At 38.3% G+C, this 72,089-nt stretch overlaps 2 protein-coding genes across 4 annotated transcripts; both read left to right on the top strand.

The window, feature by feature from the left end:
- Positions 1–32,760: 32,760 nt before the first annotated feature.
- Positions 32,761–34,224, top strand: LOC110805171 (basic leucine zipper 23). Of its 3 annotated transcripts, none has more exons than XM_022010775.2 (2): positions 32,761–32,907; positions 33,350–34,224. In XM_022010775.2, exon 2 carries the CDS (start codon positions 33,452–33,454, stop codon positions 33,905–33,907), a length of 456 nt encoding a protein of 151 aa, XP_021866467.1. In that variant the 5' UTR covers positions 32,761–32,907; positions 33,350–33,451; the 3' UTR covers positions 33,908–34,224. The 3 variants fall into 3 exon arrangements, with proteins under 3 accessions (XP_021866467.1, XP_021866468.1, XP_056687106.1); XM_022010776.2 differs by having other exon boundaries at positions 32,763–32,907; positions 33,377–34,224; XM_056831128.1 differs by lacking the exon at positions 32,761–32,907 and adding an exon at positions 32,914–33,214.
- Positions 34,225–63,906: 29,682 nt separating this feature from the next.
- Positions 63,907–67,151, top strand: LOC110805170 (probable pectinesterase/pectinesterase inhibitor 51). The gene is made up of 3 exons (XM_022010774.2): positions 63,907–64,675; positions 64,773–65,270; positions 66,243–67,151. Exons 1-3 carry the CDS (start codon positions 64,123–64,125, stop codon positions 66,926–66,928), a joined length of 1,737 nt encoding a protein of 578 aa, XP_021866466.2. The 5' UTR covers positions 63,907–64,122; the 3' UTR covers positions 66,929–67,151.
- The last annotated feature ends 4,938 nt before the right edge of the window (positions 67,152–72,089 follow it).

Raw genomic sequence — 72,089 nt, 5'->3', positions numbered from 1 at the left:
TATGTAGCAAAATGTCTAGTTTTTTAATGTTTGTCTTTTTATAGTATTGACGACTGGTATAAGTGGGTTTAGGGGCCAAAATGATTATGAAATCAAATGCTCAATTAATATTTAAGGTTCAGCACCAATAGGGGTATACTTTGCAACTACTAGTATATCTGTCTGTGAGGAAGGTTTTTCACTAACCAGCCTAAACGGCATTGTATGCTAGGCTAGAGTAGCATCCTGAGTAGACAAAAGAGAGGGAAAATAAAATCCTAAAGATTATCATAAGTTCAGTACAACGCTTATTCAAGGCATTTCTTTCTTTCTTTCTTTCTTACCATCTGATGTCCAAAATCATTTGTCAGACATAAGTGCATACTAGATAACTAATAAAAGGGTTCAATATCTTAACAGTTATCCAAGCACGAAGAACCTCTTTGGTCGAGCTGCCGATGAACGTCAAAACAAAAAGTTCAAATTTTAGCTCAATAGAATTGGCGAGTTAGACAGTGAGGCTCATAAATACTTAGATTGCATCCCTTTGCATTTATGGTCAATACATCATGATGGTGGTTTTAGATATGGCATTCGAACAACTAACATGTCTGAATGTTTCAATGGATTTTTGAAGGGAGCTCGTTGTCTACTTATTAAAACTCTTGTTGAGATGACATTTTTTCTAGTGAATTCATACTTTGTAACTCGACGGGGGTGGGGTAAGAGGAGAGTTGAAGAAGGTCATGATTATAGTGAAAAAGCATACACTGAAATTGAGAAAAATATGCAAAAATCAGCATCTCATGAAGTACAATCATTTGATCATGAGAAGGGTCTTTTCCAAGTTACCACTGGTCGTGGGAATCACCCTCCCAGAAAGAGGGGCAAGAAACATATATAATGTGTATTTGGTTCAAAAAACATGCACCTGTGAGAAACTTGCTATATACAAGTTGCCATGTTCTCATGTTCTAGCGGCTTGTCGAGATAGAAACTTGTCATATGCCTCTTTTATCGATTCATTTTTCAGTACACATGAGTATAGGCAAACATATATTAAAAGCTTCAAACCTCTTCCTAATGATGCATCTTGGTCTCCTGTTGTGGGTCCAAGAATTATTGCTAACGAGAGCCAAAAACGAGAAAAAGTCGGACGACCTGCATCTACTAGGATAAAAAAATGAAATGGATGAAGGTGCACGTACCAAGAACAAAATTGCTTGTAGTATATGTTGGCAAAGAGGTCATAATGCACGTACTTTTCCTTCTAAAAGTAGTGTTGGATCATCGGGGTATTAAACTTGAATGTTGCATATTTTTTTCAAAGTTTACAGTGTTAAATAATTTATTTTGAGCTTTTATTTTTATCTTGTAGTCTAATGTTATACATTATTATATATATATATATATATATATATATATATATATATATATATATATATATATATATATATATATATATATATATATGAGAACCTCCCTTAAGATGAGAACCTCTGATAGTTGTTGGATTAAAACAAAACGGACGGAAAGTAAACATAAGATCAAGAAAAGTAAACACAATATCGACAGAAAGTAAACACAAGATCGAAAAAAGTAAGCACAATATAATCAAAAGTAAACTCACTATCAACAGAAAGTAAACACAAGATCAAAAAAAGTAAACACAACATCGAGTAGAAGTAAACACAATATAATGAAAAGTAAACACAATATCGACATAAAGTAAACACAAGATCAGAAAAAGTAAACACAAGATTAGAAAAATTAAACACAACATCGGATAAAAGTAAACAAAAAATAATGAAAAATAAACACAGCATAGACAAAAAGTAAACACAACATCAGAAAAAGTAAACACAACATCAACAAACGAATAAGAACTAAAAACCCTAATTTCACTTGTTCGAAAATAAAAATTGAAAAGGGGGTTACCTGGGAAACGGAAGAAACGAAAAAACAAATCCCAGAATATGAATTTAGTAGAAGAAGATATGAGAAAAAGGAGGAAGAGATTGAAAGAGAGAGAGAGTGAGAGAATTCGCAGGGGAGGAGGGAGGAAGAGAGAGAAAGAAATTCTGAAAATTGAGGAATTGGGGGAGATCATTCAACGCGGGTCAATTACCATTTTACCCTTACTAATTTCGAAATTTCGGGTAGCTTTCCAGCCATTAGATTCAATTGATCGACGCCTGAGATTAGTTCTCAGTTCTCATCTTAAGGGGTGGTTCTCACCAGATCCTGACTCTCTCTCTCTCTCTCTATATATATATATATATATATGTGTATATATATATATATATATATATATATATATATATATATATATATATATATATATATATATATATATATATATATACTTCAGGTCTCATGGAGCTGATGATCAGAGTTGGGCCAGTTAACACTTATGTTCTTAGGTAAATTTTTGTTATGGGTAAAATTTTTGTATTCTAATTAATGGAGGGTTTTAATTCGGCTATTTGTGGATGAAATAGAATATATATTTATGTCATTGTTTAATTGGATTGGTTTCAGCAACCTGAGAGTATCATTGGTTATATGAAAATATGATGCGTAGGTTCTGCCTGAGGGTTTGCCTATGGCGATGAATGATGATTGATGGCTGGGTTGGTTGTTCTTTTGGGTTTGCCTAGGAATTTTGGTATTGATTTGATTTATGGACAACTGTGTGCCTAGTTGGTTGTTCTTTTGGGTTGAGTTTGTCCTTTGTGTTGAACTTTGAACTATTCGTTACTGATTGGTATATGGTAGAGTTAGCTATTAGATGTGCAATCAAGTTTGAAGAAAGGGGATTCCTCTACAAGAAATTGTTAATCAATTACAATGAGTTTAACGCGTCAATATTCCTGATCACATAACCGAATTCTCAGTTTAGAAGATGGGAGTTTAATGAACATACAATTGTCATCTCTTTAAGCTTAGACGCAATAGTCTGATGCTCCATATTGTATTAAACCTTGTCTGATGCTCTTTGTTAAGTTACTTTGCTTACACAATAAGACTATTTGACTAAGCTCAAGATTTTTGTCTTCCCTATCTGCAGGTTCCAGACATTGATTTATAAGGCTCATTTTGTATTACTAAGAGATGGAGCAAGTGTAGGGTTATGAATAATATAAACAATATAATTCATGCAGAAAAACCATAAAGCCAGGAATCCAAATTAATTGCCACATAGTCAATTAGCATAATTAGTATACATACAATGTGATGCGTGCCTTCCCTAGCTGCTCCCGAACCGAACAAGAACAACTATAGGACTCCAAATGTCGCCCCTCCGTAGATATATAGTCCACAACACGTTCGGATCCACCTTAGATTCAACTAACTAGAATATTCTCTAAGGTTTTATATGCACTCGGGAAACTCACAATAATATTAGGCAAGTATTAAATTCTCTCTTGAATCTAATATGTTAGAATAGTATATTGAATTGCATTATAAATTGTGATCATGAACCACATATTTATAGGGTGGAAATAGAGGAGTTTGAATTCTACTAGGAATCGATTAATTAACTAAATCCATTAGGATTCTAGTTAAATAATATCATTAGAATTTAGGTTTAATCAAATACTTAAGTATTTCAGATTTAACTAAAACATCCAAATTTAGTAGAATTAGGAAAACACGATTACTTGATAAGCAAGCAATCCTAGCCGGCCAAGGCTTTTGTCGTGTAGCACGCAGCCCGCAGCCCACGAGTGGCGCTGCTGCTTTGCTCGGCCTATGAGCGCTGGGCATTGGCCCACTTCGTTGGGCTTCTTGCTCGGCCCCTTTGCCTCGTTGCTCCGCCCGCGGGCTTGCTGGGCGCTGGGCCTTGCGTCTCGCAAGCTCGTACGTCGATCGTTCGCACGTCGCCCTTTCGATTCGTTTTCCGATTCGAACAAATATTTAATATTTTCCGATTCCGGAATTTATTTCAGATTGGAAAAAATATTTAATATTTCCTGATTCCGGAATTTATTTCTGATTCCGACAATATTTCTAATTCCGGCAATATTTCCGATTACGGCAATATTTCTATTTCCGATAATATTTTCCGATACGAACCAGGTTTCCGTTTCCGGCAACATCTACGACTTGGATAATATTTATATTTCCGTCATGATCCATATTTCCGTTCCCGGCAATATCATCATTTCTGGAGCATTCTATATTTTGCCTTTTGACGATTTAAGCTCCCACTGGAACTGAGGAGTAGTATGCTAGCCATACACTCAAATTTTAATGAGAATCATTCCCTTCAACAATGGATTCTCAACTATATCCAGCTTTTCATAAGCGAGGATGGCAAGGATAGTGATCGAGTTGTTACTTTTATAGGAAATTTGTGGGCATTGTGGGTTACACGAAATTCAAGAGTTTTCCGTTCCGAGACTGGGAACATCCAAACAGTTCGAACTCAGTTTAATTTAGCTTTGGAACAGAATGTAATCTACCGGCAGAAAGAAGGTGAATTTTTGGGTTTCTTACACCCACCAGAGAACATGCCAAATTACCCACCGGGGTTTTTCTTTGCAAATATTGGTAGGGAAATCGCTTTTAAGCCAAGGTCAGTTATATACATTGATGGAGCATGGAATAAAGTCACCTTAAGAGCTGGAACGGGATGGGTTCTTCAACAAGCACATACAGTGGAATCAGGAATCATTGGGGGTTGTGACTATGGTCTTGGGCATTCAGCTTTACATGCGGAATCTATGGCTTGTCTACATGCTTTACAATGGGCGACAACCTGGTCAATGACTGACATAGCACTTCATACGGAGTCGGCGACATTGGTCTCCTACTTACAGGGAAAGGTTATGTCCGATATTCGTATTCGTTGGACAGTGAACAGTTAACGCCATTTTCAACATAGGTAAAAGGTTTAGGAGTTGCATGATTAATAAGGTTGATCGAGGTGATATACATTTGGCTCATGATCTGGCAACCAGAGAGTCAAAGGAAGGATTGAATTTCTCTTCACCTTTTGTAGTTATGCCTAACGGTTAATTTGCTTGTTGTATTTTTCGTTATTTTTCTGTAACTTCATCCAATGTCAAAAAAAAAAAAAAAACAATGTCAGGTGCAAAATTTAGTTTTCTTTTGCCCAACAGTTGCATCATTACAAGCTTTATATGATTAATCTGTTAGGTTATGATACATATAAATGAATATATATCATGCGGAAAAACCATAAAAGCCAGAATTCCAAATTAATTGCCACATAACAATTAGCATAATTTAGGATACATACTCTTTGTAGCGTGCCCTCCCTTGCTGCGCCCGAACTGAACAAGAACAAGTCTTTAGAACTCCAAGTGTCGTCCCTCCGTAGAAAGTCCACAACACGTCCGGATCCGCCTTAGGTTTGACTAACTAGAATCGCCCCAAAGGTACTATGATTTTCGGTTATTATGAAGCAAACGAGTGATTGAATTTTATGCCTAAACCTCTCTTTGAATACTTGAAAACTCGTTATAAATTGTGAGCATTAATCACCTATTTATAGGGTATGGAAAAGGTATTGGAATCCTACTAGGAAACGAATTAATTAACTTGAATTTAATTTAAACTCTATTAATTAATTTATCCAGTAGAAATAGGAATTTAATCTTTAAACGAATCCTACACGATTTAGGTTTCGAACGCAAGCACAAACACTCACACGAGCATGACCCGCATGCGCGCAGGCCATGCCCCCGCAAAAGCCCACGAAGCTGCCGCAGCAAGGCGCGCGCTGGGCCTGCCTTGCGCTGGGCCTGGTGTGGCCTTGGGCTGTTTGTGTGGCGCGCCACGCTTGCTGGACGTGGGCCTGGCTTCGCGCTCGACCTTCGTCTAGCAAGCTCGTCCGATGTTAATTCGTACGACGCGCTTCCGATTAATTTCCCGATTCCGGAATTCATTTCCAATACGAACAATATTTAACATTTCCAATTCCGGAATTAATTTCCGTTTCGAACGAATATTTAATATTTCCGTTTCCGGAATTATTTTTCGATTCCGATAATATTTCTGATTCCGACAATATTTCAGATTCCGGCAATATTTCCATTTCCGATAATATTTTCCGACACGTACCATGTCTCCTTTTCCGGCAACATCTACGACTTGAATAATATTTATATTCCCGATACGATCCATATTTCCGTTTCCGGCAATATCTTCGTTTCCGGAGTATTCATTTATTTGCCTTTGAGGATCTCAGCTCCCACTCAAACCAAGATCCGTCGATTCCGAATATCCATAGATGGAGTATTTAATGCCATTAAATACTTGATCCGTTTACGTACTATTTGTGTGACCCTACGGGTTCAGTCAAGAGTAAGCTGTGGATTAACATCATTAATCCACTTGAACTGAAGCGGCCTCTAGCTAGGCATACAGTTCACTTGATCTCACTGAATTATTAACTTGTATAATTAATACTAAACAACATTTATTAGACTTACCATTAAATGCATATTTGGACCAAGGGCATTTTTTCCTTCAGTCTCCCACTTGTCCTTAGGGACAAGTGTGCATTTCCTAATTCCTTTGTCACTCGATGCTTGCTCTTGAACATAAGGTAAGAGTTTTCATCCTTATTATGTCCAGAGGTGTTTCTCGGTTTCAGAGTTCAACTGATCAAATAAACAGATAATCCTAGCCTATGATTCATCTGAGCACGGCCATGCATTTTACAGTTTCTAGCTCGCCGAGTGGCCTTGTACAACTTTCAGCAACTCATCCCGATTTAGGGGAGGACAATCCCAATCTTGCGATTTTGAGGTTAGACTTCGTTTGATAGGTGATTACCCGAGCGTTGCCTTTATAGCCTCCTTTTACGGTGCGACGGTTGACAACGTCAAAGTAAGTAGTTCTCAAACAAGTAGTCTCAAATCACTCCGGTATTGAGGATTAGTGTTTAATAATTTTAATGAAATTTACTTATGACAGATTTTCATCTCTTACAGTAAAGTTTCATAGGTCTATCCGATACTAGTCTTCCCAAAGTAAGTATCTATGCAAATGATTGCGACATTGCCATGTCCACATAGTTCAAGAAACAGAACTACTAGTCATCTTGCATTCTAGTCGTCTAACGTTTTCTATGCGTCCATCTTTATAGAAAACTCCGACCAGGGACCATTTTCAACTTTTGACTTTCAAGTTCACTTGATAGACATTTCTTAGTCACAGGACTGGTCCTGACAGTCTATCTTGAATATATCGTCAAATAAGAGGACTCAACATTTAATACTAAATCAAGATTAAATGGAATAGGAAAATACATTTCATATATGATAAATGTTCAACCCCAATGTTTTACAACCATGGGCCTTGAACCCATCTTTAAAATAATTAGTGGAATTCAAAACCATGCTTGATTTCCAGTGCCATAATGTGAGTGTCTTTTCTCACTTGTTGCATAGGTTTAGTTATCATGCTTTGACAATCTTAATATCCTTTTCATCGAATGTCTTTCGAGATAGGATGATAAGATCTTTTGAGTTTGTTTATTTAGTGATCTATTCTTTCTAGCTACAAGAGTGGTTCTACGCATTTTGCAATGAAGAACCATTAAGTCAGCAGACATGTGATCTCCCAAGCTCAATGAAGAACTCTTTAACATAAACAACCCTGTTTAATTGCTTCTTAGGCAATAAGTCCTTTTACTTCAACTGTATAGGTTGCTAGTGATGCTTTGTTTGGATTTACTTATCCAAGCAGTTCATGGATATGTGGAAAACTTTCCAGCTATATCTTAGAACATAGAAATTAATACTTAATTTCCCACGCAACAACTCATGGTCTTTAATCCATCTTGGCATTTCAAAACACGATGCTCTTTAGCTCGTCCTTGTCAATGGTTAACTCCAAAGGAATCTTGCTTGATCCTTTGCCAGTAATTATGCGTGTAACATCAATATTTAGCATATCTTTATTTCCTTGAATCAAGAACTAATCTTTTGTACCCTTTCAAGTACCTTAAGTTTTCTTGATCTCAGTCTAGTTGATCTTCACTTAGATTAATAGAGATTGGTATATGTTCGTCATGTCTTAAGTCATACGATACGTTTTTGGCGATCCTTATATTATATTATACATGATAAATTCTTTTGCAGAATAATTCCCAATTGAATTCTATTCATGTAACTTTAGCTCATTCTAGTTTCAGTAGATACTAAATCCAGCTAAATTCTTTGAGATATAATATAGGTGAAGAATCTCATTAGATTCTTTGATGTTTAACTTAGTAAATTCTTATACATAGTTCAAAAATTCTTTACTTAGATTTATTCACATGGGTCGAATATCTCCAATGGAGTATTTCGTGTTTGATTTTAGTAAATGCCATTGCTTAATCCAAAACAATATTATAAGATCTTTGTAAATAGATCTTAATACCCAATATGTACTAAGTTTCGCCATGGTCCATCATTGATGAATAATTTCAAACCTAAGTCATTAGCATTTGAATGTTATTTCACAATAGAGAGATATGTGTGTGATACACATAGGACCAATTAAGTTTTACGTACTCCCACTCTTCTTATATATTTATAAGAATCATGTAAATTTTATGAAACTAAAATACTTATTAGCTTCACTAAAATACTGTTCTAATTCCCAATTGCTTGCTTAAATTTCTACTTAGATTTCATAGGCTAGCTTTCCTTTTCAAGCATTTATTTGGATCAACAAATCCTATGACATGACATGTACATAGTTTATTCCAACATTTGATCGAGGAATACGTTTTGTCATCCAATTGCCATATGTACCAATATGCAATCATTGCTTGATTTATAGACTTGAGCATTACGATTATGCATGAGGTTTCAACACAATCCACGCCGTGAATTTGCTTGTAACCTTTAGCAACTAATCTAGCTTTGTGTGTGAACACAATTCCATGTTTGGTGGTTTTTATCCTTAAAACCAATTTGCAACCAATAGGTGTTTAATCTATTCTTGCAAATCAACAAAATTTCAATTTTGTCATCTAAACATTAAGTATGTTTTATGGTCTTTAATCGTCTAAAACATTGAGTCTATATATGGCCTCTAACCATTTTAGGGAATCTAGGTTTTGTCATTGCTTTCTTACAAGTTCACAAACTCATTAATCTACATGATAATAGTTTGTTTGTAAGTTGTAGGTTTCTTCACTATCTAATAGAAGAATCTCATAGCTTCAGTGACCTAAACTCCATGTTTCTTCACTATCTAATAGAAGAATCTCATAGTTTCAGTGACTTGAACTCTATGCCTTAATTGGGTATAGAACATCAAACAATAGAATATCAACAGCCACTTGAAAGTCCTTTCAATATTCCGTTCTCCTTGAAGCACTTGTAAAGTTTTGTAAGAGATGTCTATTCTTTAAAGCCACTTCTAAAGTCCTTAAGGAATAAGTGTTCAGATTTTCTGAAGAACTTCGAAAAGCCTCCGGAATGTCCGTTTATGTTTGTTGTTCGCCTCGAAGACTTTCGAGGTATATTTTCTCCCACTTGTCATTTTGGAAACGAATCTCCAAAAGGACATTATTTCGAGCAAACAAACATTATGTTCTCAAAAATTCGTGGTAGAAACAATACCCTTGTGTCTAATTTGAATAAATCACAATGAAACATATATCTATACTTGGGCCTTAGTTGGTTGAATAACAAACACTAAGCTCCCACTGAGTTTATCAACTCTTTAGATATATATATTATTGAAAAGATATTCTGAAATTACTTTTCAATAGCTTTGACGAATTTGGTTTAGTTTGGTGGTAGTTGAGCATTTTGTTTTAGAAATTGTAGGAAAAGTATTTATGATTCATCATTGATCGAATCAAGTATTAATTGACTTCGATCATTCCAACTTAGATATGCCATATCTTATGGAGCTAGATCGTGAAATTACAACACACAATAATTGATGATCATTTTTGGTCTTAAAGTAATCATCGTCATGATCTAACCTAGATCTTTATGATTTCTTGCCAAGTGGATTTTATACTTCTGAATCTTTGAACTAGCCAAACAGATTCAAACTTATGTCACATTTGAGTAAATATACCTATATTCACTCAAGTCCATGTGAAATAATAAAGTCATAAAATCTTTCTTTAGCTTTGAACTCTATTGTATAGGCGTTCTAACAATAGTTCATATCCTTTGTTACTTTCAACAAGTAAGACTAGCTTGTCTTGACTTGATCTAGGAATCAACCAACTTTCAAAAGTCCATAAAAATAGAGCTTTTGAATGTTAACTTGTTGACATGGTCTAAGCAACAATGCTAAAGGTTTGTGGAACTCAAATCAAGAGATTGATTTGAACCTAGTAAAGTTCTTATTGTTAAAGATTTGTTTGTAAAATCAAGCATATTGACTCAATCCGTAAATGACCATTTCATCCAAATAAACAAACAAACATTGTTTTAGTTTTTCTTGAATGTGAGTCTTTATGTGTTTGAAAACATAAATTTAGGTATGCTGATTATGGAACAAAATAGCCATTAAGTTCCAGCCTTGAAAGGACTTAAAACAAACTAGATGACCCTACAACTAATGTAGCATTTCCATGCTTCATTTCCCACTTGTAGGTCATTAGTGTAGCCTAGCTTCCATTGTTTGAGTTATTACCGAAGTAAGAACCTCAAGAGGTATATGATACCAAGGAAGTTTGATTGCTAGGTCACTTCTCTTTAAACATTAACTTATAGGTAGAAACGGAATCGTAAATTCCTTGCATTTGTTCCTTGTTTTCCTATTTCTTGTACCCTTTCTTATAGTCTTAAGAATTGTTTTCTTTAGTGTTGACTTTTATACTTTGTTAGACATGTCCAATGTCACTACAACAAGGTTCTTACCATTTAATTTATGTTGAATATTCTTTTTCAACTAGATGATCTTACCAGAAGCTTCTAAAGTTCTCTAAGCATCGATCTATTCGAATGTCTAGGGACTAGACTCATTCGAGAATTAAATGGACAAAGATATTAGGTTGTTAACCATTAGTAAGGCTGAGCGTTCAAACTCAATGCTTTATGATCTCAAAACTACACTGTATTTTGAATTCACAAGCACCAATTGGTTTTCCATTCGACTTTGATACTCGAAAACAACCATAAAAGTCGCTAAAAGAAACGTACATTTTAAATTGCTCACTTTCTTTCATTTCCGTGAATCGTTCTTTGATTCACTACCAATCGAGGAAATTTACTGTTACCTTTCTAAAAGAATTTATTGCAGTGCAAGATATTTAATTATAAACAATAATTAAAACATACATTGAAGCATGCAAAGTCTAAACATTTATCATGAGTAATAACTTGAAAATTAAAGCAATCATGCAATTTAAACAAGTCATTAGCATTTTATTCGAATTTATTTTTCCGGCAGGTGTGAATAAAATGATTCCAAGATCCTTAAATCATTGAAGAATTAAGCACATTATGTATTTAGACTCAATTCTAAAATATTTTAGGTAAGCAAAACCTTTGCTAATAGTCTAGAAACTACTCTTGGTTGATAGGTACGTCTAAGAACTTATTAGGTAAACCTATCTCGTTTGCCACGACATAAAAGGACTCCTTACTTATATCGTCGAGTTTCACCAAAACTAACATGTACTCACAATTATTTGTGCCCTTTAGGATCAATAAGTAACACCTCACTTTGGCGGAAAAATATTACTAAGATTGATGTAAAGGTTTATCCAAGTAAGTGTTATTTTGGCATAGCACCTTTTAACTCAATTTTAAAGTTTGGAACTTAAGACTCTTACTATGTTAGTTAGATTTTAAGTGAACTAAAATCCTTAATCATGCAACATAATCAAGCCATAATCTCATGCATAATTAAGACATATTTAAAGCAATAAATAACTTAAAACATGCATAAGATATAAATGTGATCTAGTATGGCCCGACTTCATCTTGAAGCTTCAACTTCAAAGTCCGTCTTGAAAATGGATTGGAAACTTCGTCTTGAATTCTCCATGGGAGGCGCCATTTTCTTCAAATAGGATCAGCTATAATTTAAACTAATTACAACTATTTGATGGTACGCATACCATATTTAAATTGAAAAAACTTTGGTGCTTAGACCAATATTACATTCAAATTAATGGTACGCAGTCCATATTTTCTATCCTATTTGGGCCATACTAGTCACTTTTAAATAACCTGCAAAACAGTACATATACAATATATATCATTCACCCATTCATTATCATGAATGGCCCACATAGCTGGTTAGTAGAACATATTATGCATCATATAAACATTTGCAGCAATTAATCAAGGCTTCCAATAATCTACCAATTATTCAATCCTTATTAATTCTAATCAAGTTGTTTTAACCTTAAAGGAATGTAGACCTAATCAAGAGTTTATGACTAAAACGCTCCCACTTAAACCAATAAATTTACATGCTTTACTAATTTTAAACATAACAATGTATTTCCTAGTCTAACCGGAAACATACAAATTTAATTAAAATTTAAAGCTCATATAAATTTATAATTGAATCCTTTTAATTATTTTCAGTTGAATTAATTAAATGAATTTAAATTTATTCAAGGTTTTAATTTTAGTAAAATAATTAGTATAAATTAGAATTTATTTAGATTATTCAAAATTAAATTCCGAGAAAATAATTTAAATTACGAATTTTAAAAATTAATTAAAATTGTTTCCGAACTGAAAATTTAAAATTAAATTCAAAACGCATCAATCGTAACACGACGAGGCACTTGGGCTTGCTCCCAAGCCCCATCGAGTTATGAGGCATGCGCGCCCCATCGACTGATTGCTAGGCACGTACGAGCAGGCCACACGCATCGCAGCCATGCGAGGCCACACTGCGCGCAGCCCGCATTGCACAACGCCACTGCCCTGCTCGCTGGGCGAAGCAGCGCGCGCTGTGGCGCAGCACGCTCGCTGCCCACACGCGACTGCTCGCGTGGCACCCGCATTGCCATCGCCCCATCGCCCATCGAGCCACACACGCCCAGCTCCCTTGCTTCGCGCGCGCGCCTCTTATTTGTTGCTCATTGCATTCGTACCGCATGGGCGACGAGCTCCAATGCTCGTCGTCGCATGCCCGCACTATATAACACCCCTTAAGGGTAACACGTAGCGTCCTTTGCTTTGTGCGTGCAACAATTATGAGCGAATTTCGTAAAAATTAAAACTTTTTAATTCAAATTTATTGACAAATTAATAAACATATTAATTTCATAAATTTAGGGCGAAAAATCGAAAATTTATTAATCAATTAATTTTTGATTATCATGGATTCAAATATAGGTCATAAAAATTTAAAATTTATCATAAATTAACAATTTTTATGGTGGTTTTTAATCATGGATACCTAATTAAATCGTCAATTAATTATGAAAATCAAATCAATTCTAAATTATTCGAATTTCAACAAATTAATTATAATTACAAATTAGGTTTGTATAATTAACAAGATTAGGCATTCAAATTTGTTAAACATATACAGTAGGTCAATCAAAAATTCAAGATTTAACAACAAGAAGCGCAAATATTTATTTTAACATCTTAAAATTACAAACTTTTGCGTTCGAAAAACTAAAACCTCCGAAAAATCATAGTTAGGCTTCGAATTTGGGAATTTTGAGTTCGGCCGAAAAATAGTCTTTTTGTCAAAATTTTAGAATGCCTTTTACATGTAGAATTGACACAAAAATCACTCGATTTCGTTGAGTAACGAAGAAAGTGCCCAAAAACTGCGTACATATAATTAAATAAACGCAAATTTGCAATTAATTACAATTACGAAAATTAATCACCCCTTTTAATTCCTTGAAAATTTATAAAATTTAACCATGTTAAGCAATTATTATGGAATTAATTAGAGGCTCGTGATACCACTGTTAGGTTATGATACATATAAATGAATATAAATCATGCGGAAAAACCATAAAAGCCAGGATTCCAAATTAATTGCAACATACACTAGAGGAAAAAACCTTATAAGTTGCTCATCAAAAGTTGCCCTTATACAACAAGAGCAACTTATTTCCTACCGCATAAATATGAGGCTAGCCCTCATAATTTAATACACCAAAATAATATTCTTTACTTAGATTATGTTCAAGGGAGAACATTGTTAGGTTATGATACATATAAATGAATATAAATCATGCGGAAAAACCATAAAAGCCAGGATGCCAAATTAATTGCCACATAACAATTAGCATAATTTAGGATGCATACTCTTTGTAGCGTGCCCTCCCTTGCTGCGCCCGAACCGAACAAGAACAAGTCTTTAGGACTCCAAGTGTCGTCCCTCCGTAGAAAGTCCACAGCACGTCCGGATCCGCCTTAGGTTTGACTAACTAGAATCGCCCCAAAGGTACTATGATTTTCGGTTATTATGAAGCAAATGAGTGACTGAATTTTATGCCTAAAACTCTCTTTGAATACTTGAAAACTCGTTATAAATTGTGAGCATTAATCACCTATTTATAGGGTATGGAAAAGGTATTGGAATCCTACTAGAAAACGAATTAATTAACTTGAATTTAATTTAAACTCTATTAATTAATTTATCCAGTAGAAATAGGAATTTAATCTTTAAACGAATCCTACACGATTTAGGTTTCGTACGCAAGCACAAACACTCACACGAGCATGACCCGCATGCGCGCAGGCCATGCCCACGCAAAAGCCCACGAAGCTGCCGCAGCCAAGGCGCGCGCTGGGCCTGCCTTGTGCTGGGCCTGGCGTGGCCTTGGGCTGTTTGTGTGGCGCGCCACGCTTGCTGGACGTGGGCCTGGCTTCGCGCTGGGCCTTCGTCTAGCAAGCTCGTCCGATGCTAATTCGTACGACGCGCTTCCGTTTAATTTCCCGATTCCGGAATTCATTTCCGATACGAACAATATTTAACATTTTCGATTCCGAAATTAATTTCTATTTTGAACGAATATTTAATATTTCCGTTTCCGGAATTATTTTCCGATTCCGATAATATTTCCGATTCCGACAATATTTCCGTTTCCGGCAATATTTCCATTTCTGATAATATTTTCCGACACGTACCATGTTTCTGTTTCCGGTAACATCTACGACTTGGATAATATTTATATTTCCGATACGATCCATATTTCCGTTTCCGGCAATATCATCGTTTCCGGAGTATTCATTTATTTGCCTTTGACGATCTCAGCTCCCACTGAAACCAAGATTCGTCGATTTCGAATATCCATAGATGGAGTATTTAATGCCATTAAATACTTTATTCGTTTACGTACTATTTGTGTGACCCTACGGTTCAGTCAAGAGTAAGCTGTGGATTAATATCATTAATCCACTTGAACTGAAGCGGCCTCTAGCTAGGCATACAGTTCACTTGATCTCACTGAATTATTAACTTGTATAATTAATACTGAACCGCATTTATTAGACTTACCATTAAATGCATACTTGGACCAAGGGAATTATTTCCTTCATAATCGTCTTTTCAGTTTTAGGTTGATTTTTTTTCTCTTTATGATTCCTTTTTAAAATTTTGGTCGGTGAAATGGTGATTAGAAGAATGTCAAGGTACTAATTACAGAAATCTTATTTCAAAATCTTGTGCAATACATATAAGAAGTACTCTGGTCAGAACATATGGAAAAAGTAATAAGATCAATCTATACCTAGTATTTAAAAACTCACACCATAAACACAACAATGCCATATGTCATTCTCCATCCATATTTTTTTAATGCCACATGTCACTCTCTTCACTCATAGTGCCACATGTCATTCTCCTTTCATAATTTTTTGGTTTAAACGTAAAGGAATACGGAGTAAATCAAGCCATAATCACTTTTTGCCAAGGAAACGTCAATCTGCTCGACTTCCACAACTCCCCTCTTCATCTTCAATCTTTTATACTCCGTATATAATTTCCTTAAACTTCACCATTGGTAATCAATTAAAATCCTTTATTGATACTTTAAAAAGAGGAGGAATTTCAAACTGTTAGAATTTACAGGTTCAATAACATACTACGGAGTATTAATTCATAATTCCTTTATTAATTGATTTGTTGATTTGCAAATAAATTGCAGCTCTGCATATAATACATGCACCTTGCTACTCTCACTTCCATCGATGTGGCATTTACCAACTGGAATTGTTTTTCAACTTACTATGACCCGGCATCCGAAAAGCGGGGCATAACATACGACCCGGAGGCACCACAATCACCCTCAAAAGAGTGTCGGTCTGAATCCACGTCTTTCGGCAGATGGAAGTCTAATGGGGTTGGTATCACTCTGAAGCTCCCGTCAAGATAATATTCTTGACATGAGATTATGCTATTTTAAAATAATTAAAAAATCATGTTACTAAAATAGTGTTCTTTTTGCTTAGTTTATGTGCTGAAGCAACTATGTTGCTAAATTACCTGCGATGATGTTTATCATTATACCATGGGGAAAATCATATTGTAGCATTACGTATATTCTTTATGTATTAAGATGTTTCTATCAATATTGCATCTTTTAATTATTTTTTCCATTGCCCCAATGTCTACATTATTATGTGTGTGTTTTATTTTTATATTTGAAATTCTGCTTGACTTGGATCTGTGAATAAAGAACAAAAACTTACGCTAACTTAAATAAAACCTTCTTTAAATAAATTAGAATGATTCACCCCATTTACTAAGCCATTAATCTATTAATTGTGAGCTACTCCGATATAAGGAGAGAAATCTCAAACTGTTAGAATTTGAGTTGTTCATGTACAATGTATTCAAATTATTTATAAAAAGCTACTCGTACATCATACAACTTTTATTCGATATTCATACGAACTTTTTCTCACTTCATTCTCTATTTAGTGGGAATTTTGCTCTTTTTCATGAGGTGAGTATTCCCTACGAAGTAATAGTTTTTACTTCATGATCAATTTGGAGGAACGCATTTTATTTACCATCTATAACAATGTAAGTGTGGTAATTGATTTTTTTTTACTAGCTATCAGGCGTAATAAAATTATTATAATTATGTAGTACTCCGTATAATACTTTTTATGAGTATTTACTATCTGTACTTTTATTTATTTTCCTAAAAAAAAGCCCGTGCGTAGAACGGGCCAAAAACCTAGTTTTAATTGAATTTACAAGGTTTTATTAACTCTAAAATTTTAAGGTTGAAGATTTAGGGCGGTTCCCGATTACTGACTTTTTATGATGAATGTTTGGGCATGGTAGTTTAAAAAAATATGATTATAATTAAATTGAAGTAATGTGTTTTTGTTAGTAGGAGACTAGGAGTACACGGACAACTAACTAGTTAAAGTAGCGCGTGAGTATAAATCCTTATCTTAGCGTCAGTTTTGTTTCATGTGCATTTAGCAAGGTGAGCCTCTATAGAATGTAGCGGTTTGCCCCCTAAGAGCATAGAGGAAGTAAAAATCTCGGTCTGTTATGTTCTGTTATGTTTTTACAAACATAACAGCAAAAAATTCAATGAAATGGTACATGTTTTAATCGAAATGGTACATGTTTTAATCGAAATGATACTTTGTTAATGAAATAGTACTGTTTTTAACGAAATGGTACATGTTTTTATCGAAATGGTACTCTGTTTAACGAAATGGTACTTTTTTTTTTTTAAGAATTGTACTTTTTTTTAAAAGAAATGGTGCATATTGTGAGGGGGTCGAAACAGCACGAGGCTAATGCGTGACCTCGTCCCTCGTGGGTGTGACGCTTCTTTTTGTCAAATCAAGTGTAATTGGATTTCCTATGAGTTTACACCCAATTGACTAGTAATATAGGAGTCGCCATTCAGTTTTTAACGACAATGAGAAAAACTGACAAAACCCGGTTATCGTGACATAAAGGGAGTGCAATTATGTTTGACCACGACGGCCGTAGGTTCCCTTGTGATCCCTGGTGGTGAGGATCGCTCAACGTACACCCGCAGGGTAGAGATTGAGGGTTCGGAGGACTGTAACTACCGAGAGGAGTACTCGCTCTTCGATAACTCCAGAGGCAGGATATCCTTACTAGCTCAGCATAAATAATTGAAGGGACATGCGTTAACTATTAAACTAATCTGAGTTGATTTTATCAATATGCAACATATAGTACTAGATCGAGCGCGATTATCTGATTTAGATTGTTTTAAGGGACCTAGCATGATAATCCAATTTCCCAAAAATATCATATTTATTAAGCGTGATCGAACAATCAGATTTCAGTTAGTTTAACAGTTCATAAAAGGGCGAGGAAAGCAATTAAATCATGGAAAAGGGACACATTACGACGCACCCTTGAGAGGTGCGTCACGGTTCTCAGAAAACTAACCACTTTGACTTTGCTATTTCTCCTTTTATTTAACGAATCTCAAATTATGGGACGGGATACGTTCTGTTAGATTTATGGATCGATTGCGATAGAACGCGTGATCAGTTTTGCAGCGTGAGGCTTAGGCTTAGGGGTTTAGAGTCAATACTCAGAATATAATCGTGTGTTGTGTTCTTTTTTCACGTCGAACTTAAGGCCCTATTTATAGAAAAGAGTTCGTGGAAAGATAGAATTGCAGAACTCTAATCCACGAGGAATTAGGAAAAAACACGTACCGGGTATTTTCAGCGCCCAGGCCTGGGCGCCGAAGATTTCGGCGCCCAGAGCCATGCGTTGAAAATAGGATCTGGGCTGTTTTTCTTAGTCAGATTCGGATTCCTAGAATCCGGAGTATTTGAGATTTAATTGAGTCCTTTAGTGCGTATTAACCTTGTGACGGGATGCGTCTGGGCCCGTTACGAACTCTAGGCTCGTTAGGATTTTAATTAATACGTGACTCTTACTTTCGAATCATATTAGGAATAGGATTCTCTCGCAATTTCTATCTCATTTAGGATTTATGTTGGAGTGCAACACCTAATTCTGACAGGTTTCTATCTTTTATGACTTGCCACTTTTAACAACTACCCATTACGGCAGTTACTATTTTTAGCAGGTTTCTATAAATAGCAGGTTTCGGGTGAAATGAAAAGGGGTAATGAGATTCGTCATTTTATAGGAGATGTGTTGTCAAGTGGAGATTTACGTTTTCATCATCGAACCTTCCCTTTCGAGAATGGGGACAAAAGTAGGTGTCCACAGTTAGCCCCCACTTTGACTGAGTCTTGGAATAAGACGATGGTCAAAGTACTAGACGGAGTGCGCCACACAAGCCATGGTGACCTGTTTTTGCGAGGGTCTCACGAGCCCCCGAGTGATAACATTTGACTTAAGGGTCATCACTTGGAGTGTCGACATATCCCTCACGTGTCATTGGGATTTGTCAACGGATAGTATAGAAACTTCCTCACTTTGTCATTAGAAGGATCTAAAGAAGTGTAGAAACTCCCTCACTTTGTCATTGGGAGTAGCTACAGATGTTTTCGAAATCAAAGCTATAAAGTGTAATTGGGCCTGGCCAAGCCCAACCACGAGGTAAAAATGTTTTTAAAGATTCTCATTTTCAAGGCTAGTTAAACGAGAAAACCCCCTTGTTTTTATGGGACGTAAAACGAAGGAAAATCCAGCACATCGTTCTTTTTTGGAAAAACGGAAAACCAATCCTTTAATTTTTGGAAAAAGGGAAAACCAATCACATCGTTCTTTTTTGGAAAAACGGAAAACCAATCCTTTAATTTTTGTAAAAAGGGAAAACCGATCCTTTAATTTTTGGAAAAGGGAAAACCGATAAAGGTTATCGTTGCAGGGAATAAGGACCTGCGCGGTTAGTGACGCAGACCCCGCCGGCTAAAGATGGCGAGCCTGTCCGCTAAGGGTGGACACCCAGTCCGATAGAAGTGGACGAATCTATTTTTGAAATTTTGAAAATAAGGACCTACGCGGTTTGTGACGTAGACCCCGCCGGCTAAAGATAGCGAGCCTGTCCGCTAAGGGTGGACGCCCCGTCCGAAAAAGTGGACGAATCTTGTGTTGTGCTTTTTGAAAATAAGGACCTACGCGGCTTGTGACGTAGACCCCGCCTGCTAAAGACGGCGAGCCTGTTTTGAATTTGAAGATTTTATTTTTCGAAAACTGAGGACCTGCGCGGCTAGTGACGCAGACCCCGCCCGCTGAAGGTGGGCGAGCCCTGTCCGCTAAGGGTGGACGCCCCTGAATTCGTCTTTTCGTGGTTCGTGGCGCGATCTTGCCTGATTGAGGTGGGCAAGTCGTGATTTCTTTTGAGAATTTCTTTTATTCATTCTTGCAGGAGCGAATTCTTTCGAGGGATGCTCGGGTTTAGTTATAACCTGAATGTGGGTTGACAACGTGCTTAGACGGACCATTGTCTTGTGGTTATCATCTTTCATGGTTTTTAGCTAGTCTTTACGGCTCAATCTTGCCACTACCTGGGCCCTTGATTAGGGGACTATGTATAAGCATCAACGGCGACCTTTGTCTTGAGGTCGTAAACCGGTTTTATTTTTTTGAGACATCCAAACACGGGACTTCGTACAGCGTAGCCTGGGAATATTGTTTTTACTTTGCATAATATATATTTTCTTTCGAGCCCCCAAGCATTCGTGCTTGACGGTTATTTCTTGTCAAAGAGGTTCCTTGGGGATACGCATTCTGTAATGTCTTTGATCGTGTTTGGGATTGTGCTCGTAAGTGTTAGCGATCTTTGTAGTGGTGTGCTACTCTTTAACAAAGCCGTGAGGTGCGACTTTCAGTAAAGAAATCGGCAATTTTCAAGTCGAATGAACATGGCAGGGCCCTATAGAAGTCAGAGCTGTTTTTTTTTTTTGGGTCTGGGATCATTTTCGGCGCCCATGCCTGGGCGTTAAAGATTTCGGCGCCCAGCGCTGGGCGCTGAAAATAATTTCTGGTGAGGTTTCTTGATGATACAGTTGGCCTCTTGTTCGTTCGTTTTCTTTTTTTTTCTTTTGGACGCGTTCGTAAACGTTCAATACTTAGAAAAGATGATATGTATGTGCGAACGAGAGTTCATAGAATGGCCGTGGTGTGCGGTCCATTAATCAGTTTGCTTGAATTGTTTCATTTTTTTTCGAGCAACGACTGATTTTGAATAGTTTGCTTAGAAGTTTGATAGGGTTCAGGCCCATTCATGAAGTAGGCTCAAACATCGTGCCCTTTCGATTGTTCAAACATTTGCTTCGAGATTTTTTTTATTTTGCTATGGTTGTTTCGTAGCTTGGAGCCCCCAAGTGTGCATGTTGGGATGCTTTCCTTTTGGCGTACGATTTTTGTAGGTTCTTTCGAGAAAGATGCTTTGGGGTTCCGCTCGTGTAGGTGCGAGCTATCCCTTCCGTGGTAGGTAATATTTTGCTACCTTTAATCCTTAATGTAGAAGTCGTGTGGCTTGCATTTTGAATTTGGGCGATAAGTAGTCTTTGCCTCTTTTACACGTGCTCTTTGTCGTGCCTACATTAGTGCAATATGCCTTACTCTCGTTTTTAGACTTGCACCGTGGGATGGCTGAACTTATGGTGCGACGTAGGCTTGTGTTGCCTAACAACATGTATTAGAACATTTCTCCAGGTGTTGGGATATCATTGCATTGGAGTACTTCATCACGCCTCGTTTAGGTGTTCGAGCAAGTGTAGCACCTTCCGCGTGGGTATTCACGGCTTATTACTTCGTTCGATGCGATGATTCATAGGTGTTTCTTTCTTATTTTTATATCTGGGCAAAACTTGGCTAGCAGAAAGAATCAGCGCCCAGGCTGGGGCGTTAAAGATATCGGCGCCCATCTCTGGGCGTTGAAAATGATTTCTGAGTATATTTTGACAGTTCTTATCCTTGATTTTTTTTCTTTTGCTTTTGCTTTGGAACGAGGTAGACTGTGTAACGGGCGCTTGTAGGGCGAGCGTTATGTGCAGTAGTTTGATCGGAGTTTTGGTGACTCGCGATTTTCAGTTACCCTTGTTAGTGGGGTGACTTTATATATTCTAAGTAGTGCTTAGAATTTGGGAGGGGTTGTAGCCATTCTAAGGTTCGTTTTACACGATTAAAGCTTAGGATTGTGCCCCTATGACGTGTGTATAGCATTAGCGTCTAGAATTTGCGATAAAATCATCATCTCGAGCATTTTTAGAGTGATTTTCTCAAGCCCCCAATTGTAGCTACGGGGTTGGCCTGGTGCTATAATCCTTTGCATACGTCTTTATACATTCATGGTGACATGGATCATGAATAGTTTGAACCAGACTCGTTTAGTGCGAGGTACGTTCGCGTAGTGACCTGCTACTTCTCTTGTAAATGTCGTATTATGCGACATCGCCATGGTCAAGGTAGTAATATGTGGAAGTATGCCTTGACCAAAAGTTAGGTGCCTTTCTTTACCCATAATCATATTTAGAAATCTTTTGACTCACTTGCAACATCGGGATAAACGCATACTTAGATTAAACCAACGACTCTTTATTATGTTCGAAGAAGTCTTTGAAAATTATTTGGAAATTATTTAAAATCCGAATCCTACTGTGTACAGTCCGAGGTGTCCTAAGTAAGTTGACTTATAGAAGGGTTCGTACAGGATTACATGAATGAATCAAAATGCTGTTATGATTTTTGGAATGCTGTCTAAGGATTTGCTGGAAGCCAGGGTGCAGGCGTCAAGATATACTTGTGCCCGTTTGGCATATGCTTTAGGCTTTTAGGGCCATCTTTTCCAGAATTGCGGGAATATAAACCGTTTTCAAATTGACTTAGATTTACTTGGTGTATGTCTGTACAAAAGGTCAAGGTATATTTAGTTCCTTCCCTAGCTCTTTCATTTCAATTTTTAGCCCCCAGTTGCTATTATGTCTTCCCATTAATGATGCTTTTAGATTTTGATTTTAGATGCCCGTGTCATATGTCTACGTAGGGTGAGCCTTGGTTAAGTGCCAAGTCCTATTGACAATGTCTGATTTTTTTTTCAAAAGGGATTCGCAAGCATTTGAATTATCATGAACGGGTGCCCTGAGTTCGAAGGAACGTGGGGCGATGCCGTAGAACAATCCTCTTTATTGCAAGCTTACTGCCTTTACTACTTGTCGGAGATTATGACTGTGTCTAGTGGTGAATGAAGGTCTTTAAGCGAACGACTTATGTCTAGTGGTGAAAGAAGGTCTTTAAGTGAGTTAGTTCGCTTTAGGGAGGGTCAAGTCGAGTACTTTAGAGGTCATGGACGCTTGCGCTAGCCCCCATTCAACTGAGGCAAAGCGATCTTTTGAGTCTTGGCTAAGTGCCTAGGAGTGTGAGTGCTCCTTCCGGCAAGGGTACGTGCTCTTATTATTTTTCGATGTGTGCTCATTAATTTTGGCATCTTGATGACTTGGATTCTTCCTTTGACTTAAATTTTTCTTTCGACTTGGATTGCAAGTAATTAAATTTCAATAAGGGACTTTTTATTCTCGTTATTCTATAGGCTTTAACATCTTTGCAAATTGGTTGGACCGAATCATGGATTGCCTACGTATCCACCTTAAATAGATTTAATTTGGAATCAGGTCTTGCGTAGTTCTTAGCCTAGAAAATGGTTTCTTAGAATGCCGATTCTAAACAAGTACGTTCTGAGGTGGAAACATATTATTTGAAACGGTAGAATAAGTGAAGTTTATTATTATTTTAATCTGCTGCTTTGCCGTAAGCCAAAAATTTGTTTTATATATTTTTTTTGAGTACATGTATTTCTTGGTGGTACGTATATCTGAATACGTGTTGTACCCCTCCAAGTGTTCGTTATTTTTCCGTGTATGTGCGGATAAAATGACGAGCACTTCTGGACAAAATTTGGCAGGCAGAGAGATTCAGCAACCAGGCTGGGGCGTTAAAGATTTCGGCGCCTAGCTGTGGGCGCTAAAAATAATTTCTGGGCGGATCTTTTTTGGTGCGCTAAATGCTTCTTTTTTCTTTTTGTAGACGAACTTTTAAAGGCGCTTTGCAAAGTTTGCTTTTTTATTATTTATTATCTTTTTGTACTTTTCATTTGTCTTCTTTTTTTTACTCGTGACTCAAGACGGCTTGAAAGATAGGTTGAATGAGTTGTATAGGTATTAGTCAAGCATGAGGATTACATCAACCAAGGCCAATGAATAGCATGGGGACGGCTCAAGGGTATATCAACAGGATGTATCCAAACAAGTTATATGGTCCTTATGCTAATGGTGGTGTAAGAGCAGGTTTGGGCTTTGGAAATGATGGGCATGACGCACGTGTCAATGGCAGTGCGTGGTTTGCGGTTGACAACAAGTTCAAGAACAATAGTCGAGGTAATGGTTTCTTGGGTTATGGCAATGAGAACATGGATGGGTTAAATGAGCTGAACAGGGGCCCCAGAGCGAAAGCGTCTAAGAACATAAGGATTGGAAAGGGTAGACATCGTAGAATTTTATGATTTGGATTGGTTGACTCAATTCTTTTCCTTCGTTTTCTTGGGTAAATTCCGCACTTTGGGAGGTACGGGCTAAGTATTTCATGGCTCGCTCTTTTCGCTCTCCCTTTTCTCTTTCTATTTTTTCCTTTTGCTTGGGATTTCTCCCCAACATAAATCCTTCAAAATTTTTATTTGGGCTAAAAAGGTGGATGGTTGTGGTCTTTGAGTCACGAGGCGAGACTGAGTGAGCCTCGTTTGGTAGGCCTATAGTGGACCTTTAACTTTAGTAGGCCTAGGGTGGACCTTTAGCTTTAGTAGGCCTAGGGTGGACCTTTAAATCGTCTTACTTTGCAAGCGTATTTAGTCGTTTCTTAAAATGTGCAAATAGCGTAGATTCAAAATGTTGTTTTTACCTTATTGAAATTTAACGAAAGAATTACATCGAAAATATTTTTTTTTTGTTTCTTTTCAGATTCCGGTTTTACGGGATTTAATTGGAAGTTGTGATTTAGACTCGAACTTTCATTAATCTTTCTGATTATAACCGGGTATGAATATAAGGAGGTGGCCTAGACTCAAAATAATGACGCGGCGTAAGCCTATAATACTTGACCCAGCAACTCTAAGACTTAGGCTAATTGGACCATAACTTTCGTTGGTTGACACTTTAGATTTTAACCTTGGGTGTTCATTTGTCATGCGCCATTTTGCTTAATGTTGGCAAGGTAGTTAGTTGGGGAGATCGAATTTTTATTTTTGCAAGACTAGAATCATTAGTGCGGCTTCTCTCTTAGTGTGTATTGCTTTACCCCAGTGGTAGCCTTATGGTATGCCGATTTGGGTATTTTCATGGTTGGTCCTGTTGCATTCATGGAAAATCTTTTAGTCCGTGCTTAGTAGTAGTTCAAGGAGCGAGTGACTCGAGAGGACTATGATAGTCGTGACCCAATGTGATTATAAGCCTTGAGGCCATTAATTTTTTCTTTTGCCAATGGTATTGACGCCTTAGGTTCACTTTGGGGGTTGTGCAACTATGGAGGAATGATTTTCAGAATATGACTGTTTCCATTTTGCAAATACTTGAACTAAATAATATGTTTTATTGGTGAGAGAGAGTATTGAGGCCGTGGATTCTTAGCAAGGGATGACAATTACATATGGGTGCTTATTGATTTAAATGTTAGGAAGGGAGACTCAATATGGTTTAACCTTTTGACTTGCAGAACGACACCAAGCATTAGGACCGATTCTATGGATAAGACAACTAAGACTTAGGATTTAGATTGTACTTTGGCATAGCCTAGTCTGGACTCGGATTTATTTTTTTTCGAACATTATTTTTCTTGAAAACTTCATTTGAAATTATTTTTTGAATACTTTGCCCATGTGACATTCAAGGTTATTTCAATTAGCATGCTCGGTTTTGGAGCCGAACATTGCCGTCGTAGGAGGCCTATCAACGACACAAAGAGTTATTATTTTTTTTATAAGTCGCTTTTGAAATCGAGTGCTTTTCATACGCCCTCGTAGCAATTTTTTTCACGAAAAGTTTTTTTTTGCTACGTATTTTCTTCATGCGTGGGCACCGAGGCTACTGTGCCTGACCAAAAGGCCAGGCAGCAATATCAGCGCCTAGAAGTGGGCGTGAGAAATATTGGCGCCCAGCCAGGGGCGCTGAAAATGCGTCCCTGACTGGTTCTCGTTTTCTGTTCGCGTATATTTTTTGTTTATGCGACTTTGATTTTGCGTGCTTGCCTAATAACGTCCCTTACGCGTTGTGCAGCGTTTGTGGGATTCGTTACGGGCCATCCCGAACGTCGCTTATTTTTGTGGCGATCGTTCGGGTTTGCGGAACACGTATTTTGGTATAACTCTTTGGCCAATTGGTTTATGAATGTTTGGGCAATTTTTTTAAGGTCGTTGGTTTTCTAACATTGTTTGTCACACACAATCACATATTTCGTTACACATAACTAACATTACATCATGAGGCAATAAGGCAATAATAATATGTCACGTAGTTTATGATAGGCTTCTATGGGTAGTTTATTTGCGCCTGGCTTGGTACCGCTTCTATCGCAGATCCACCACATGCCCCGGTCGGGGTAGTGCTTTCAACAGACGAATTTCGCTCAAGAGGCCAACCCGCAAGTGCAAGCCAAGGGGGCATGCAGGCGAGAGGGACCTAATGAGCGAGCGATTGGGTTTGGGACGGGTGTACTACTAGCGAAAGTGCCGAGTGGATAACATTCGAAGCGTATGCACCCCCCGGTTGGCGATGGGTATCCTTAGTCCCTGCTAGGTTATGATACATATGACAATACATAAATCATGCGGAAAAACCATAAAGCCAGGAAAGCATATTATTTACACATAATCATTTAGCATAGTATAGATGCATACACTTTGTAGCGTGCCTTCCCTAGCTGCGCCCGAACCGAACAAGAACAAGTCTTTAGGACTCCAAGTGTCGTCCCTCCGTAGATAGTCCACAGTACGTCCGGATCCGCCTCAAGATTGACCAACTAGAATTGCCCTTAAGGTGCTTAGGAATTTTCGGTTATTATTGTGCAAGAGTGTGGCTGAATTTTCTTTCAAAACTTACCCTTTTGAATACTTCAATCGTGTTTATAAATTATGACCCTAGGCCCTTATTTATAGAGGTTTGGAAAGGGAATTGGAATCCTAGTAGCATACGATTTAATTAAACTTAGAATCCTACAAGGACTCTAATTAATTAAATAATCCTAATAGGAATAGGAATTTAATCATACACCAAATCCTAATAGATTTAGGAATTGTGCATGGACACAAACACACACGCACGGAGCCACGAGGGCGCCCGCACGCGTGCGCTCGGCCCACGCAGCCCACGCTGGGCAGCCTTGCCTTGGCGCGCTGGGCCTGCCTTGCGGTGGGCCTGGCGCTGCCTTGGGCTGGGCGTTGGCGCGTGTCTTTGCTTGCTGGGCGATGGCCTGGCTTCGTGCTGGGCCTTCGTCCGGCAGGCCTCGTCCGATGCTTATTCGTACGATACGCTTCCGATTAAATTCCCGGTTCCGGAATTCATTTCCGATACGAACAATATTTAATATTTCCGATTCCGGAATTAATTTCCGTTTCGAACAAATATTTAATATTTACGTTTCTGGAACTATTTTCCGATTCCGATAATATTTCTGATTCTGACAATATTTCCGTTTCCGGCAATATTTCCGATTCCGGCAATATTTTCATTTCCGATAATATTTTCCGATACGTACCATGTTTCCGTTTCCGGCAACATCTACGACTTGGATAATATTTATATTTCCGATACGATCCATATTTCCGTTTCCAGCAATATCATCGTTTCCGGAGTATTCATTTCTTGCTTGTGACGATCTCAGCTCCCACTGAAACCAAGATCCGTCGATTTCGAATATCCATAGATAGAGTATTTAATGCCATTAAATACTTGATTCGTTTACGTACTATTTGTGTGACCCTACAGGTTCAGTCAAGAGTAAGCTGTGGATTAATATCATTAATTCCACTTGAACTGAAGCGGCCTCTAGCTAGGCATTCAGCTCACTTGATCTCACTGAATTATTAACTTGTTAATTAATACTGAACCGCATTTATTAGACTTAACATTGAATGCATACTTGGACCAAGGGCATTATTTCCTTCAGTCCCAACTCCCAAGATGAAACACCAAGGGAACCAAGATTCGTTATGCGGTTCTGTCGTTCACATTAATATGCTGATTTTCAGGTCGTCCCAACTTGATTGGGAAATAAACGCGGGGTATGATCGTTTCACCCTTCGGCTATTTTGATTACCTACAAGCACGAGTATTTCCTTCACTTTCCCCAGTGGAGTCGCCACTGTGAGGGGGTCGAAAAAGCACGAGGCTGATGCGTGACCTCGTCCCTCGTGGGTGTGACGCTTCTTTTGGTCAAATCAAGTGTAATTGGATTTCCTGTGAGTTTACACCCAATTGACTAGTAATATAGGAGTCTCCATTCAGTTTTTAACGACAATGTGAAAAACTGACAAAACCTGGTTATCGTGACATAAAGGGAGTGCAATTATGTTTGACCACGACGGCCGTAGGTTCCCTTGTGATCCCTGGTGGTGGGGATCGCTTAACGTACACCCGCAGGGTCGAGATTGAGGGTTCGGGGGACTGTAACTACCGAGAGGAGAACTCGCTCTTTGATAACTCCAGAGGCAGGATATCCTTACTAGCTCAGCATAAATAATTGAAGGGACATGCGTTAACTATTAAACTAATCTGAGTTGATTTTATCAATATGCAACATATAGTACTAAATCGAGCGCGATTATCTGATTTAGATTGTTTTAAGGGACCTAGCATGATAATCCAATTTCCCAAAAATATCATATTTATTAAGCGTGATCGAACAATCAGATTTCAGTTAGTTTAACAGTTCATAAAAGGGCGAGGAAAGCAATTAAATCATGGAAAAGGGACACATTACGACGCACCCTTGAGAGGTCCGTCACGGTTCTCAGAAAACTAACCACTTTGACTTTGCTATTTCTCCTTTTATTTAAAGAATCTCAAATTATGGGACGAGATACGTTCTGTTCGATTTATGGATCGATTGCGACAGAACGCGTGATCAGTTTTGCAGCGTGAGGCTTAGGCTTAGGGGTTTAGAGTCAATACTCAGAATATAATCGTGTGTTGTGTTCTTTTTTCACGTCGAACTTAAGGCCCTATTTATAGAAAAGAGTTCGTGGAAAGATAGAATTGCAGAACTCTAATCCACGAGGAATTAGGAAAAAAACACGTACCAGGTATTTTCAGCGCCCAGGCCTGGGCGCCGAAGATTTCGGCCTCAGAGCCATGCGTTGAAAATAGGATCTGGGCTGTTTTTCTTAGTCAGATTCGGATTCCTAGAATCCGGAGTATTTGAGATTTAATTGAGTCCTTTAGTGCGTATTAACCTTGTGACGGGATGCGTCTGGGCCCGTTACGAACTCTAGGCTCGTTAGGATTTTAATCAATACGTGACTCTTACTTTCGAATCATATTAGGAATAGGATTCTCTCGCAATTTCTATATCATTTAGGATTTATGTTGGAGTGCAACACCTAATTCTGACAGGTTTCTATCTTTTATGACTTGCCACTTTTAACAACTACCCATTACGGCAGTTACTATTTTTAGCAGGTTTCCATAAATAGCAGGTTTCTATAAATAGCAAGTTTTGGGTCAAATGAAAAGGGGTAATGAGATTCGTCATTTTATAGGAGATGTGTTGTCAAGTGGAGATTTACGTTTTCATCATCGAACCTTCCCTTTCGGGAATGGGGACAAAAGTAGGTGTCTACACATGTTTGGCGTTGTGATTATTGAGATAATATCATAATGTAAAGGATAATATATCCTTTATATTATTACTGATTATGTAAATATACTTAAGATATTAGTGATAGATTTGATTTTATAATATCTTCTAATTATGTACAATATCTTTGTTATTTTAGCAATTGATATTATTGTTGACTTTGTAATATTCTGAGAGTAGTATAAATACTCCAACATTAACATCAATACAATCAAACTTTCTCATAACTCTATCATGGTATCACAGCCTTGATCCGTCTTCTCCCTTTTCCCCTTCCACTTATTCCTCTTCTTCCATGGAATCATAACCCGTGTCGACCACCATTGACAAATGGTGCATGGATAATACTGAACTTTCCTTTTCTCCTCTAATTAATGGTGTGGTTGTGTTGTTCTCACACCCAAACAAGCCGAAAATTTCTAAAAAGCTTCAAATTAAGACTTCCGCTCAACTTTTTGACACCCTGTAGTTTACCTACCAAGTGTTGTCAAACTTCAATAATCTCGTATCTCCAATAAACCGGTATGGAGAAGCACTAAATGTCTCAAAACTACCATCACCACCGTGACAACCTTATTTTCTCCTTCAGTGGTGGCGATGGAACCTTTTTCTTTTCTTTTCTTTTTTTCTTTTTAATATGTTGCCGGCACACGGTAGCAAAAAAATTACTCATATCTAATGCTTTTAATATGGGTGTTCCAAACAAATTTTTAAAAATATGATTTTTTTTGTTTTAATGTTTTTTTTTATCAGTGGTTCACGGGTTCAATAATTGTGAAAACCAACCACTAATCCAATTTCCCCCTTTCTATTTCTATATTTTTAGACACAACAAAAAAAAAACAAAAAAACCTCCATTTTTTTTCACGCATCTTTTCTTCTTTAAAAAAAAAAACCCTTAATATTCCATATTTTCTCTACGCATATTCTCTAATATACATTTTTTTTTTATATATAGAAAAAAAAATGCTCTTTTCTTCTACAACATTTGATGCAATCAAAACTACCTTCACCTTTGGCATGTGCAACTAGCACAAAACAATGTCAAATTTCTCTCTTTTCTCACTACTTTGGGTTTTACAACCCAAATCAATATCATAACTTCATGCATGGTCATCAATCATCATCATCCACATCATTTTGTCTCCTCGAAGCAAGTCAAGCAACTTCCATTCAAGCAATCAATCACCACTTACCATTTCTCAAGATTGAACTTTCCCTTCTCGGACGTCCATCTTGCGGGGGCGTATTGAGATAATATCATAATGTAAAGGATAATATATCCTTTATATTATTACTGATTATGTAAATATACTTAACATATTAGTGATAGATTTGATTTTATAATATCTTCTAATTATGTATAATATCTTTGTTATTTTAGCAATTGATATTATTGTTGACTTTGTAATATTCTTAGGCTTGTATTAATACTTCATTGCAAACATCAATACAATTAAGCTTTCTCATAACTCTATCAGTGATGTGTTTTCTCACACATCACAACATGCCGCCTCTCCGCCCTCTCTCCAATAGTGAGCTACAAGATGTTGTGGCTAAGTTTGCCACGTCAAATTACTAACTAAAATTGATTAAAACTACAAATTATCACATTGGTGGGCTACAATACTTTATAGCTCCATATAATATTTAATTTAAATAATTTATTTATTTGAGCTATTTTTTTTTTGAGCTACGTAGCGCAAAGTAGCTACAAGGTTTTAACAGCTACTTATGTCATTGTTATACCAATGGTGGCTACCTGCTCACATGCTCATTTTTTTTTTGTGAACAGGTCCATTTTGTAACCATTGGAGTTGCTCTAAGGCTATCTCACGTAGCGGTTTTGGTATGAAATTTTTTAAAATAAACAAAGTTTATCCCGAGCCTACGTAGACGGTAGTTTGGTAATTATGTTTCATTCTGATGCACACAGGGAAATAAGTTTTAGAAGAACCACACTTTGGTAAATCGTTCCTTATTTTTCACGAAATAAGGTGAACATAACAAAGCCTTAGTTTTTTTCATAACATTCTTAACATTATGTTAATACTTTTTTTGGCCATAAAAATTTAGTATCTTACCCCACAACATTTACATATTTCCACTAATGTCATTATCTTTCTTTATCCATTTTTTTAGCATGGCCAAATATATACTGATAAAAATCATTGACAATATTTGATCAATAGTCAGCGTGTAATAATATATGAAATATGAAAATACTTGTACTCCCTCCGTTCCAGAATACTCGCAACACTTGTTTTTTTCGGGCGCTCCTAAATACCTGTAACACTTCTATTTTGGCACGGGGCTACACTTATTTTTATTATTTCTCCCTCCACAATGCTCCCCTTAAATATTTAGTAAGTTGTGCAACAATTATTAAAAAATGATACCCCTCAAACACCCCTCACACCTACAAAAGTAAAAGACTAATTGTCTTTGTGAAACAATAAACCTATCCATCCACTTGCAAGTTAGTTTATTAATTTCCTTCAATATTCAACTTTACTCCCAAAACAATGTGTCGGATCAACTGAAACGAGTATTGTGAAACGGAGGAAATAATAGTACATGAGAACTTGTGTCCCTTCCTGTGTACTATTACATGCCCATCTTGGTCTATTATATTAGAGGCTAAGGCCCTGTTCTGTTCACCTTATTTCCACTTATTTCAGGAAAAATAAGTTCAGATAAGTTCAGGAAAAACAAGGGTTGACAAGTACAATTTATAACTAAAATAAATTTTGATAAGTTCTAATAAGTTCAGATAAGTTCAGATAAGTTCATATAAGATAAATTCAGGAAAAATAAGTGGAAATCAGGTAAATAGAACACAGCCTAAATATCGTACAACACCCTTTGTCAAACCTGGTAAATTTATTTCTCACACACACGTAAACAGACCGCAGTACTTCATATTTGGCAGGGTCTACAAATCTAGAATTGGATGATGCCATTATGTGAAATAGATGGCATAAGATCGAGACTTGAAAAAAAAAAAACAATGATTAGACTCTAATATTTTATACCTAGAAATACAAAAAAGCCCCTCTCAAATTAAGTAGAAAATAAAAAATGGCGACATATTTCTCATGTCCATTTATGTACAAAATTAAAAATGGCGACATATTTCTCACGTCCATTCTTCCATTTGTCTCTCTAATCCCTACTAGTCTAGTCGTGAATTGTGAAGATCATTTAACCACAGAAATGGTGAGACTCCTTTAGCTTGCTATATCATTAAGATTTTCTTTTCTCTTATTGTAAATTTATTACGAGTATATGATTTGTGATTTTGTTTCTATGTTACTTTAATTTATAACCCGTTGATACTAGTTCTGTTTTAATCCAATTCTGTTTTAGAGTACACAATATATTGGTAATGGGATTATGGGATTCATGATGAATCCATTCATGAATCTTGCGAATCGATTATGAACTCAGTGGGTTTAAACGTGGAAGGGAAGCTTGGTTCAGTGGTCAGAACACGAGTCAACGACACTAGCCTTTCCATAGTTTGGTTAGATTTATTTTTGTTTAAGTTAAATGATAGATGTAAACCAGGTTAAGAACAAATGTCTAAGATATTGGATTGTTGGTTGTAATTTGAACTTGTTAAACTCGTTGTAATCAATTTAATTTGGTCTTATGTTAGGTGGTGATAATTTCTAAAAAATTATAGGGTTTCTGAAGGGATGAACAATCGCAACAACAAAAGAACATCAGTTTCGTGGAGCAATTGATTGGAGTTATTTTGATGGATGATGTTGAGCTAGTATTTTCTAGTGCAAACATTGGCGATGAGATTCCCAGTAGTGGAACAATGGGGAGTTACATAGATGAAATATTGAATGGTAATACTAGTACCTGTAACCATTTGCAGACAACTGGAGGCTCCAGTGAAGAAAAGAGTGGTTACAAATACAATGACGATTCTTCTGATTGCGAAGAACAGAAAACATTGAAAAAAGGAGGTAATAATAGAGAAGCTGTTCGCAAGTATCGTCAGAAGAAGAAAGCAAATGCAGCTTTATTGGAGAACGAGGTTTTGAAATTGAGCGCCTTGAATGAGCAATTGTTAAAGAGGTTAGAGAGACAGTCTGTGTTGGAAGCTGAGATTGCAAGGCTTAAGTGTCTTCTTGTTGATATAAGAGGAAGAATTGAAGGTGAGATTGCTTCTTTTCCATATCAGAAAAACCACTACCAGCCCTGATTCCTGATATTGCCAACTTTAGAGTCTGAGGTCTGCACCCAAATCAGGATCGTTTTATTGTAGCACATAGAATTCGACCAAATACTGGCAGTTCATCTGGCGATGATTGGAGAAAAAGGTGATAAGTTGGTATCTTTTTCTTTTATTAGGAATCTTATTTATGTTATTACAGTGTTTCTAATGATAGCTTATATACATTGGCAAACTAATTGGATTGATTTGTTCTGTACTGGATTCAGACTGTTTTAATAGTGCTAAATATTATGTATCACAATCTTGGATTTTGTTATTACAAACTATGCACTGTTTTGTCTTTATGATATTGTGTCAACCTTAATTTTGATCTCATTAACTTTTATATTTCCACAATTGTAATATAAACTGATTTAGGAAGCAGTGGCGGTGCCATGAAGTATCAAACGTAAAAAAATATAGTTCATTGATATCGATAGTCTAATTAAAACCGAATGTCCAAATATCTTTGTCTAATAGCTCCCGGCCCATAATATTGGGTGAAAATATGCGTTTAGTGCAAATTTGCAGTTACATTTTTCTTAGGAAATTTTGTGAAACACTATCTTAATGTTTGGACGTTTTGTGAATTACTACCTTATAAAACTTTTTTATATTTTTCTACCTTATAAGTTTCATATATTTGAGTAACACTACCTTGTAACAGAAAACGTTAAATTTCTCCGTTTGTGGGGTCCATACCAACGACTTTCTTCATCAGCTTTAACTCCCTTTACCCCTTATTTAAATGCCCATTTCACCACATTCAACTACATTCAACCACATTGAGGCGTTTCAGAAAATCTGGGTAAGTGTTCTTGTTAAAGGAAATTGCTCAATGGATATTTGCAGATTCGAGTAGTCAAAAGGTGAATGAAATGAATTTGTTCATCATCCTCAATTTCTGGGTTTTTTTCTTTTCAAATTAGGTTTTTTTTGTTCTTGTTGGATTTAAGTAAATTCGAAACAATTTGCTAAATTAACAACTAGAAACCTTTTAATTCACATCTGAAAACAACTTAATTACATAATTAGGGTTCTGGAATTGATAAAAAAAATGTGTGTTTTCGTGTTTTGAATATTCGATTTTGGTTTTTAATTTCAATTTGGGGGTTTTCAAAAAAATACAGTTTCAGTTTGAGCTTGGAGACTAAGAAGTCGAATAACAAAAATTCAATCCAAATTAAGAAATGGAGGGTAGCTGATGAAGAAAAATGTATAATTAGGATGAAGAAGCCATACTACGGACAACAGCATTAGGCAATCTTCGCAAACATATGTACCGGTCATCATGGTATATCAAACGAGCACCACATAGGAATACAAGAAACTCTAAAACATAATGTATGCCTATATAAAACTAAGTCCTTCATTCAATTGGCCTGCTAAGTATAGAAAACACAACACGAAGAACATGTGAAGATCAGAACAAAGCCGGTATAGTGATTAGCACCAACATGGAAAGGATTGCATCATAGCAAAAGAAACTTATATCAACCACAATTTTGAAATTGGTTTCATCATATGCCCCATTCACCTAAAATTCTCACAGATCAAACCATCATCGAGGTGGGGCACTTCAATAAAGGAGAAAACTGAGAAAAATAAATGGGAGGACGGATATTGAGAAAGAGGAAGGAAAGAGAAAGGAGAATAGAGAAAGTCGTTTGGTAGGGAAGTAAAGGGAGGACTTAGGGGTAAATTCAAGTTAAGAAATGGAGGGAACCTCTTGGGATGGGGCCCCAAACGGAGCAATTTAACGTTTTCTGTTACAAGGTAGTGTTACTCAAACATATGAAACTTATAAGGTAGGAAAATATAAAAAAGTTTTTATAAAGTAGTAATTTATAAAACGTCCAAACATTAAGGTAGTGTTTCACAAAAATTCCTTTTTTTTAAGTTAGAAAATAAACTCACATATATTTGTTTTTCTTTTCTTTTTTGATGGGAAATGAAAGTATAGGGTGCAATCTCGAAGCATAGACCATCCACCATAAAGAGCTCAAACTAAAATTAATAACTAAACTAAAGAAAAGAAGAAGAAAAAAAAACCTTAACTAGTGAGGTTTTTCAAAAATCATGGACTACAAACAATAATTTAAAAAAGAACAAATAAGTTAAATAAGGGTGGCAATGTGGCATACTAGGCTATAGGCTACTGGCATAGCAAGATGCGGAGTTGTATATATATCTTGGAAAATAGGAAAAAAAAAGAGTTGTTGGTGGGATTTGATATCGTGTCTACTTGGAAGTATTGTGCAATTCATACAACTGAAATAACTCTGTTCCACGAAAGTAATGTTGCGTCTATTTTTAATTAACTTATTTAATTTTCATCATTTGTTATTAGATCTTTCAAAACCAGTGGTGCCGTCACTGTGTGGAAGTTGTTATTGTTCTTAAGTCATATTACTCAAATTTCAAATTTCAAATTTCAATTTATCAATTTAGCGTGTCTATATCATACATACTTAAATGTGTTTCGAGGAAAAGTCCATGATCTCTCCAACTTCGTCATAAAAAGAACGGATATTTCATCAAACTCCCATCAAGTTTCAACAATTCATAAAATATCCCCCACAATCCGTACACATTCCCACCATACCCTTACTAATAACGTGTCGTTAGTCCGCCGTTAACCAAGTTTTCAATTCACTAAATGCCCCTATTTTGAAACTTATTTCACCAAATGCCCCTATTTTGAAACTTATTTCACCAAATGCCCCAAACTTAAATATAGCTATTCTAATGTTGCAACTTCTAGTTTTTGTGTTTGAAAAGTAGTCGTTAGTCATGGTTGGCTATAAAAACCCCTTTGATGAATGGTTCTTCTAATTTAGATGTTGTTTTGCTTTGATAATTTCATGAGATTTGTGCACTCTGACAAGATTGATATTAATGATTGAAAGCCTTGAATCGTATTGCTGATAACAAAGAGATATATATATATAGTACAAGCTAACTCAAACACAAACACATACTCAAAAAGGTCAAGAAAGATGGATGGCCCTTAGAAACAATAATATACCAGAATACACACAAGGGAGCACAACCCTCCTCTTCTAAGGATACCAACAATATGAGTTCAGAGAATAGGCACCATCTAAAATAATATGGAACAAAAATGATTTAGCTTTACATTATTTAATCTCATCCAATTCAAGCAGGATTAGCATGTCCCTGTAAAATTAGCCAAAACTTATGCCTTATTATCCTCAAGAACACACACCAAACCAAGAATAAAAATTGGTCTATTATGAGGGCTGTGAATTAAGCTTCTTTTCCATCTGTTGAGAATCTGAGATGATATCACCAGCTACATAGTTACTATTTGATATGAGGAGCAAACATGTTTTAGCACCTCTACCAATATTTGATAAGTTTTACCAAGGACGAACTACACGTACAAAAGCATGTACAAGTCCAAACAACACATTCATAATCTTTGTTCCTTTAGAATCCAAACATTTATCTTGGTAACATACTTGTACAAGTATCAAATCAGCCAACTCCTAGAAACTAAAAACTGAAACTGATGCCTCTTCTTAAACACAATTTCGTTCAGGCATTTCATCGAACACCTTTCAAGCTCTCCCAAAATCACCACATTTCACATACCCATTAATCAAAATGTTCCTACTTCCTAGACATCATATTTTTCCACGACATCACATTATACAACACTAAAATAATGTCCAATTCGCCATTTTCTTTTCTCTCTCCATTTCGGCTTCCATGGAAGCCACAATGCCACCTTCTTGTATTTTTTGAGCACTGACCTTGACAGAGCCACCGGAGTGACTACTAGAGTCAGAGCTATCACCATCACTCTCAGAACTCCCGTGACTTGAAGCGGCGTTTGTATGACGTTTGTTAAGCTTCTTAGTTAGATGCTTGGTTTTAGCATCCTTTTCTTCTCTGTCTGCCTGTAACCGTTCGAGAAGAACCCTCATCTCAACAAGTTTCTCCTCCACAGTTTTTGCATTAATCACCATTACAGACGCAATGTCTGTATGTGAGAATTCAAAGGGGTCTTCGAAACCAGGTGCTTCTTCGAATGTTGCAGTTGGGGAACTACCAGCTTCAGAGCCGTTTTCTCTGTCATAAAATTTGAAGAGTGGGCTATTGTGGATGACCATCTTGCTAGAATCCCCAAGAAAGCTTTGCTTCAATATAAGAGAAGCAACATGATGTTGTTCCGGTTCAGCTGGAAACGTTAAACCGAATACAGAGGTTTCACGCAACCTTTGAGAGGAAGGCGTGACAAACACCTTAGGAACTGAGGGAAAAGAATGGTGTTTGCGCGCCTTTTTAGGACCGCATGCAGTTTGCAGATCTTCTACAGCAGAGATAGTATTCTTCTTTCTCATTCCTCTTGTAATGATACCAGTGTTTTGGAACATTGCAGCCAATGCTACAGCTCGCTCCTGAACTGTGACAATTGTCCACCAGCAGGTTGAGAGATAATTTTCTTTTGATCCATGAAAACAAAGATGAGAGGCAGAGATTGTCCCACCGAGCGTGCCAAAATTTGTGTACACAAATTTTCTAGTCTGGTAAATAAGATAGAAATAATGTAACAAATTTATTTTGATTGATATTTGAATATTTGGGTACAATCTCTATATTTGACAATTTACAAGAAAATAAACTAAGTACTCTGATTCTGTTCTGCAGCTGACGGTGAGAAGTATGTGACACCCGGATTTGGTTTGAGGTTGACAGTTGCCTGATGACGTCAACCTGAGTTTGAGTTTAGGGTGACAATCTTTTGATGACGTCAACCTGAGTTTGAGTTTATGGTGACGTCCGCTTGATGTTGTCAACCTGGGTTTGTGTTTGACTAAGCAGTCGACACAAATTTGATGTGTTTATTAACTACATTCAGAGAGAATTCCAAGAGAATTTTATGAGCTCTTGAGAATAATGAATTTCTGATCCTTGCTATTGAAGTAGAAGAGTAGTATTTATATATAGGAGCTGAAGACTCATTTACTAGACTTGGTAGGTTTGGGCTCGGGCCCATTTTGTGACTTGGGAGTCTTTAACCTGGTCCACTCGGTTTGTTTATTTTGGGCTAACAATATGACCTAGCCAAAAAACATATGATCTAAATTGTATTTAAGTAATTCGGATATTTAATTTGGGTGGGCTAAAATAATTAAAATGAAGTAATATTATGATATCGGTCCACATTAATTAATTTACTTAAATTGTAATACACTATATAAATTTGTAGTGTCTATAGGGATGTCAATGAGCCGATACACTCCCGAACAGCTCGTGAACAAGCTCGGTCAAAGCTCTGTCAAAGCTCGCTCACTAGTAAACAAACGAGCTTGAACAAAAATTTTAAGCTCGTTTAATAAATGATTCTAGCTCGAACAACCTATTGTTCGGCTCGTTTAGGCTCGCGAACAAGTCGTTCATGTTCATTTCCAAGCTCGTTCGTGTTCGTTTAAAAGCTCATGTGTTGTGGGATCTTTTACGGTGCTGACGTGGCACGCGTTCCTCGGAGGTATCAAGTATGACCTGGCACGAACTTCTGGCAACCTGCAAAACAAGAATATTCCCGTAGGAATATTCCCTCCGATGCTTAAGTAAGTATAAGCTAGAGAGATAAATAACTTATAGAGAGAAGGCAGAGCAAAGATAGTTTTAGGTTGGCGGGAATGAATTGATTGCCCTTACCTTGGGATCTGAGCTATTTATAGGGCTATGGTTTCTTGGGAATTGATCCCTCAACCCTAGCTGTGGGATGCGTGCCCCTTGGGGATTTAGGACACGTGTTATTTGGCCAACAATGATGAGCCTTTTACAAATTAGGCCTGGCTTCTCAGAGAAGGTGGGCCTTCTAAAATAAGGCTGTGCTCTTATTTCGTTTAGGTGCCAAGGTTTGGGCCTACTTCCTAGGCTTGGGCCCAGCTGGCCTGTATTGGTCATTGTAGCTTCTTTGGGCCTTATATTGGAGATATTCAAGCCCACATCATTTGCCCCTCATGAGGAGTGAAAACAGACGTTAGTTTTCACTGCTCTTGGAGTGTTCAATGGGATGACGACGCGTGGCAGGGGTAATCATTTCTTACCCCTCTATAAATAAGTGGCCATTTTGAGTGACTTTTCCCCTCATTTCTAGTGATTATTTGAGATCTATAAGAGGAGGCGATTTCCGGCGTCTTACATCCACCGAAATTCACTGTAGCGCCGCCACAACATTCAAAGTCCTGTTCTTGTAGTTCTTCATCAAGTTTCTTCAAAAATTCTCTTTGATCTATCAGGTAATGCTTTCTTTTGAGAAAATTTGTTTGTTGATTTTGATCCTTCCCAATTCTTTCTTCTTAACTATGTAAGGGCTACGTCAAACTGAGGGCGTCAACCTGTCCTTTTGACGCCTTCTCTTTTCAAGTAATGCCCCTCGTCTTGAGCCAAGTCGTCAGCCTGTGCAGGATTTCATGGCGCGAATAGAAGACGAAGAGAAATTCGAAGGGGAATCTTCTTCTCCCATGGAGGAGGACGTCCCTGATATATGCGTTTTATATAGAGTTTTTACCCCGTCCCTTAGTACTTTTTGATCTCAAATGAGCTCTTCGGAGCGATTTTTAGTACTAATGTGCTCCTTGTAGTGTGTTTGTAGTTTCAGGTTCATCATTGTAGGAATTAACATATTTTTATGCATTTCCTACTTATTTGAATCAATACAAGAGATTATATACTTTCGAGAGCGCAAACATTGAGTTGGAAGAATTTTCATGCAAAGCGAATAGTGAAAGAAGTAGAAAACTGAATGTCGTCCACTCTTTTGATCATAACTCGGGTTATACAACTCCAAATGCAGCGATTAAAATTGGGTTGGATTTTAGACTTCAAGAGCTTTCCAACGAGGGGTCACTCGCCTAATTCCAACTTATAACGAAGGAGATATGGTGTTTTTAAGATACGGGATCGTGCAGTTTGACGAGCAGATGGCCCGATCGGGCGGCCCATTGCGCGATCGGGCAACGACAACCCCTGGGCGCGGATTTTTGCTTTGTTTCCGGTTTTTTTCTTCTAGTTTTGGGCAAGACTATAAATATAGCCCTTAGACATATTATTTGGGATCTTATTTTTCTAGTACCTTAGTTTATTGCTTAGTTTTTATTCTTTCTCTAAACTTTTGTTAATTACTTTTATGGTTGCTTTCAAGTTTCAAACTTTAAATTTCATCCTTCGTTCTTCAATTTGGTATTTATTATTTCTTTCATTCTTTATTCAATTTTAATTATGTTTTCATTAATCATGTTTGCTTTGTTTAAATTAAATATTTGTGAGTAGTTTATATTCTAGGGTTTTGGGAATCCATGAATTAATATGAAGGGATGATTGAATGTTGTTGATTGTTGGTATTGTGGTTAATTCCTATTGATTGATTTTATTTACTATGCGATTAGATTTGCGCAGGTCTAATTGTATTAGTCTAGCAATATCGAGTTAAGATTCGAGAGATGCAATTTGATGTTTAGGCTTGTGTCAATAGGTAGAACTGGGATTAATACGTAGCGAGAGCCCGTTAATTCTAAGTCTATAATTAGTATCGATTCGAGAGAGCATGCTAATCTAATTAACTGTTCTATTGATTATTAATATTGTTTATCATCCCGGATTGTTGTTCATTGGTGAACCTATGCCCTAGACCTCTTAATATCTTATTTATTCCTCTTTTATTATTGTCTTAGTTTTAATATACAAATCAACCAACTTTCTTGTTTCCCAATAGTTTAGACCTTAGTTTTAATAGTAGAAAGAACGCTTGTTTCCCTGTGGATACGATCCTGACTTCCCTTGCTACCTTGTTAGTGGAATTAGGTTTATTTTTGACTAGGTGATACGACTTTAGCCTGTCAAATTTTGGCGCCATTGCCGGGGAAACGGTTTTATTTTCTGCTATTAATTTTGTGGTCTAGATTATTTTCCTGAGTCTCGAAGAACTTCGTGTTTTTTGGGAGCATGTACATATTTTCTTTTCTTTAATTTCTCTTTGAAAAAAAAATGGATTATTATTCTTTTCCGGTTCCTCTTTGTGAATCTTTTGCAGGTACTTGCAGTAATTACAAAGAAGAGGTGGATGCTTTGCAAAGAGATCTATATGGTGAAGAGCTTGTCCACCATGAATGCCCAAACACAGAGAGTGATATTTCATTGATCGTTGAGGTTGAAGAATCAATAGTCCACAAAAATAGCTTCCATAAGGAGAGTATGCCTACTTTCTCTTTTCCTTCTTTTTCCTATTCTTCTTTTATTATTGTTTTTTTCCTTTTGTTCTTCTTCCTTTAGGCATCCTACTCCTTACTGGCATAGAGTTCGTTCGGACTTTATGCAATTTTTGTTGTTGGTTATCGTGCATGTCCGGTTGCACGAAAGATGTGCGAGTGCGCATGACAAGCTTCTGCGCTCGTTGGTTGGTTATTTACTAACCAAGGTCGAGCGGAAGGCATAGAAGACTTGGACCCGGAGGGGTTCAACGATTATTGAGACCCTCGATCTCCACTCCTTTAAGCACTGGGGACATTGCTGAGTTTGGCTTTGGGGAGGTATGTGTTATTGCTTTCTAGATTAGTTTATCGCTTTTGAAAAAAAAAAATACAAAAATATGTTCCGATGAATACAATATCATGCTTCCCTGTGCCCCTTTGATTGAAAATTGTTTTGATTCTTGGTATTTGATGACGAGCAATGTGGATGTGTTAGCCATGATTTGATATTCAATTGCTTTGATGCCTTAACATGAGTCAACTCTGACTAACTATTTGTGGACTTGGTGCTTGGCTAGTTGACTTGGTTAGGATGTGTGATAGCTTCCTGGTGTGTCATTGATTTTGAGTATTGGTTTGCAACTGTTAGTAGTGTTTTATGACTCATATACATGCACATTGTGGAGGACGAAGGCATTTTTCTGTTTAGGTAGCCTTCAGATGAATCTAGATACATTTGTTCCCTCCTTTTCTACCCATGTTGTTGCTTGTGCCCCTTTATTCGGTGACTAGCCATATTACAAGCCCATGAAAGCCCCATTGGTTACTAGTCCCAAGCCTAGCTTGGGGTAGCTAATAGTAAGTGAGGTGAGGGAGTTGTAGTGTGCTACATTTTGAGCACAAAGTGAGTGTTGAAAAGGAAATAAGGGAGTTCTTCTTATCTTGTTTGTTGTTTGAAAAAGAGAAAAAAAAATAATGAAGAGTGAAAGAGACGAGAAGAATAGAAAATATGAAGGTTTCCAAAGGAAAAAAATAAAAAGGAAATTGAAAAAAATAAAAAGAAAAAAAATTCATTACTCTCAGAAAAATTCAAAGCATTGTTTCACTCAAGTATTGTAATTTCTTATCTTTATGAGTGATTGATTTTAATTGTGAAAGAAAGGCAAGAAAGTATAGTGTGGTTTGTTTGTTGTTTCATCATGTGTTGAGTGGGAGAGTTGTGGTCATCATTTGTGGTTGATCATGGTTTTGCTAGGATTTATGCTCCCCAAAGCCAAGGCTTTAAGCTCACATTTCACCCAAATTTACCGCACCCCTACCTAAGCCTATCATTACAAGCTTTGAAGACCTTCCGACCTTTGTGCATAGAGTCATATTAATGTGAAAGTAGTTGTTTATCAATGCAAGTTATGACATGACATATTCCGAGTCGACTATTAGGTTGAGTGTATGTTTTTCTAGACACACGAGTGTTGTGAGTTTTGGGAGGGCATTGTACACTTATATGTTGGGAGGAGAGCGAACGGGTACATCTTTTATCCGCCACATAAATGAGTGACGAGTGTGTGAGCACTAGTCTTGAATTCCATTGTGCATTTGTGGTTCGCTTTGCGTGACGATTGTTAAGGAGGATTAGCGATTGAATGGATTTGATTGGTTGACATTGATGCATGCTTGTTGGATTTTACTTTGGACTATGTTTTCGTTTTGAAATATGTTGGGGGTGAAGTTGGTCTTGTGTTCATCGATGATTTCCTTGCTTAGGGACAAGCAAGGATCTAGCTTGGGGAGGTTTGATATGTGCGTTTTATATAGAGTTTTTACCCCCGTCCCTTAGTACTTTTTGATCTCAAATGAGCTCTTCGGAGCGATTTTTAGTACTAATGTGCTCCTTGTAGTGTGTTTGTAGTTTCAGGTTCATCATTGTAGGAATTAACATATTTTTATGCATTTCCTACTTATTTGAATCAATACAAGAGATTATATACTTTCGAGAGCGCAAACATTGAGTTGGAAGAATTTTCATGCAAAGCGAATAGTGAAAGAAGTAGAAAACTGAATGTCGTCCACTCTTTTGATCATAACTCGAGTTATACAACTCCAAATGCAGCGATTCAAATTGGGTTGGATTCTAGACTTCAAGAGCTTTCCAACGAGTAGTCACTCGCCTAATTCCGACTTATAACGAAGGAGATATGGTGTTTTTAAGATACGGGATCGTGCAGTTTGACGAGCAGTTCGCCCGATCGGGCGGCCCATTGCCCGATCGGGCGACGACAACCCCTGGGCGCGGATTTTTGCTTTGTTTCCGGTTTTTTTCTTCTACTTTTGGGCAAGAATATAAATATAGCCCTTAGACATATTATTTGGGATCTTATTTTTCTAGTACCTTAGTTTATTGCTTAGTTTTTATTCTTTCTCTAAACTTTTGTTAATTATTTTTATTGTTGCTTTCAAGTTTCAAACTTTAAATTTCATCCTTCGTTCTTCAATTTGGTATTTATTATTTCTTTCATTCTTTATTCAATTTTAATTATGTTTTCATTAATCATGTTTGCTTTGTTTAAATTAAATATTTGTGAGTAGTTTATATTCTAGGGTTTTGGGAATCCATGAATTAATATGAAGGGATGATTGAATGTTGTTGATTGTTGGTATTGTGGTTAATTCCTATTGATTGATTTTATTTACTATGCAATTAGATTTGCGCAGGTCTAATTGTATTAGTCTAGCAATATCAAGTTAAGATTCGAGAGATGCAATTTGATGTTTAGGCTTGTGTCGATAGGTAGAACTGGGATTAATACGTAGCGAGAGCCCGTTAATTCTAAGTCTATGATTAGTATCGATTCGAGAGAGCATGCTAATATAATTAACTGTTCTATTTATTATTAATATTGTTTATCATCCCGGATTGTTGTTCATTGGTGAACCTATGCCCTAGACCTCTTAATATCTTATTTATTCCTCTTTTATTATTGTCTTAGTTTTAATATACAAATCAACCAACTTTCTTGTTTCCCAATAGTTTAGACCTTAGTTTTAATAGTAGAAAGAACGCTTGTTTCCCTGTGGATACGATCCTGACTTCCCTTGCTACCTTGTTAGTGGAATTAGGTTTATTTTGACTAGGTGATACGACTTTAGCCTGTCAGTCCCCTCAAACGAGCGCGCCGATGTCGCGCCGGCGAGCACGTCAGGTGGGGAGGAAGGTCACCTTCACCCCAGCGCAATCTTTCCACTTCAGCCGTGGCTGACCTTCCTCGCCGGGTGGTATGGACTGCACCAGCTTTGGACTGGTGGAAGGGGAATTCGCCGTGTACAGCTCCTTTCTGAAGCTTGGCATGAGATTCCCCCCTCACCCCTTTGTGGTGGAATTGCTGGACGGCTTCAACATTGCCCTGAACCAAATGTCCCCCAACTCTTGGGCTGGTGTGTTTGGCTATATCGCTCGTTGTGAGCTCGAAGGTATTACTCCCTCCTTCCCGGCGTTCCTAAGGATCGCCTCCATGTCCCAAGTTTCAAAAGCCGCCGCGGGTTGGCTAATTCTTACGTACAAGGGAGCTTATCGGACGGTGATGGGAAAGGCGTCCAAATGGCATCACTGGAGGAAAAAGTGGGTGGTTATCAAAATCACAAATTTGGAGATGTGCGAGCGGATGAGACGTTGGAACGTCAAGCCCAACTTGGTTGGAAAGGGCAGCTCTTTCCCTCCGGTCTCCGCCGCTCTCTGGGAACGGATCTCGTCTTTGTTCAAGGCCAAGCCGCTCATAGTTAAGGACAAGACGGCCTACATACCCGAGGGGTGGTTTCCTCATCTGGATCAACTGGGCGATCCCGTTTTCCTCTCGGCTGTGGGCTTGTGTCCGTATATGCCGAGAGGTAATGTACCTATACTTCAAATCTTTCACTGTTTCATCAAAACTATACTAATGTCTTTATTTGTTTTTTCAGACGAGGCCATGGATAAGCTAGACGATGCCTCCAAAGGCCAAGTGGATATGCCGTCCTGGCTGGCGAAGGTACTTGACGCCAGCACCTTTAAGGCTTGGCAGCGTCAGCAGGCGGCCGAGCAAGCCGTCCCAGAGTAGATGGCTCCCCCTCCTGCTGAGGAGAAGGTATTGATCAGGCCTTCCTATGTAATTCCCTTTATTGTTTGCAACTTATATGTTCTCATTTCTTCAGAAGGCGAGGAAGGCGGCCACGGATGCGACACCTTCTTCTAAGCGCAGGGCTGGCAGCACAGGGAAACCCGTCTTCAAGTCAACGGCTTTGAAGGCCCCTAAGGTGTTTGCCGTCCCCAAGGCTGCATCCACTTTTAGCTTTCAGAAAGCTGGAGAGACGGTCGATCCTCTTGCGGGGATTGCTGAAGCCGTCCGCCGGAATATTCCTCTGAAGGCGGCGGAAAGAGCTAGGAATTCCGGGGGTAAGTTTTACTCCAACATCGTAACCACCTGCCGTTCCTCGTCTAGCAGTTCTATAGTCTCTCCCAGGGATTCTAAGGCCGTTGTTTTTCCCATAGAAATTCCCGACCCTCAGAAAGACATTGATGTTGAATTGGATCAGAACCCTTCTTCAGGCGGGTTCAACTCTCATGACCGAAGGAGGATGATGACGTTGATGCGCAATGCCATTCCTCCCAAGTATGCTGAGACTCTTCCCGAGGCGGCCGAGAATATGCTTGCCGTTATGCAGTCCTCGGCACTGGATGTGAGTTTCATTATGCCTTTATTATTTACATATTCTTGTTTCTCTTGTGTTTTACTCTTGCTGTTTTGGGCAGATGTTCATTCTGCTGGACTCGCTGAAGAAGTGGCGCACTACTTTGGTGCACGAAGAGGCTCGACACCGTCTTCTGGCCAGTCAGTGTGGCGATCAGCATTTTGCTGCACTGGAGAAACTTCGTTTTGACAAGCGGGAGGAGATTGACGTTGTGACCAACGCCCTGGGTTCCCAAAATGCTGAGAACACGGCTCGTCTCTTGCAAATTGATCAGAACTTTTCTCAAATGGAGGACCTTTCCAAGAAAATTAAGGAGAAGGAAGCTGAGTTTTCTCGTCTTGAGACTCAGTTTAAGGAGTTGGAGGTCCAGCTGGAGGCGGCTCGCAAGGAGGTTGCTTCGTCAAAGAGTGTTCTCGACCAGTCGGCCATGCTAGGTGAGAAATCAACCCGAAGGGGCATAGAGCTTGCATGGAATGCCGAATTTTCTAGTGAACGTCCCTTCAGCTGGTTCGAGAAGTTCCTCACCTATCAGATTGAGGTGGAGAAGGCTCAGAAGGAAGGACGCACTCCTCCTGAGTTTGTTCCCAGCGAGGATGAGGAATGAGAGCTCCTAGGCGTCTTGTATTTATTTTGAGCTTGTTTTCGTGACGCCTTGCTTAGTGGCACTATGTGCATAATTTTTGTAATTATGACTAATTTTTGGAATGACATGGCGTCTTTTGAACGTTCTATTGCTTTTTAGCTTTTGTCATCTGTTTGTGATTGATTCTACGATTATATCTGACGCCTCAGAATTGAAACGTCAGATGCCTGCCTTGGTCTTTTTGCCAAGGTCTTTAGCTACTTTATATAGCTATTTTTAGAAATGTGTGACCCATGTGTTCTAGGTGATCAGCCTAGTGAGGGTGCTAATCTGGGTCACTTCTTAGGCCTTTAAACGACTAGTATTTATTTCTTGGGAGAACGTTAGTTTGCATTTCTCTAAGGAATTTGGTAACATATTTGTCATAAAGATTTCCCAACAAGGCCGGCTTGCGGGGAATTTTTCATTTAATGTTTAAAGCATGCTACATGGTGCGTCTAGGTTCTGGACGTCTTTACAAAACATATAATCAAGATAACATAAGTGTTAATCTAGAAAAAGTACTTCTTGAGGTTATCCGCATTCCATGTACGCAAGATCGGACGTCCCTGCATGTCTTGGATCCGGTATGTTCCGTCTCGGACCTCCTCGTAAATCTCATATGGTCCTTCCCAAGTAGGAGTGAGTTTCCCTTGTTCATTGGCGCGTCCGACGGCTTCCATTTTTCTAAGCACGAAATCTCCGACTTTTAGTATTCTTCTAGAAACCCTTTTGTTGTACTCCTTCGTCATCCGGAGTTTGTATAGCTGCTGTCGTAGAGCCGCGTTTCCTCTTGTTTCTGGTAAGAAATCCAAGGCCGCCTTCATCATTTCCCAATTGGCATCTTCATTAAACAACATGACGCGCAGAGTTGGTTCACACATTTCAATGGGTAGGACGGCTTCAGCCCCATAAGCTAACAAGAATGGTGTTTCTCCTGTGGAATTTTTTGTCGTGGTCCGTATAGACCATAAAACATTGGGTAACTCGTCGGCCCATAAGCCCTTTGCCTCATCAAGCTTCTTTTTCATCCCTTCAGAGATGATTTTGTTGAATGCTTCTACTTGTCCATTAGCTTGGGGGCGTCCTACTGATGCAAAACATGCTGTGATACCATGGTCAGCCAACCAATCTTCCAATTTGGGCGTCTTGAATTGTGGCCCATTGTCGAAGACAATAGACTGAGGCACGCCAAATCTTGTGATGATGTTTTTCCAGATGAATGCTCTCACATCTTGTGCCTTAGTGTTTTTTAAAGCTTCAGCTTATACCCATTTAGTGAAATAGTCGACGGCAACTATTACATAACGCAATCCTCCTGGTGCCGTCGTATAGGGACCTAATAAGTCCATCCCCCATTTGGCAAATGGTATAGGGCTGGTGATTGGCGTCAGTTTCTGCGCCGACCGTCGAATTAGGTGAGCAAATCGTTGGCATTTATCACACCGCTTGACCAAGTTGAGAGCGTCTTCTTTGAGAGTGGGCCAATAGTATCCGTTCTTAGGGCTTTTTCTGCCAGGGCCCTCCCTCCTATGTAAGAGCTGCATAATCCCTGATGAAGATCTTCCAGTACTTCATGCCCCTTCTCGGGGGTTACGCAGCGAAGAAGAGGCCGTGAGAAGGCTTTTTTGTATAGAGTCCCGTTCCATATCTCGAACCAGGTGCATTTCGTTTGTAATCTTTCTGCCTGCTTGGGATCATCAGGGAGTACTCCATTCATTTTGAAGTTGACAATATCATCCATCCAGGTGGCTGTTCGGTCTAAGATGTCTGTTCTCGAGGCGTCAATGCTTTTGAATTGTTTTACCTCCCAGAATACATGGCGTGGCGTGTCGCAGGATGCTGAGCTTGCCAGCTTGGATAGAGCGTCTGCCTTGTTGTTTTCAGATCGGGGTATATGTTGTATTTCAAAGTTAGACAGCTGCTGAACTTCTTGACGGACCTTTTCCAGATATTTTATCATGGCGTCATCCTTGGCCTCATATTCTCCTTTTACTTGACTGACGATTAACTGTGAGTCAGATAAAACCAGGACGTCTGCCGCCCCCGCTGCTTTTCTCATCTGAATTCCACATATCAGGGCTTCGTATTCAGCTTCGTTGTTTGACGCCTGAAAGTTAAAACGCATTGCATATTCATAGATATCCCCTTCTGGTGATTCACAGATAATGCCGGCTCCCGACCCATTTTGGGTGGCAGAGCTGTCCACATGAACTATCCACTGGGTTTTCTCATTCCTCAAATAGGTTGGCTTGGTCAGTTCCGCAATGAAGTCAGCAAATGCCTGTCCCTTTATTGCCTTCCGCGGCTCATACGAAATATCAAACGCGTTAAGCTCAATTGCCCAGTTGAGCATTCTTCCGGACGCTTCTAAATTGGTGAACGACCGCTTTAGCGGTTGATCCGTGTAGACTATCAGTCGATGAGCCAGGAAATATGGATGAAGCTTCTTACTAGCCAAGAACAGAGCGAAGCCAAACTTTTCAACTGTTGAATATTTGAGTTCAGCATTCTGCAACATGTGGCTGACAAAGTAGACAGGTAGTTGCGTCCCATCCCTTTCTGTAAGCAAAATGGTACTTAGTGCGTAATCTGAGATGGCGAGGTACAGATACAAGACTTCTCCTAAGAGAGGGCTGACCAGTCGTGGCAAAGTATGCAGATGTTCTTTTAGACGAAGGAAGGCGGCCTCTGCCTGCGACGTCCACTCAAACTGGGTGCCCTTTTTGATGGTACTGAAAAAGTAATGACACTTATCTCCAGCTCTAGATAAAAATCGCCCCAAGGCGGCAAGACATCCAGTTAGGCGTTGCACATCTTTGACCGTCCTTGGCGACGTCATATTGATGACCGCCTGCACCTTGTCCGGATTTGCTTCAATGCCCCTTTCTTCAATCAAGAAGCCAAGGAACTTGCCAGAGGATACCCCGAATATGCACTTCTTGGGATTGAGTCTCATTTGGTATGTCCTGAGGGTCTCAAAGGTTTCTCTCAAATCGTCGAGGTGATCCATCTTTTGTTTGCTTTTTACAATCATATCGTCGATATAGGCTTCTATATTCCTCCCCAGCTGCTTCGCGAAAACCGTGTTCACCAACCGTTGGAAGGTGGCTGGGTTATTTTTTAAACCGAACGGCATTACTTTGTAGCAGTATAATCCTTGTTCCGTGACAAATGACGTCTTCTCTTGATCTTCGGGCCACAATGGGATCTGGTGAAATCCCGAGTAGGCGTCCATGAAGCTCATCATGGCATGTCCGGCCGTTGAGTCGACGAGTCGGTCTATCTTTGACAGTGGGAAACTGTCCTTGGGGCAAGCTTTGTTGAGATCGGTGTAATCAACACACATCCTCCATGTCCCATTGGGCTTGGGTACCAGTACTACGTTAGCTACCCAGTCTGGGTACTGACACGGACGTATGAAGCTTGCATCCATTAGTTTTTTAACCTCGGCAGCGGCGGCCAAATTTCTTGCTTCTCCATGATTCCTCTTCTTTTGGCGCACTGGCTTTATGGCGCTATCCACATTTAGCTTATGCACGGCTACCGCCGAATCAATGCTTGGCATCTCCTCTACCGCGAAGGCAAATATTTCCTTGTATTCTCGGAGCAGTTGCACTAATGCTGCTGACATGGGATCATCAGGGTGAATCCCAATGGGGACCGTTCGAGACGGATCTGCTAAGTCCAGAATTATCGCATAGTGTGCTCCCACTGGCTCGGGTCGTCTTTCTGCATTGTGCTCCGTTGGTGTCTCCCGGGTTTTACGACGGCTTGCCAGAGGTTTAGCTTTCTCTTTTCCCTTTGGAGAGGCTCCCCAGGCCGTTGGCTCCAATGTCGATAAGTAACAATCCCTGGCCAACTGTTGATTTCCATAGAGGGACCCAACGCGTCCGTTACTTCCTACGAATTTGACCAGTAGTAAATGAGGAACGATCACAGCTCTTAGGTCATTGAGTGCTGGATGGCCGAGTATGATGTTGAATGTGGTGAGGTTTGCTACAATTATAGACCGGATGACACCTTCTTTGGTCACTCGGGGACTCCAATAGAGGCCGGGAGTAAGATGGAGCCAATTGGACGAACGATGCTCCCTCCGAATCCTACCAAGGGCCCGTACACTTTCTCTATGGCTTCAGGATCGTGTTTTAATTTCCGCAGACATTGCAGACTGATTATGTCGGACGAGCTCCCCGTGTCCACCAGTACTCTCTTCACCTTGAGGTTAGCCACCTTAATCTCTATAACCAGAGGGTCATCATCATATGGTGTTGCCGCCCTTCTGTAATCGTCTTTGGAAATTTCTACAGAGGGCAGATTCATCTGTGTTGGGCGAAGATAAGATGGACCTTTTTGCCGTCCTTCCTTACATGGTTCTCCTGCAGCTATCCCCCTGATATTATCATAACTCTTTCGTCTGAATACTTCTTACAGGTGGGGCTCATTTCTTTGTCCGCGTCCTTTAAATGGATGTACTGGCGGAGGTGTCCTTCAGCCGCGTGATCACTTAATATCTTCCTCAACATCCGACAATTTTGGGTGACATGTCCTTCGTCGTTGTGGAAAGCACAGAAAGGGGCCTGTTGGTGGTCAGTCGTCGGGGGGACGGTTCTATTCCAAGACTTGGTCCCTCAGCAAGGAGGATGTTTTCAAGAGCCGTGTTGAACATAAAGGAGCCCCTAGAGGACGACCTCCTTCGCCTTCTTTTCTCCTTAGTGCCGTGGCCATTCTTTCTCAGGATGACGCTCTCATGCTGTCTTCTAGGAGTCTTTAGAGAGTAATGGCCCTGGGCCTCATTATTCTTCTGTGAAGTTCGTCTCGTCCATCTTCCTGGACGTTCCTCTTTTACATGCCGACTCTCTTTCTCCAGGTGCGTCCTTTCATAGGTGAGTCGGGATCTTCTGACAAAGACTCTACCATCCTGCCATTATCGTGCTTAGGATTGACTTCGTGAGCGCCATTCAACAAGTGCTGCACAGAACTTGCGGCAGCAGGCCGGCTAGCTGCCGCGTCACAATGAGTGTCGGACCCATCTTTAGACACCCCTCCTCTGACTGGGAGTCCCATTTTGTCCTCGGATTTTCCGCACTCAAATTGAAGTTCAGCCATGACACTGTACCTCCCCACAGACGGCGCCAAATGTTGTGGGTGTTAGGTTATGATACATATGACAATTCATAAATCATGCGGAAAAACCATTTAGCCAGGAATACATATTATTTACACATAATCATATAGCATAGTTTAGATGCATACTCTTTGTTGCGTGCCTTCCCTAGCTGCGCCCGAACCGAACAAGAACAAGTCTTTAGGACTCCAAGTGTCGTCCCTCCGTAGATAGTCCACAGCACGTCCGGATCCGCCTTAAGATTGACCAACTAGAATCGCCCTTAAGGTACTACTTATTTTCGGCTAAATAGGCAAGAGTTATGGCTGATTTTTCTGCTTAAAAATCCTAGTTTTGAATACTTGAAAACTTGTATATAAATTTATGACCCTAGGCATATATTTATAGAACCTTGGAAAGGATTTCGAATCCTGTTAGAATACTAATTAATTAATTAGAATCCTATTAGAACTCTAAATAATTAATTTAATCTTTAGGATTAGGATTTAATCTATGCACGAATTCCAATAGCTTTTAGGATTCGTATAGCACGTACACACGCACCGCACGAGCATCGCACGCCCATGCGCAAGCCTTGCGGCCCACGCTGTGCGCACGGCGCACAGGCCCACTGCCCGCAGCCGATTCCGATAATATTTCCGATTCTGACAATATTTCCGTTTCCGGCAATATTTCCGATTCCGGCAATATTTCCATTTCCGATAATATTTTCCGATACGTACCATGTTTCCGTTTCCGGCAACATCTACGACTTGGATAATATTTATATTTCCGATACGATCCATATTTCCGTTTCCGGCAATATCATCGTTTCCGGAGTATTCATTTCTTCCCTGTGACGATCTCAGCTCCCACTGAAACCAAGATCCGTCGATTCCGAATATCCATAGATGGAGTATTTAATGCCATTAAATACTTGATCCGTTTACGTACTATTTGTGTGACCCTACGGGTTCAGTCAAGAGTAAGCTGTGGATTAATATCATTAATTCCACTTGAACTGAAGCGGCCTCTAGCTAGGCATTCAGCTCACTTGATCTCACTGAATTATTAACTTGTTAATTAATACTGAACCGCATTTATTAGACTTAACATAGAATGCATACTTGGACCAAGGGCATTATTTCCTTCAGTCTCCCACTTGTCCTTAGGGACAAGTGTGCATTTCCTAATTCCTTTGTCGCTCGATGCTTGCTCTTGAACATAAGGTAAGAGTTGTCATCCTTATTATGTCCAGAGGTGTTCCTCGGTTTCAGAGTTCAACTGATCAAATAAACAGATAATCATAGCCTATGATTCATCCGAGCACGGCCATGCATTTCACAGTTTCTAGCTCTCCGAGTGGCCTTGTACAACTTTTAAGCATCTCATCCCGATTTATGGGAGGACAATCCCAATCTTGTGATCTTGAGATTAGACTTCGTTTGATAGGTGATTACCTGAGCGTTGCCTTTATAGCCTCCTTTTACGGTGCGACGGTTGGTCAACGTCAAAGCAACCAGTTCTCAAACAAGTAATCTCAAATCACTCAGGTATTGAGGATTTAGTGTCTAATAATTTTAATGAAATTTACTTATGACAGATTTTCATCTCTTACAGTAAAGTTTCATAGGTCTTGTCCGATACTAGTCTTCCCAAAGTAAGTATCTATGCAAATGATTATGACATTGCCATGTCCACATAGTTCAAGAAACAGAACTACTAGTCATCTTGCATTCTAATCGTCTATCGTTTTCTATGCGTCCAATTTTATAGAAAACTCCGACCAGGGACCTTTTTCAACCTTTGACATTCAAGTTCACTTGATAGACATTTCTTAGTCACAGGACTGGTCCTGACAGTCTATCTTGAATATATCGTCAAATTTGAAGGGACTCATCATTTAATACTAAACCAAGATTAAATGGAATATGAAAATACATTTCATATATGATAAATGTTCAACCCCAATGTTTTATAACCATGGGCCTCAAACCCATCTTCTAAAACAATTCATGGAATTCAAAGCTATGCTTGATTTCCAGTGCTACAACGTGAGTGTTGCTTCTCACTTGTTGCATAGGTTTAGTTATCATGCTTTGCCAATCTTAATATCCTTTTCATCGAATGTTTTTTGAGATATGATGATAAGATCTTTTCGAGTTTGTTTATTATGTGATCTAGTCTTTCTTACTTCGATGGTGGTTTTACTCATTTTGCAATGAAGAACCATCAAGTTAGCAGACGTTTTTCTTGCTTCAAGAGTGGTTCTTCGCATTTTTCAATGAAGAACCATCAAGCCAGCAGATAGGTGATCTACCCAAGTTCAGTGAAGAACTTTAAACAACCCTGTTTTATTGCTTCTTAGGCAATAATCACTTTTACTTCAACTGTATAGGTTGCTAGTGATGCTTTGTTTGGATTTACCTATCCAAGCAGTTCATAGATATGTGGAAGACTCTCCAACTATATCTTAGAACATAGAAATTATTATTTTAATTTCCCACGCAACAACTCATGGTCTCCAATCCATGTTGCTATTTCAAAACACGATGCTCTATAGCTCGTCCTTATCAATGGTTAACTCCAAAGGGTCTTGCTTGATCCTTTGCCAGTGTTTATGCGTGTAGCATCAATATTTAGCATATCTTTATTTCCTTGAATCAAGAACTATTCTCATGTACCTTTTCAAGTACCATAAGTGTTCTTGTTCTCAATCTAGTTGATCTTTACTTAGATCAATAGAGATTGGTATATGTTCGTCATGGCTAAAGTCATACGATACGTTTTTGGCGATCCTCATATTATATTATATACATGATAAATTCTTTTGCAGAATAATTCCCAATTGAATTCTATTCATGTAACTTTAGCTCATTCAGTTATAATAGATACTGAATCCAACTAAATTCTTTGACATATAATATAGGTGAAGAATCTCATTAGATTCTTTGATGTTTAACTTAGTAAATGCTTATACATAGTTCAAACATTCATTACTTAGATTTATTCACATGGGTCGAATATCTCCAATGGAGTATTTCGTGTTTGATTTAGTAAATGCCATTACTTAATCCAAAACAATATTCTAAGATCTTTGTAAATGGATCTTAGTACCCAGTATGTACTAAGTTTCGCCTTGGTCCGTCATTGATGAATAATTTCAAATCTAAGTCATTAGTATTTGAATGTTATTTCACAATAGAGAGATATGTGTGTAATACACATAGGACCAATTAAGTTTTATGTACTCCCACTAAACTTCTTATATATCTATAAGAATCATGTATATTTTATGAAACTAAAATGCTTATTAGCTTCACTTAAAATACAGTTCCAATTCCCAATTGCTTGCTTAAATCTGTACTTAGATTTTATAAACCAGCTTTTCTTTTCAAGCATTTATTTGGATCCACAAATCCTATGACATACCATGTACATACTATCTAATGGAAGAATCGCATAGCTTCAATGACCTGAACTCCAAGTTTCTTCACTATCTAATAGAAGAATCTCATAGTTCCAGTGACTTTAACTCTATGCCTACTAGGGTATAGAACATCAAACAATAGAATATCAATAGCCACTTGAAAGTCCTTTGAATATTCTGTTCTCCTTGAAGCACTTGTAAAGTCTTCTAAGAGATGTCTATTCTTTAAAGCCACTTCTAAAGTCCTTAAAGAATAAGTTCGGATTTTCTGAAGCACTTCGAAAAGCCTCCGGAATGTCCGTTTATGTTTGTTGTTCGCCTCGAAGACTATCGAGGTCTATTTTCTCCCACTTGTCATTTTGGAAACGAATCTCCAAAAGGACATTATTTCGAGCAAACAAACATTATGTTCTCAAAATTCGTGGTAGAAACAATACCCTTGTGTCTCATTTGAATAAATCACAATGAAACATATATCTATACTTGGGCCTTAGTTTGTTGAATAACAAACACTAAGCTCCCACTGAGTTTAGGAACTCTTTAGATATGTTATGAAAAGATATTCTGAAATTACTTTTCAATAGCTTTGACGAATTTGGTTTAGTTTGGTGGTAGTTGAGCATTTTGTTTTAGAAATTATAGGAAAAGTCTTTATGATTCATCATTGATCGAATCAAGTACTAATTGACTTCGATCATTCCAACTAAGATATGCCATATCTTATGGACCTAGATTGTGAAATTACAACACACAATCATTGATGATCATATTTGGTCTCAAGTAATCATCAACATGATCTAACCTAGATCTTTATGATTTCTTGCCAAGTGGATTTTATACTTCTGAATCTTTGAACTAGCCAAATAGATTCAACTTATATCACATTTGAGTAAATAAACCTATATTCACTCAAATCCATGTGAAATAATAAAGTGATAAAATCTTTCTTTACCTTTGAACTCTATTGTCTAGGCGTTCTAACAATAGTTCATATCTTTTGTTACTTTCAACAAGTAAGACTTGTTGTCTTAAAATGATCTAGAAATCAATCAACTTTCAAAAGTCCATCAAAATAGAGCTTTTGAATGTTAACTTGTTGATATGGTCTAAGCAACAATGCCAAAGATTAGTGGAACTCAAATCAAGGGGTTGATTTGAACCTAGTAAAGTTCTTTAAAGAGTTGTTTGTTTTAATCAAGCATATTGACTCAACCTGTAATTGACCATTTCTTTCAAATAAACAAACAAACATTGTTTTTGTTTTTCTTGAATGTGAGTCTTTCTGTGTTTGGAAACAGAAATTTAGGTATGTTGATTATGGAACAAAATAGCCATTAAGTTCCAGCCTTTGAAAGGACTTAAAACAAACTAGATGACCCTACAACTAATGTAGCATTGCCATGCTTCATTTCCCACTTGTAGGTCATTAGTGTATCCTAGCTTCCATTGTTTGAGTTATTACCGAAGTAAGAACCTCAAGCGGTATATGATACCAAGGAAGTTTGATTGCTAGGTCACTTCTCTTTAAACATAAACTTATAGGTAGAAACGGAATCGTAAATTCCTTTCATTTGTTCCTTTGTTTTCCTATTTCTTGTACCCTTTCTTATAGCCTTAAGAATTGAATTCTCTAGTGTTGACTTTTATATTTTGTTAGACATGTCCAATGTCACTCCAACAAGGTTCTTTCCATTTAATTTATGTTGAATATTCTGTTTCAACTAGATGATCTTACCAGAAGCTTCTAAAGTTCTCTAAGCATCGATCTAATCTAATGTCTAGGGACTAGACTCATTCGAGAATTAAATGGACAAAAGATATTAGGTTGTTAACCATTGGTAAAGCTGAGCGTTTAAGCTCAATGCTTTATGATCTCAAAACTACAGTGTATTTTGAATTCACAAGCACCAAATGGTTTGCCATTCGATTTTGATATTCGAAAACAACCATAAAAGTCGCTAAAAGAAACGTACATTTTAAATTGCTCATTTTCTCTCATTTCCGTGAATCGTTCTTGGATTCACTACCAATCGAAGAAATTTACTGCTACCTTTCTAAAAGGATTTATTGCAGTGCAAGATATTTAATTAAAACATAATTGAAGCATGCAAAGTCTAAACATTTATCATGAGTAATAACTTGAAAAGCAATCATGCAATTTAAACAAGTTATTAGCATTTTATTCGAATTTATTGTTCCGGCAGGTGTGAATAAAATGATTCCAAGATCCTAAAATCATTGAAGAACTAAGCACAGTTTGTCGACTTAATCCTAAAACATCTTAGGTAAGCAAAAGCCTTTTGCTAATAGTCTAGAAACTATTCTTGGTTGATAGGTACGTCTAAGAACTTATTAGGTAAACCTATCGATTTTGCCACGACATAAAAGGACTCCTTACTTATATCGTTGAGTTTCACCAAAACTAACATGTACTCACAATTATTTGTGTACCTTGCCCCTTTAGGACCAATAAGTAACACCTCGCTGAGCGAAAACTATTACTACATTGATGTAAAGGATATCCAAGCAAGTGTATATTTTGGCATGGCACCTTATAACTCAATTTTTAAGTTTGGAACTTAAGGCTCTTACTATGTTGGTTAGATTTTAAGTGAACTAAAATCCTTAATCATGCAACATAATCAAGCTCTTGATCTCATGCATTTTAAGACATATTTAAAAGCAATAAATAACTTAAAACATGCATAAGATAAATGTGATCTAGTATGGCCCGACTTCATCTTGAAGCTTTAACTTCAAAGTCCGTCTTGAAAATCTCCGTGGGAGGCACCATTTTCTTCAAATAGGATAAGCTATAATTAAAACTAATTACAACTATTTGATGGTACGCAGACCATATTTGAATTGAAAAACGACTTTGGTACTTTAGACCAATTACATTCAAATTAATGGTGCGCAGACCATATTTTCTATCCTATTTGGGCCATACTAGTCACCTCATAACCTGCAAAACAGTACATATAAAATATATACCATTCACCCATTCATTATCATGAATGGCCCACATAGCTGGTTAGTAAAACACATTATGCATCACGTAAACATTTGCAGCAATTAATCAAGGGCACCAATAATCTACCAATTATTCAGTCCTTATTAATTCTAATCAAGTTGTTTTAACCTTAAGGATTTGTAGACCTAATCAAGAGTTTATGACTAAAAGGGCTCCCACTTAAACCAATAAATTCATATGCTTTACTAATTTTAAACATAAAAATGTATTTCTAGTCTAACCGGAAACATACAAATTTAATTAAAATTTAAAGCTCATATAAATTTATAATTGAATCCAAAAAGTTTAATTTAATTTCAGTCGTATTTAAATTAATTCATGATTTTAATTTTAGTAAAATAATTAGAATAAATAAAATTTATTATAATTACAATATTCAAAATTAAAATCCAAGAAAATAATTTAAATTATTAATTTTAAAATTAATTAAAATTACGTAAACTGAAAATTTCAAATTAAACATTCAAAACGATCTAATCGCAACGCAAACACCCTACGCATCGCACGCCCATGGGCCACACGCACACAGCCATCGCTGGCCATGTGCGCGCAGCCCATGCGCTCGTCGCATAGCTGCTGCATTTTCCCATCGCAAGCCATCGCACAAGTGGTGCTCGCTGCGCGCGCGCCAGCGCTCGACGCACGCGAGCCATCGCTCGCTGTGCGCGCTCGCCAGCGCTTGCTGCGCGCGCTCCAGCGCTTGCTGCGCGCGCTCCAGCGCTTGCTGCGCGCGCTCCAGCGCTTGATGCACGCGAGCCATCGCTCGCTGTGCGCGAGCAATTGCGCGCTGCGCGCGATCAGCGCTGGGCGCAGCGCTCGTGGCACGCGAGCTTGCGCTCGCTGCGCGCGAGGCTGCGCGCGCTTGCGCGAGGTAGTGCGCGTTGTGGCGCAGCTCGCTTGCTGCCCACACGCGACTGCCATGCCTTGCCTTCGCCCATGACCATTCATCCATAGCTCGTGGCCCACGACACAAGGCAGGGCTGCTGCCTTGTGCTCGTGCACCATGCCCCTGCTCATTGCATTCGTGTCGCACGGGCGACGAGCTCCCTTGCTCGTCGTCGCATGCCCGCACTATACAACACCCCTTAAGGGTAACACGAAGCGTCCATTGCTTTGTGCGTGCAAGTTATATGAACGAATCGCATAAAAATTTAAAATTTATATTTAAAATTAATGACAAATTCATAAATTAATATTAATTTCACAATTTTAGGGCGAAAAATCGAAAATTTATTATTCAATTGATTTCCGATTATCATGGATTCAAGCCTAGGTCATAAAAATTTAAAATTTATCATAAATTTACAATTTTTATGGTGGTTTTTAATCATAGGTTTCTAATTAAATTATAATTAATTATGAAAATCAAATTAATTCTAAATTATTCTAATTTTCAACAAATTAATCATAATTACAAATTAGATTGCATAATTAACAAGGCTAGGCATTCAAACTTGTTAAACATATACAATAGGTCAATCAAAAATTCAAGATTTATCAACAAGAATCGCAAATATTTAATTTAACATTTTAAATTTACGAAATTTTGCATTCGAAAAACTAAAACCTTCGAAAAGTCATAGTTAGGCTTCGAATTTGAGAATTATGGGTTCGGCAGAAATAAAGTACTTTTGTCAAAATTTTAGAATGCCTTTTACATGCGGAATTGACACAAAAATCACTCGATTTGGATGAGTAACGAAGAAACTGCCGAAAAACTGCGTACGTATAATTAAATAAACGCAATTTGCAATTAATTAACAATTACGAAAATTAATCACCCCTTTTAATTCTTGCAAATTTGTAATATTTAACCATGTTCATGCAATTTAGATTATGAAAATAATAAGAGGCTCGTGATACCACTGTTAGGTTATGATACATATGACAATTCATAAATCATGCGGAAAAACCATTTAGCCAGGAATACATATTATTTACACATAATCATATAGCATAGTTTAGATGCATACTCTTTGTTGCGTGCCTTCCCTAGCTGCGCCCGAACCGAACAAGAACAAGTCTTTAGGACTCCAAGTGTCGTCCCTTCGTAGATAGTCCACAGCACGTCCGGATCCGCCTTAAGATTGACCAACTAGAATCGCCCTTAAGGTACTACTTATTTTCGGCTAAATAGGCAAGAGTTATGGCTGATTTTTCTGCTTAAAAATCCTAGTTTTGAATACTTGAAAACTTGTATATAAATTTATGACCCTAGGCATATATTTATAGAACCTTGGAAAGGATTTCGAATCCTGTTAGAATACTAATTAATTAATTAGAATCCTAGTAGAACTCTAAATAATTAATTTAATCTTTAGGATTAGGATTTAATCTATGCACGAATTCCAATAGCTTTTAGGATTCGTATAGCACGTACACACGCACCGCACGAGCATCGCACGCCCATGCGCAAGCCTTGCGGCCCACGCTGTGCGCACGGCGCACAGGCCCACTGCCCGCATCCCATTTGTGCGCGCGCGCCAGCCTTGGTTGGGACTGGCCTTGCGCTGGGCCTGGTCGAGGCATTGGCGTGTTGTTGGATGCGTGTGGCTTGCTGGGCGATGGCCTGGCTTCGTGCTGGGCCCTCGTCCGGCAGGCCTCGTCCGATGCTTATTCGTACGATACGCTTCCGATTAAATTCCCGGTTCCGGAATTCATTTCCGATACGAACAATATTTAACATTTCCGATTCCGGAATCAATTTTCGTTTCGAACAAATATTTAATATTTCCGTTTCCGGAATTATTTTCCGATTCCGATAATATTTCCGATTCTGACAATATTTCCGTTTCCGGCAATATTTCCGATTCCGGCAATATTTCCATTTCCGATAATATTTTTCGATACGTACCATGTTTCCGTTTCCGGCAACATCTACGACTTGGATAATATTTATATTTCCGATACGATCCATATTTCCGTTTCCGGCAATATCATCGTTTCCGGAGTATTCATTTCTTGCCTGTGACGATCTCAGCTCCCACTGAAACCAAGATCCGTCGATTCCGAATATCCATAGATGGAGTATTTAATGCCATTAAATACTTGATCCGTTTACGTACTATTTGTGTGACCCTACGGGTTCAGTCAAGAGTAAGCTGTGGATTAATATCATTAATTCCACTTGAACTGAAGCGGCCTCTAGCTAGGCATTCAGCTCACTTGATCTCACTGAATTATTAACTTGTTAATTAATACTGAACCGCATTTATTAGACTTAACATAGAATGCATACTTGGACCAAGGGCATTATTTCCTTCAGTGGGATCTTTTCCGGTGCTGACGTGGCACGCGTTCCTCGGAAGTATCAAGTATGACCTGGCACGAACTTCTGGCAACCTGCAAAACAAGAATATTCCCGTAGGAATATTCCCTCCGATGCTTAAGTAAGTATAAGCTAGAGAGATAAGTAACTTATAGAGAGAAGGCAGGGCACAGATAGTTTTAGGTTGGTGGGAATGAATTGATTGCCCTTACCTTGGGATCTGAGCTATTTATAGGGCTAGAGTTTCTTGGGAATTGATCCCTCAACCCTAGCTGTGGGATGCGTGCCCCTTGGGGATTTAGGACACATGTCATTTGGCCAACAATGATGAGCCTTTTACAAATTGGGCCTGGCTTCTTAGAGAAGGTGGGCCTTCCAAAATAAGGCTGTGCTCTTATTTCGTTTAGGTGCCATGGTTTGGGCCTACTTCCTAGGCTTGGGCCCAGCTGGCCTGTATTGGTCATTGTAGCTTCTTTGGGCCTTATAGTGGAGATAGTCAAGCCCACATCATCATGTATATTAAATTTCTACAAAAATATTTCTATAGTAAATATAATAAAATATTAACAAATAATATATATATTATGATATTATTCATATAATTATGCTAAAATTAAGGGTAAAAAACTAACTAAATACTACTCCCTCCGTTCCTAAATAAGTGTCACATTTCGGCTCGGGCACGGTAATTAATAAAATTGTAAAGTGTGTAAGAGTTAATGATTGAGAATGTTTTTTTGGAGAAAGGATAAAGTAGATAATTGTTTAATTGAATAAAGTACAAATAAAAGTGTATGTGCGGATTGAAAAGTGAAAAAGTGTAGAATATATAAGTAAAAGTAATTATGATTTATAGAAAAGTGGGAAAAATGTATGAAAAAGTTTGAAAAGTGTATGGAAAAGTGGGAAAAGTACATGTTCAAAAATAGAAATGTGACACTTATAAGGGAGCGTCAAAAATGAAAATGTGACACTTATTTAGGAACGGAGGGAATAGTATACTACCCAAACTACCAAAATCGTATATGTTTACTATTCTTATTTCTTCAATCAAGGATATATTAATATTCTTAAAGGTCAAAACCCTTAAGTTTATGTTTTATAATTTTTGAAAATAATATTTCTCTAGCTTATTAATATGATCGTTTAAATTCAATCTTGTTTGTTTATTAAAGCTCGTTTGTTAAAAGCTCTTTTATTAAGGCTCGTGTGCTAATGGCTCGACTCGACTCGAGCTTGAACTTAAACAAGCTACTCGTGAGCTAAGCTCGAACAACGAAAAACTTAAATAAGCCAAGCTCGAAAAAGAAAAATGAAAGCTCGGTTAAGCTCGGCTCGAGCTCGACCTCGAAAATTTCTTATCAAGCCTAGCTCGAACAGGCAAATACTCGGCTCGACTCGACTCGTTGACATTCCTAAAAATCTACAACCATATGACCGATTATTAATGATATAATTTTTCCCCTTCAAAAAAAAAAAAAAAAAAATTCAACCCATTCCTCTTTCCCCCACCTCCGTGATCTCTTTCTCTCCCATCCCGTGACTACATGAACAGTAAATCAAAAATTTTCTTCCACCAGTAATTCACTTATTCAGAGTCATTTCCCAATTTCCATTTCCCCCCCACTCAAAATCTGATCAATTACCAGCCACAAATCCCCATTCCCCATTAAATTAAATCAAATCAAACAAAATCAACCCATTTTCTCAATATCCTCTTATTCATATTCCATTATCATACCCTCCTAATTCTGGTAATTTTCTTACTAAATTACCCGATTCATTTAAAATTATGACCACCCCTTTTTTCCATACTCTTAACGGAAAATCTATAAATGCCAACCGGTTTTACCCTCATTTTAACAATAACAAAAAGAAACTTGTCTTCCTCATTCTTTCTATGGCTTCCTCTCTATTTTTCCTCCTCTTCTTTGCTCTCTCCTCCCTCTCCTTGGCGCACCACGGCCATCATTTCGCTGCCGCTGCGCCACCCCCTGCGGATGCAATCCACCAGGCCTGCCAGGCGACAAGTCTTCCTGATGTGTGTCAATCCATGTTATCGGGTCGGGCTGGTCCACAGGATCAGACCCCGGTTGGGATAATTAAGGCGGCTTTTCAAGTCTCGTCCCAGAATCTTAAGACGGGTCAGTCTATGGTCCAGCAAATTCTGTCCGACTCTGCCCATAATCCTAACCGCTCACGTGCCGCGCAGACGTGCCTTGAGGTTCTGGGGAATTCCCAGGTTCGGACCTCTGCGGCGGAGGATGCTTTGTCACGTGGGAAGCTAAAGGACGCACGTGCATGGACTAGCGCCGCCCTTTGTTACCAGTATGACTGCTGGTCAGGTAACAACAATTTTAAACGTTTAATTTAATTAATAATTTATTAAATTGGGTGTTAATACAACTATTAGACGAACATTGTAATTTAATGGTTTCGTAGGTCTGAAATACGTGAATGATTCGGCCTCCATAAACTCAACGATGTCGTTTTTCAACAACACTTTGATCGCATCCACCAGCAATGCGCTCAGCATGTTGCGCGCGATGGACGCACTAGGATCCAACTTGGCCTCATGGGCCCCACCCCGCACCGAGCGGGATGGGTTCTGGGAGCCTATCGCGGCGGGGACTGGCTCCGATGATAAAAAATTCGGGTCGCTGGCAAGTTCTTTTACGAAGGAGGACGTGACGGTTTGCAAGGGAGCAGGGTGTACTTACGGGAAGGTGCAGGATGCGGTGGACAAGGCGCCGGAGAATTTGGTAGGAGGGAAGAAATATGTGATTAAGATTAAGGAAGGGGTTTATGATGAGATAGTGAGGGTGCCGTTCAATAAAAAGAATTTGGTGTTTTTGGGAGATGGCATGGGAAAAACTGTCATTACTGGATCATTGAACGTTGGTATGCAGGGGATCACCACCTATAATACTGCTACTGTCGGTGAGTTTATTGTTCTATGTTTTTGAGGTTAAATTGATGATTTTATCTCTAATCAACTTGAAACCTTGAATTATGCATGCAGTACTATTGGTGTAATTTGGTCAAAAGTTGTTAATTGGGCTTCTGATTTGGCAATTATATCAGATTACAAATGTTATTAGGCTCTTTATTTCACCTTAAGTGCCTTTTGTCGGTTGGATATTGGATACTAGACCATCTATGTCATTTTATTTTGACCAAATCATGCAAAATTGTCATATGTCCTTGTGACACTTCGGACACGTTCCGATGTAGGACACTACTATAGTCTAAACTTGGACTGAATAATTGAACAATAGTCTAACATGAAATTTATAGTCAGTCATCTAAGAAGAGATATCATGACTGTTTAAGTAATTTGTCCATAACTCCATAAGAGTCGGGTACGCAATCGCTTGGCAAGTTCCACTTGATTGAGTTCAACTACCTTAGATTGGGCTGTGATACTAAATTTGATGTTGCTGGTGTCACTGTTCTGATGTGGATATTAATACATTGTCACTGGCCCGATTCCAATATACAAGCATGATAGCAGCAGGGAAACTTCACATGCCCTGTCCCTTAATATATCAATTCTGTCATAAATTAGAGTACGTAGCTAAGCACATGATCATAAATCATTGAGTACGACTACTCATTTACAATAGTCTAGGTTCTTGGATTGATTTTGATTGTTTGCAATTGCTTATTTCTGAAGCATAAATGGATATAGTTTCAGAAATTCAGAGGTTCGTCTAGCCATGTTCCTGATAATTAGATTGGAAATTTGAGTTGCTCCCATCACGTTTTCCCGACTTGTTTATTTATTATACTGTATTATGGTTTTGTGTTTGTTAGCTGCAAATGTTATATGAGTACGATGTTGTTCATTTGTAGCCCTTTTTCTTTAGAAATGGGAATGTATAAGTATAAACTAATTTGATCTTACTGCAGGTGTCCTTGGTGATGGATTCATGGCTAGTGGCCTTACGATTCAGAACACGGCAGGGCCTGAAGCCCATCAAGCTGTAGCTTTCCGATCAGACAGTGATTTCTCGTACATTGAAAACTGCGAGTTCCTTGGTAATCAGGACACTCTCTACGTCCACTCCCTCCGCCAGCTCTACAAATCATGCCATATTGAAGGAAATGTGGACTTTGTATTTGGCAATGCAGCTGCCATATTCCAGAACTGCACCATCCTAGTCCGTCCCCGCCAAATTAAACCAGAGAACGGTGAAACCAATGCTTTATCTGCCCATGGGAGAACAGACGCAGCCCAAACCACAGGGTTTGTCTTCTCGGGTTGCCTACTTAATGGAACAGATGAGTACATGAAACTGTACCACAGCAAACCTACCAAGCACAAGAACTACTTAGGGAGGCCATGGAAGATGTACTCTCGAACCGTTTACATCAACTGTATCATGGAAGATCTTATCATCCCTGATGGGTGGCTTCCATGGGACGGAGATTTTGCACTGTCTACTCTTTATTACGGGGAGTTTGGGAATACTGGTCCAGGTGCTGTTTTGACTAAGAGAGTCCCTTGGAGCAAACTAATTCCTGCTGAACACATCTCTACCTATTCTGCACAGAATTTTCTACAGGTTGATGAGTGGATCACGACAGCTTCTTGATTTTTGGGAGCTTGTAAATTGTTATATTGGAATATACTAGTTGTAGAGAAGAGATTGTAATGTCATCTTACCCTCAGTTGTTTGAAGGATGAAATATTACAGATTTTGGGTAAGATTAGTCCTTCACCTTCTGGCATTACTCTAGAGTCAGTCTTTCATTGCCTGTGTAGTAGTGTATACAATTTTTTTACGTCGGGAAAGATAAACGAAAAAAATTAACATATCGAAGTTGTGGATAACATATTGAAGATCTGATAGGCGGTTTTGCGCCTTTCATTAAACATCTATATAAATGATATGGTCATGGATGCTTATGGAGGTACGATAACTGTTCATTCCAGTTATATGTTTCTCATAAGCACGATCTGCAGATATATGTCCAGGATGATCGTAGGAATTCAAAGTGAAATTAGTGGACAACGGGTCTTGTTTCACTATGATTATTACTCTTTGGTATTGTTTTGATGAATAGATGGCCATCTTTTATTTGTATGTCATCGGCTATACCTCGCTTCATTTTGCACTCATGTGTAATGCTTAGCTGGAAATGTAGTCTATCATGTCAGATAATACAAACTAGAGCTAGCTTTTGGTTAATTAAAGAGATAAGGGCCATGATGGACTTCACCCCTTGCTAGTTGCCCAATTGGCCCTAATAAAAAAATGTGGATTGTGAATATGGTGGAGGATTGCATCAGACCACCATCATGTATACTTTCAACATTGGATAGTGGTGGTTTGTTCTTTCAGTTATGCACTTTGTTGAGAAGTGCAAAACCTAATGTTTTAAGTATTGATGTGATATCAATTGCCTAAACTACACACAAATAGCGATAAAGGGAGCTAATTGATAAACCAAAAAAAATAAAAATAATCAGAATTATAAGTTAGTTCACGCCGGCCCATTTGATACATGGTAATAAAGAAATGACAATGAGAATGAAATTAGATAATGTTAATGGTAATGAAGGAATGGACATGAGAATTTGATAATGTCTTTGTTTGGCATATAGCTAGAATGTGGTAGTGAAATTTTCATTACCATTATCACCTATCAAACAAGTTAGTAAGCCGTTAAGGTATGAAGTATAAAACTATCACATCAGACCCCTTTTCCTTCGGCTCCAAGCAACGAGTGTTGCCCTTGCTCGTTGCCAGCCCGAACAGCCCCAGCCTCGTGCGTTGCCTTGCGCGCGCACAATGCCTGCCTTGCCTCGTCTCACGCGCACACTCACCCTCGCCCTCACTGCCCAGCGCGCACAACGATGTGAGCTGCTCGCTGCTTATGCCGAGCACCTGCGCCCAGCTCTCGCCCTCGCCCTCGCCCACAATACACCCCGCCCTCGCCCACAGCGCACACCCACCTGCCGAGTGCCGTGCTGTTGTTGCTCGTGCTGCTGTTACTTTGCGTTGAGGCCACACACGCACCACAAATCCGTGTGTGTGTGTTGTTGTTATTAATCAAATTCGTATACTTTTAACTTTTCCAAATTCAGTTTTTAAATTATTTAATTACGATTATTTAATTGTTTTGGATTATTTAAATTGCTGGGAACGGTTGTGAACACCGTGTTTTAATGTTTCATATTTCAATTGATGAGATTGATTTTAATTCAAAAGAATTGTAGTTTTCAGATTTAATGATTAAATAAAGTGTCAATATTTAAGGTCAAAACATGGTTTTATTAATGACCTATCAGTAGGATTTTAATTCCAATTGTTCAAGCGAATGATTCACATAATTTAATGACGATTTAAATTATGGGAATCAACTTAAATTTTCAGATTTATTATAAAGCTTAAATTGTTGATTTTTAATGATTTTAAGGCCAAAAAGTCAATGTTTTTATGCTAGGGCTTGAGTTGACTATTTGAGACTATTAAATTAACGAATAACGATTAGTTTCTAAATAAACCAAGGGTTTTAGATTCTTAAATAGTTGCTGAAAATTTAGTAAACATGAATAATAATTAGGTTTCTCCTTTGTGTTTATAGGAGTTGATTTCTAGCTTGAGTCATGAGTCATGTTGGAAATCTATGTTTTCTTGTTAATTTACTATTATCTTGTAAGAACAAAGACATCCATGCAAAAGACGCATCATGTAGCACGACTTGATAAGTTTTAATGAAAAATCTCCCTACAGGCCGGACTTGCAGGGGAATCTTAATTTGTGTCACATACATAACTCAGATGACCCAAAAGCGGCCCAAACCATAACATTCTCCTAAGAATAAATCAAAGACTAGTCGTTTAAAGGCTTAAGAAGTGGCCCAGATTAGCACCCTCACTAGGCTGATCACCTAGTATACAGGGGATACACATTCCAAAAAGCTATATACAATATCTAAAGCACCAAGGCAAAGGGTTGCCGTCCCTGTTCAAGGGGGAAGGCTATATTAAGTTGTACTAACCAACACAATAAAAATTAAACAAGAACAACAACTAGAAAAGGCAAAAGACAAAGCGTCCATTTTATAACGCCTGCACGTTCCAATAAGTTAGTTATAATTACAAAGTATATACAAAAAGGTCTTAAGGAAGACGCGCTCAACTTGGTTAAGCGAAGGCGTCACAAAAACAAAAACAAGGCCCCCAAATGCTTCATTCATCATTATCTTCAGGAACAAACTGTTAGATTATGATACATATAAATCATATATATTTCATGCGGAAAAACCATAAAGCCAGGAATCCAAATTAATTGCCACATAACAATGAGCATAATTCAGGATGCATACTCTTTGTAGCGTGCCCTCCCTAGATGCTCCCAAACCGAACAAGAACAAGTTTAGGACTCCAAATGTCGTCCCTCCGTAGATAGTCCACAGCACGTTCGGATCCGCCTTAGATTTAATTAACTAGAATTGCACCTAAGGTATTATGTTTTATTCGAATATTTGAGGCAATATTAACTTTAGTTTTAACCCATAAAACTATGTGATACTTGAAATTATGTGTTCATAAATTGTGAATGCCGTCACATATTTATAGGGTAGGAATAATGGAATTAGAAGTCTACTAGGTTTCAAGTAATCTAATTCTATTAGAATTAGACTTTAATTAAAACTAGTAACTTAGGAAATATTAATCTTTCAATCTAATCCTAATTGCTTAAGGATTTGATGCATGCACGAACTTCAACACACACACGCGCACGACCCACAAGGGGCGCAGGCCATGCGCGCGCGCGGAGAAGCCCACACGCTGCTCGCAGCCCATGGGCGTGCTGGGCCTTGCGTGCCTTGGCTGCTGCTGCGTTTTGCCTTGCGTGTTGGGCTTGCTAGGCGTGGGCCTGGCTTCGTGCTGGGCCTTGCGTCTAGCAAGCTCGTCCGATGTTTATTTCGTACGACGCGCTTCCGATTAATTTTCCGATTCCGGAATTCATTTCCGATTCGAACAATATTTAATATTTCCGATTCCGGAATTAATTTCCGTTTCGAACAAATATTTTAATTTTTCCGATTCCAATATTATTTTCCGATTCCGATAATATTTCCGATTATGACAATATTTCCGTTTCCGGCAATATTTCCGATTCCGGCAATATTTCCATTTCCAATAATATTTTCCGATACGTACCATGTTTCCGTTTCCGGCAACATCTACGACTTGGATAATATTTATATTTCCTATACGATCCATATTTCCGTTTCCGGCAATATCATCGTTTCCGGAGTATTCATAATTTGCCTTTGACGATTTCAGCTCCCACTGGAACCGAGATTCGTCGATTCCGAATATCCATAAATGGAGTATTTAGTTCCTTTAAAGACTTGATCCGTTCACGTACTATTTGTGTGACCCTACGGGTTCAGTCAAGAGTAAGCTGTGGATAAATATTATTAATTCCACTTGAACTGAAGAGGCCTCTAGCTAGGCATACAGTTCACTTGATCTCACTGAATTATTAACTTGTATAATTAATACTGAACCGCATTTATTAGACTTTAGCATTAAATGCATACTTGGACCAAGGGCATTATTTCCTTCAGTCTCCCACTTGTCCTTAGGGATAAGTGTGCATTTCCTAATTCCTTTGTCACTTGATGCTTGCTCTTGAACATAAGGTAAGAGTTGTCATCCTTATTATGTCCAGAGGTGTTTCTCGGTTTCAGAGTTCAACTGATTAAATAAACAGATAATCATAGCCTATGATTCATCTGAGCACGGCCATGCATTTTACAGTTTCTAGCTCTCCGAGTGGCCTTGTACAACATTCAGCATCTCATCCCAATTTATGGGAGGACAATCCCAATCTTGCGATCTTGAGATTAGACTTCGTTTGATAGGTGATTACTAGAGGGTTGCCGTTATAGCCTCCTTTTACGGTGCGACGGTTGACAACGTTAAAGTAACCAGTTCTCAAACAAGTAATCTCAAATCACTAAGGTATTGAGGATTAGTGTCTAATAATTTTAATGAAATTTACTTATGACAGATTTTCATCTCTTACAGTAAAGTTTCATAGGTCTGTCCGATACTAGTCTTCGCAAAGTAAGTGTCTATGCAAATGTTTGCGACATTTCCATGTCCACATAGTTCAAGAAACAGAACTACTAGTCATCTTGCATTCTAGCCGTCTAGTGTTTTCTATGCGTCCATCTTTATAGAAATCTCCGACCAGGGACCATTTTCAACTTTTGACATTCAAGTTCATTTGATAGACATTTCTTAGTCATAGGACTGGTCCTGCCAGTCTATCTTGAATATATTGTCAAATTGAAATGACTCATCATTTAATACTAAACCAAGATTAAATTGAATATGAAAATACATTTCATATATGATTAATGCTCAACCCTAATGTTTTACAACCATAGGCCTTAAACCCATCTTTAAAACAATTCATGGAATTCAAAGCTATGCTTGATTTCCAGTGCTACAATGTGAGTGTTGCTTCTCACTTGTTGCATAGGTTTAGTTATCATGATTTGCCAATCTTAATATCCTTTTCATCGAATGTCTTTCGAGAGGGGATGATAAGATCTTTTGAGTTTGTTTATTATGTGATCTAGTCTTTCTTACTTCAACAGTGGTTCTACGCATTTTACAATGAAGAACCATTAAGTCAACAGACATGTGATCTACCCAAGTTCAGTGAAGAACTCTTTACGTAAACAACTCTGTTTCATTGCTTCTTAGGCAATAAGTAATTTTAC

The sequence above is a fragment of the Spinacia oleracea genome, chromosome 6 (assembly GCF_020520425.1).
Source record: "Spinacia oleracea cultivar Varoflay chromosome 6, BTI_SOV_V1, whole genome shotgun sequence".
NCBI classification, from domain to species: domain Eukaryota; kingdom Viridiplantae; phylum Streptophyta; class Magnoliopsida; order Caryophyllales; family Amaranthaceae; genus Spinacia; species Spinacia oleracea.
Note: the sequence above shows the minus strand (reverse complement) of the source record. Positions and strands in the feature narration are given on the sequence as shown.

Coding starts and splice junctions, on each gene's coding strand:
- LOC110805171 (XM_022010775.2), top strand. CDS start 33,452: ATGGATGATGTTGAGCTAGTATTTTCTAGTGCAAACATTGGCGATGAG.
- LOC110805170 (XM_022010774.2), top strand. CDS start 64,123: ATGACCACCCCTTTTTTCCATACTCTTAACGGAAAATCTATAAATGCC. Junction 64,676..64,772: donor CCAGTATGACTGCTGGTCAG/GTAACAACAATT, acceptor ATGGTTTCGTAG/GTCTGAAATACGTGAATGAT. Junction 65,271..66,242: donor CTATAATACTGCTACTGTCG/GTGAGTTTATTG, acceptor ATCTTACTGCAG/GTGTCCTTGGTGATGGATTC.